The 62,077-nt window shown below is 29.7% G+C and overlaps 11 protein-coding genes across 11 annotated transcripts; 10 read left to right on the top strand and 1 right to left on the bottom strand.

Moving 5' to 3' along the window:
* Positions 1 to 1,034: 1,034 nt before the first annotated feature.
* Positions 1,035 to 2,663, top strand: OCT59_013336 (uncharacterized protein; the record flags this gene model as incomplete). The annotated part of the gene is made up of 6 exons (XM_025329676.1): positions 1,035 to 1,358; positions 1,430 to 1,804; positions 1,896 to 2,114; positions 2,183 to 2,263; positions 2,343 to 2,477; positions 2,556 to 2,663. The coding sequence occupies 6 exons, from the start codon at positions 1,035 to 1,037 to the stop codon at positions 2,661 to 2,663; spliced, it is 1,242 nt and encodes a 413-aa protein (XP_025182696.1).
* An 8,372-nt stretch (positions 2,664 to 11,035) lies between these two features.
* OCT59_013335 (uncharacterized protein) lies at positions 11,036 to 12,610 on the top strand (the record flags this gene model as incomplete). Its single annotated transcript, XM_066140737.1, has 6 exons — positions 11,036 to 11,311; positions 11,378 to 11,776; positions 11,853 to 12,080; positions 12,159 to 12,239; positions 12,322 to 12,456; positions 12,524 to 12,610. The coding sequence occupies 6 exons, from the start codon at positions 11,036 to 11,038 to the stop codon at positions 12,608 to 12,610; spliced, it is 1,206 nt and encodes a 401-aa protein (XP_066001589.1).
* A 2,752-nt stretch (positions 12,611 to 15,362) lies between these two features.
* Positions 15,363 to 16,944, top strand: OCT59_013334 (uncharacterized protein; the record flags this gene model as incomplete). Its single annotated transcript, XM_025331770.2, has 6 exons — positions 15,363 to 15,650; positions 15,719 to 16,108; positions 16,181 to 16,408; positions 16,494 to 16,565; positions 16,637 to 16,771; positions 16,852 to 16,944. 6 exons carry the CDS (start codon positions 15,363 to 15,365, stop codon positions 16,942 to 16,944), a joined length of 1,206 nt encoding a protein of 401 aa, XP_025182694.1.
* A 3,554-nt stretch (positions 16,945 to 20,498) lies between these two features.
* On the top strand, positions 20,499 to 22,339 carry OCT59_013333 (uncharacterized protein). Its single transcript, XM_025325126.2, has 6 exons — positions 20,499 to 20,880; positions 20,948 to 21,337; positions 21,411 to 21,638; positions 21,715 to 21,789; positions 21,859 to 21,993; positions 22,073 to 22,339. Exons 1-6 carry the CDS (start codon positions 20,563 to 20,565, stop codon positions 22,166 to 22,168), a joined length of 1,242 nt encoding a protein of 413 aa, XP_025182693.1. The 5' UTR covers positions 20,499 to 20,562; the 3' UTR covers positions 22,169 to 22,339.
* Positions 22,340 to 25,202: 2,863 nt separating this feature from the next.
* OCT59_013332 (uncharacterized protein) lies at positions 25,203 to 25,543 on the top strand (the record flags this gene model as incomplete). Its single annotated transcript, XM_025325125.2, has 2 exons — positions 25,203 to 25,387; positions 25,513 to 25,543. The coding sequence occupies 2 exons, from the start codon at positions 25,203 to 25,205 to the stop codon at positions 25,541 to 25,543; spliced, it is 216 nt and encodes a 71-aa protein (XP_025182692.2).
* A 643-nt stretch (positions 25,544 to 26,186) lies between these two features.
* On the top strand, positions 26,187 to 26,495 carry OCT59_013331 (uncharacterized protein; the record flags this gene model as incomplete). Its single annotated transcript, XM_066140736.1, has 1 exon — positions 26,187 to 26,495. The coding sequence occupies one exon, from the start codon at positions 26,187 to 26,189 to the stop codon at positions 26,493 to 26,495; it is 309 nt and encodes a 102-aa protein (XP_066001588.1).
* A 798-nt stretch (positions 26,496 to 27,293) lies between these two features.
* Positions 27,294 to 28,320, top strand: OCT59_013330 (uncharacterized protein; the record flags this gene model as incomplete). The annotated part of the gene is made up of 3 exons (XM_025315454.2): positions 27,294 to 27,363; positions 27,861 to 27,953; positions 28,037 to 28,320. The coding sequence occupies 3 exons, from the start codon at positions 27,294 to 27,296 to the stop codon at positions 28,318 to 28,320; spliced, it is 447 nt and encodes a 148-aa protein (XP_025182691.2).
* Positions 28,321 to 29,447: 1,127 nt separating this feature from the next.
* On the top strand, positions 29,448 to 29,755 carry OCT59_013329 (uncharacterized protein; the record flags this gene model as incomplete). The annotated part of the gene is made up of 2 exons (XM_066140735.1): positions 29,448 to 29,525; positions 29,597 to 29,755. The coding sequence occupies 2 exons, from the start codon at positions 29,448 to 29,450 to the stop codon at positions 29,753 to 29,755; spliced, it is 237 nt and encodes a 78-aa protein (XP_066001587.1).
* Positions 29,756 to 33,724: 3,969 nt separating this feature from the next.
* OCT59_013328 (uncharacterized protein) lies at positions 33,725 to 34,990 on the top strand (the record flags this gene model as incomplete). Its single annotated transcript, XM_025315453.2, has 3 exons — positions 33,725 to 33,772; positions 33,859 to 33,964; positions 34,047 to 34,990. The coding sequence occupies 3 exons, from the start codon at positions 33,725 to 33,727 to the stop codon at positions 34,535 to 34,537; spliced, it is 645 nt and encodes a 214-aa protein (XP_025182690.1). The 3' UTR covers positions 34,538 to 34,990.
* A 6,620-nt stretch (positions 34,991 to 41,610) lies between these two features.
* Positions 41,611 to 43,357, top strand: OCT59_013327 (uncharacterized protein). Its single transcript, XM_025315452.2, has 8 exons — positions 41,611 to 41,737; positions 41,823 to 41,918; positions 42,015 to 42,253; positions 42,323 to 42,455; positions 42,527 to 42,640; positions 42,729 to 42,902; positions 42,973 to 43,137; positions 43,245 to 43,357. Exons 1-8 carry the CDS (start codon positions 41,669 to 41,671, stop codon positions 43,266 to 43,268), a joined length of 1,014 nt encoding a protein of 337 aa, XP_025182689.1. The 5' UTR covers positions 41,611 to 41,668; the 3' UTR covers positions 43,269 to 43,357.
* A 17,020-nt stretch (positions 43,358 to 60,377) lies between these two features.
* Positions 60,378 to 61,611, bottom strand: OCT59_013326 (uncharacterized protein; the record flags this gene model as incomplete). The annotated part of the gene is made up of 4 exons (XM_025321893.2): positions 61,032 to 61,611; positions 60,762 to 60,951; positions 60,477 to 60,685; positions 60,378 to 60,398 (listed from the first exon to the last, which is right to left on the bottom strand). Exons 1-4 carry the CDS (start codon positions 61,605 to 61,607, stop codon positions 60,378 to 60,380), a joined length of 996 nt encoding a protein of 331 aa, XP_025167704.1. The 5' UTR covers positions 61,608 to 61,611.
* Positions 61,612 to 62,077: the final 466 nt, after the last annotated feature.

The following is a 62,077-nucleotide window of genomic DNA, read 5'->3' as shown; positions in this document are numbered from 1 at the left end:
GAAACTCAAAGTATTTAAGTTGCTAGCATAATAAGGTAAATAAATATCATAATTAATACTTGAAATGTTATCTATAAAGTCTTTTTAGAGAAAATAGGTTAAGAACAACCAATCGTTTTCGTTATTTCAATTTTATCATTTCTACTAGTATTTATATTCATAAATTATGTGTTTACAATTTATCAAATATTTATGAATAAAGTTAAAAATATGTTTTTATCATAAATGATGCATAATTTTAAGAGTAAAATTGCGATAGATTTATCAAATATTCAAATGGGCAAAATAAAACTTATAAACGCGTTAAACGTAAAACTTATATCTTTAACCGGTTATTATCCAGTTAAACGTTCCGATTAACCGGTTTTTAACAGATTAAGGTTTTTTTGGACGGTTCCAATCCCTAGGCTAGAATGAACGACTTTCTGGTTTGATTCGGTAGTTAATTAAGTTATGGATGAACCATAATCAAAACATCGTTCCTATATATAGTAATTCAGCTTATCAAAGTCAATAATATCATTCAATGAATTAATTTAGCAAAAATCACGTTATTAAGTTGCACATTCGGGGTCCTAACTGTTATCAAATTTATTTAAATCTGTGAAATCTGTGATATACATAATACAGTAAGATAGTAGTATGAACCAAATTTTGTTATAAATATACATGACAATCATCAATTTATTCTCCGATTTACATGTGACGTGTCGATCGAAATGTTTGAGTTGTTCTCACATTGATTTTCAAGTTATGTCTTAATACTATTACATAATTGGATACCAAATTAATAGAAGATTCTTTTTGGTAAATATGTCATTAAATTATTTTTTTTTGAGGGGAAAATTAAAAATGAATTCACATGTATTACAAATGATCTTCATTCGGAGGATTATCATGATAGGTTAAATTCGGATGATCTGCACTATATAACCTAATTACTTATCTTTATATCTTTAGGTCATTAAATTTTTCTTTTTCGAAATATTTTTTCGTACAAATTGTGGAAATAATCGTAATCTTTCTTTCATAATATGGCAAATAGGAAATCAAACAATAGTAATTTTAGTATAACAAATGAAAGCCCAAATATTTCTTGGATACCATCAACTCCGGGTTTACGAGTATCACATACTTTTTCTATAACTTCTACTTCATTTCGATTACTAGAAACGCATTATTTCTATATACTTACTCCATGGATAGCTTTATTATTAGTTTTTATACCACTTGGATACATTGCTCATGCATTTAACTGGAATGATGCTTGGGTTTTCATTCTAAACTTTTTGGCTATAATTCCATTGGCCATAATATTTGAATATGCAATTGATGACATTAGCCTAAGATTCGGTCAGGTAATTAAAAGATTAAATTTAGAAATTAAATTTCTTGTATAGTATAAATAATTTCTCTTTTATTTTTGTAGACAATTGGTGACTTGTTACTAGCAACCTTCAGTAATACAGTAGAAATAATTATTTCTATATCAGCACTTAAAGATGGACAAATACGAGTAGTTCAGGACTCGATTCTTGGGTCAATTATTTTAAATTTATTATTAATTTTAGGAATAAGTTTTACAAGAGTAGGAATTTCTAGTAAAACACAAAAATTTAATCAAATTGTCGCGCGAACAAGTTCATCTTTAATGACTTTGGCATGTATTGCTTTAATAATTCCCGCAGCTTTTGTTCATTCTCTTGGTTCTAATCAAAATAATCATAACGAACAATTATCATACTTATCTTACGGAACAGCGATGGTTTTATTGATAATTTACATTCTTTATCTTGTGTTTCAAGTAAGTACAATATTACATATGCGATAAAGATTTTTTATCAAACTCATAAAACAACATTCATCATGTAAAATGTAATTGATTTATTATTTAGTTGAAAACTCATTCGCATATATTTCAAAGGCCACATAAAGAAGATAAAGAACCAAAACTACCTCTTGTTGTATCATTAATATTATTAGCCACTGTGACTTGTGCTGTAGCATTTTCTGAATTTCTAGTTAGTTCAATCGAAGGAATTGTTCACACCTTTGGAATAACCAAAGCCTTTATAGGTTTAATTATATTACCTATCGTTAATAAAGCTTCGGAGGTAATTATTTTCTTCAATTATTATTATTTTTTTCTGAATTAACAAAGTAAGTTTTCCTTCATATATAGCTATTACAAACTCTTAGTTCTGCAGCAGATGATGAAATTGATCTAGATTTTGCTATCAGTCTTGCCGCCGGTAGTTCTATGGTAAAATGAATTGAATATCCTTGTTTTGGATTCATTAAAAAACAAATTCTTTATTCATTATTTATCTATTACTTTTTAGCATATTGCATTTTTTGTTTCACCATTACTCGTTATACTTGGATGGGTAACGGGTCAAGAGATGACATTATATTTCAAATCATTTGAAACTATTGTATTATTCATTTCAGTTTTAATGACATATTATATCATTCAGGTATAATATTATAATATTATATTTACGCGTTTATTTAATTAATTAAAATTGTAAATATTAACAACTTTTTTTTTTTAGAATGGTGAATCAAATTGGTTAAAAGGTGTTTTATTCCTAGCCACATATGTTATCATAGCAATAGCTTTCTTTTTTTATCCAGATGAACCTTTATCATATCAAATGTAAATCTGGTTTTAATATTAGACTAAAATAACCAATACAAATATAATGAAAATTAGGTTTATATTTAAATAAAGATAGATCCTTATATTAGAAAGAAATTAAAATACATTTATACATTAGGGACTAGTAATTAAATTGATCAACAGTATGATAGATTTACAAACATGATGTTTGTAAATCATTATGCCAAGAATCCTCCGTTAACCATTTTAGTAAATTTACCGAAACTTACATTACATTGTTTTACTTCAATAATTACATAAAAAATCTTATCATTTCTTTTAAAAATGATGTTTTTTTTTTAAGAATTTCCCCTTTTTTATTTAATGATTCTTTACCATGTTTAAACAAATAATGGTAAAAACATTATTTCTTATAATTACAAAGTTCCAATTATAATTAATAATAATAGTCTCTTTTTTTGATAACATATATTTTTCTTATTTTAAGCTAATATATATTATATATTTGTAATCACTTCATTTAAGAAATAATATCTTACAATTTCCTGTGTTATCGATTTGGTCAGATTTTTTTTTTAAAAAAAAAATGAGTGTTTCCCAAAAAATAACAATATTTATTTTTTTCCTAAAAATAATTGGATTTTTAGTGATTTACAATATTTACTTTTTTTTTATTTTTATTAACCTATTAAACTAGGAATTTCATACAAAGTCAATACAAACAAATAAAATGAAATGAAATGAAACTTGATTTACAATATTAAAATATTTTATAAACATATATATTCAATAATGTCTCATAGATTATGAAATAAATATTCTCGTAATGGGAAATATTTCCGAACTCCTTATCTGTCAAATTAATGTTTTCAATTTAGGATCGACATGGACCCAAATATCATTGATTCGAAAATCGAAATTCTTGATTAACTTAGTAAATAATTTACTAACGTAATCTATTTGGGTTAGATCATCCGGTTCAATTTCATCGACAAAACTATATCATATCGTTTCACCGAACTCATTTCACTAATTTTTTCATTTTACCTATGCAAAACTATTTTTATTTTTCTAGTTTTTTTGCTCATCACGGTTAAAAAATAACCGATATGAAATTTGAGGTTACATCTAATCATTACTAAATTAGGTGTGACAATACAAAAAAAATATTTTTATGCGAAAGACATAATAATAATACGTTAATTTTATATTTAATTTTATTATAATATTTTAAATGTCTGTGAGTGCGTCCCGTAATTTCATGAATTTAAAAAATTCATTCGACATTTAGATCATGGTTTAATGAGTTTGTATGATGGAGTGCTACGGAAGGGATCAGCGTGATCAGTCGGTATTACGGAAAGGAGTATGGTCGGTCTGCGTGATGAGTAGAGTATGAACTCCTATGTGACAGTTTACTCAAGTGATAAATAACACGACGGGCCAAACACATGATTCGGAGTGGGCCGAGATGCTATTCATCACCTGAGTATGGTTCACACTCACACCGTTTATGTTACACACTGCTAAATATCACATACTCTACTCATCACCCCGACCGACCATACTACTTTAATACCGCTTTTTTTTTTTAGTGTTACCGGTTCCTATATCTCGAAATGTTATAATTCGGGAAATCTTATACAGTCAAATCTTAATATACCGATATTCGATATACTAATAGATATAACGACGATTTTCATATGGGTCTCAACATTTTGTTACATCGGAGTTTGACTGTAATCTGAATCTCATAAGCCTAAAGTACAAAAAGTAATCCGAACTCCCCGATAGTCATTAAATCATAATACAAAATATCTCACTATTGCTACTTTCATATTTTCCTTCTCAAAATCTTCCGATGTTCATTGTAACTGAAGCTATGAATCGGAAACGACAAACAACTTAAACAAAATAAAATTAAATATTAAAAAGTGAATTTAAATTAAATGAAAATATTTGTCAAACAACATACTAATATATGAAACGTGTCAATTAATTGGTTTTTGATTCTTGAATATTATCGAGATTTTCGCATTATAACCCAATTACTTACTTCGTATTAACATATACGATCATGAGAGATTTCTTCATTAAAGAGTTTTTTTTTTTTGATAAGGAATTTCATTGAATTTCATTGGAGAATTTTTAATAGGGAAGATTTTTTTTTCTTGATAGATGATTTTTTCTTTATAAAGAATTTCTTTTAAATCATGATAAAAAAATTTTTCCAACAAAATTATCTGTCAAAAAATTATCTTACCAATTTAATCAAATTAGTTCTGTATTTGAAATGTACTGTACTTGTTATTCACAGCTGATTTCACAATGAATGTATGGAGCACATGGAATTTTTTTTTAGTAAATACTGATAAAACTTCTTATTTTCATTTTTAGAAAGCACTTACTGTACGTAAATAATTATCCCCTGATCACTCTTTGATCGGCACCATTTACACGATTATGCAAAAGCAAATTTTATATGCATTTATTTATAGGATATTTTGCAGTAATGATTATACTATAATAAACGAATAATTCAGAAAGATTTGCATTTCCAGATAAGAAAATTTTTCTTTCTAGTAGTAATAATAGTTCTGTTGTTTGCTTAGAATGAGCCAAAATTATGTAGATCACTTCCATTTCTGGATAATGCCGACCTAAATTACATGGTGCCGGCCCTGAAGAAATGCGTAGAGCTAATAGTAATTGTGTGCCGATCTCCTATATATTCGGGGTACTTCTGAAGGCTGAAGCTTTTTACTCGTTTTTTTAAATGGAAAAATAAAAAAAAAATCAAGCGAAAGAAATAGGATTCAACAATAAAATTACTATCTTTATATTCAGTTACTCACTCATGAGAATTTGATAATATACTGTATACTCTTACTGTTGTGTTATGTCTTTGCTAATTAAAAATTTTACTTTAGAGTCGGAAATCGGTCTATCATTTATCCGATCCTAGTATTAGCCAGCAGGATATAACTAATACATAAACGGATAGTTAGTGAGAATAAAAAACTGATAAAAAAGTAAAAAAAAAAGTAAATTCTATCAAACTATGATCACCTGAATACCCAGCTGGCAATCATTTCACGATAGGATCATTTCACAGACAGTTTTGAAATCCTAATCAACCATATCTAACCCTAATTCTAACTCTAATTTCTTACCTAACCCTAATCCTATCCCTAATTCTCTTATCTAACCCTAACTCTAATCCTATTATCCTAAATTCCCTTGTCAGTGAGATAATTGTCGGCGAAACATTTGTCTGCGAAATGACCCTGTCGCTGTCGGTGAAATGATTGTCGGTGAAATGAATGCGACTCCTGCTGGGGCCTCTATTCATTACGAAAGTGGCTCGAACTAATCCATCTATTCGATCGAAGGATGAAAAGATTTTAAGTATCTGAACACTGTTGAAACGATCGTGCAATAAAGTCAGCAGTCACGCTAATTAACGTTATTTTTTTGTCGGTTAATTAAGCGAGATGACTTTAGCACAAAATTCAAAAATTATTTATACGTAAGAATATATAATTTTGTCACCTTTTGACATTCACATATTCAAATACCTAAACCAAGAAACCTGGTGACCCACCACTAATTGATGAAATTCAATATCTAAAAACGATAAACTACAAAAAGCTTTAATACATAGTACTTTATATGTATATATAAAATATGTATCTTTTTTTTGTCCATAGAATATACGATATTGTGTTTTAATTGAGCGAACGAGAAAAATAATTAATGTCACGTGAAAACTAGTTGTGATGTAGTCTTATTAATGTCGCACGAGATCAAACTATTACTTTGCTCGCTAAATTTCTAAAAAAAAAAATCTTTTTCATCTTTATCAACTAATAAATTCGAACGATCAGAAATGAACAGACCTATTAGACAAGTAAACAAACCCATTAATATCTCGTAAAATATATGGTGAAAATTTGATCCAGATCAACCCACGCGGGTGTCTATCTAAGAAGTTCAGCAAAAATATTTTTAAAAAAAAATTTAGCAGTGATGATTGACTTGTTCAGTGAATTTTTTGTCCGTGATTGACTTGTTCATTGAATTTTTTGTCGTCTTTCATGTTATTATCATGACTTTCCCGATGGAGAACTTTTTTCTTTACTAGGGTCAGTAGGGTGATCTGGTATTCTGGTTAAAGATTGTAGATTTTTAATATTCTTTTTAAAATTTATTAACCAACAGAAGTCAGTATGATAGTAACACTAAACCTAATTACTATTACTAAAAAAAAATAAATAAATAGATAAATTTTTAATTTGAAATTTCGTATTAATTACATAAATTTTGCAATTCAACCTTCAAAGGAGACAGTTTATAATGATCGTAAAAATAGAGAACTCATGAGGAATTTGATCACAATCTTTCATTTTTAGTAGTTAATTTTGAAGTATAATATATTAGTTTTATATGCTATTCGTATTATACATTTTTCTATATTTTAGCATTTGTATACACATTTGCTGTTTGTCACGATATAAATATCAATAAATACAACTGAATGAATAAATATTTTTTTTTTGAAAATATTTGCAAAATAACCATGTCGATGAAATGATTGTCGGTTCGGTGTAATAGGTGCAATATATAATTTTATTTACGTAATTCATCACAATCTCTTATTATATGGACCGCTAGCGGACGTTACATTATTATGTACGTTCATAAACTGTCAGTATCTATACACTTCCGCGATTTATTTAATATACAGTATTTATTGATTTAATGGCCTAAATACTTTTTTTCCGTGATTTAATCATCTGCAATATTTAAACTTATAACTAGGAAATGGTAACCGCTAATTTATTTACCTTTTTTTTTTATTATTAATTACGAAAGATAGCAAATTATCAGTGTTACAAAAAAAAGAAATTTGATTTAAATTTGAATGTTAAAATTTCTTCAACGTATTAGTCCTAAGAATGTTATTATGGAAAAATTTTGCATTATTATTATTCAAAATCAAATAGTCTTAAAATTAGATATATCAAATTATTTATTTAGTTATATTTATATGAAATCAATTATAAATTAATAAAGTGAACAAATCGATTTATGACCTATATAATATGTAATTACTATTTGTTGCTGACTTAGCCAAGTCTTTTAAAAAACTTGTTGTCACCTGATCAACACGTTGAGGTGCAAGCAACATTAATCGGGGAAAGAGGAAAGCGAAAAGGAAAGAGAAAACGGTAGGGGAAAGGGAAAACGAAAGGTAAAGAGAAACTGAAAGGGAAATGATAACGAAAGGGAAGAGAAAACGAAAGGGAAAAGGGAAGGGAGAACGAAAGGTAAAGGGAAAACCGGAAGGTAAAGGGAAAACGAAAGGGAAGGAAGAACGAGCGAAAGGGAAAGGGTAAGGGAGAATGAAAGGGAAAGGGAAAATGAAAGGGAAAATGAAGGGAAAGAGAAAAGCGAGAGGGGAAGGGAAAGAGCAAGGAAATACACAAACATACCCACCACCCACACACAAATAAACCTACACATGCCTAAAGGAAGACGTAAAGAAAAGGGACCTAGGAATAAAGAGAAGACCTAAACATAGAGAAAACAGACCTAAGAGAAGAATATAAAGAAGACCTAAAAATAAGAAGACAAAGAAAAAAATGATAAAGAAAACTGACATATTTATATTATTTAAATTATACACTCATGACAAAAACTACATCAAGATTATGCGATACACGTCATTCGCATCATATGGCTGGTATGAGTAATTAGTTACAACCTAAATATCATATCACTGATTTTACATTTATATTCAGATTTGCCATCAAATTGTTTTTTTAATAATAAAAAATACATTACTTATGAAAAAAAAGAATGTTTATTAAATAAATAAGTTTGTGATAAATATAAAAGATAGACTCAATCGGCGATCTGATCCAATAATAAAGACAATCAAAACCCCCAACGAATTATTTTCTTCCCGATTCCATACATGGATATTTCCACTTCATATTTTCAATAATGATTTTACGTAAAAATCTTAACGTAAAATTTACAATTTTGATCAGTGATAGTCATCGGACTGCCTGATAATTTAGTGATGTCAATATAATTAAAATATACGTATTACTGTCGGTGAAATAACCGTCAATAGTCTGTGAATTATTTGATGAACGAAAAATTATAATTTTCAAATGAGACATGTTTAGTTGTTTACCGAAAAAGCGATGAAATCTATAAAATTTAATAATCCATACATTATAAAAAAATATCAGTCACCCATCTAAATATGATGATAAATAAATATAATATCAGATCTTATAATAATAAAATTATGCGCAATCTCATCTATTATTCACTTTAATATAAATAATGATAATTGATTTTATTGCTATCACTGTCAATATATTATTACATAGAGAAAGTTATTAAATTTGTTTTTCTCAATGTTATTTACACGATTTTACTAGTATGGCAATGCAGATAAAGTAAATACGTTATGATACGTTAATAAAAGTTGAAAGTTAACAACTTTTAGAGGAGCTCGAACAACACCTGCATATTATTACACAACATCAGTACGTCGGATATAACTTTAAGATGATTATAAAAATTAATAAAATTTGGTCTTTTCTCAGTAAAAAACTTCTAGGATTCATAAGCAAGTCTAGAAATTAAAATTTGCTTCAGTCAATCAAAATCCTTGCCTATTAACCTGTCGTTAAATGCGTTCATTCAATCCAAATTCAATATATATATCAAAGACTACGTAGTAATATAGAACAAAAATAGCTAACCTCCATATAGTCACTTATTGCCGTTTTCAAAATTACTGACAAATTCCGATTTGCGAGGTTTGATACATGATTTTTCGTATAACAAAAGTGAATCACATTTCTGCATAAATTTTTAATATTTTTGTGTCAAATTATTTTGTGAATTATCAAATTCAAGATAAAATGTGTATTGACGCAAAATTTCAGCATATATTTAATATAAAAAAATTTTGGACTTTTACTATGCAGATATCATTTATTATAGTCATTTATATATAAAAATAAAGTGAATCACATTTCTGCATAAATTTTTAATATTTTTGTGTTAAATTTTTTTTTGTGAATCATCAAATTCAAGTCAAAATGTGTATTAACGCAAAATTTCAGTATACATTTCTTATAAAAATTTTGGACTTTTATTATGCAGATATCATTAATTACAGTTATTTATATATAAAAATAAAGTGAATCACATTTCTACATCAATTTTTAATATATTTATATTAAAATTTTTTTTGAATCATCAAATTCAAGACATTATGTATATCAAGGCAAAATTTCAATATATATTTCATTTAAAATTTGGACTTTTCTATGTCACTATTTTATATGTAAATAATTGCAATAAATAATATTAACATAATAAAAGTCCAAAATTTTTATATGAAATATATGCTGAAATTTTGCACTGATACTCATTTTGACTTGAATTTGATGATTCACAAAAAATATTTGACATGAAAATATTAAAAATTCATGCAGAAATGTGATTCACTTTATTTTTATATATAAATAACTATAATAAATGATATCTGCATAATAAAAGTCCAAAATTTTTATAAGAAATGTATACTGAAATTTTGCATTAATACACATTTTGACTTGAATTTGATGATTCACAAAAAAAAATTTGACACAAAAATATTAAAAATTTATGCAGAAATGTGATTCACTTTATTTTTATATATAATTAAATGACTATAATAAATGATATCTGCATAGTAAAAGTCCAAAATTTTTATATTAAATATATGCTGAAATTTTGCGTTGATACACATTTTATCTTGAATTTGATTATTCACAAAAAAAATTTGACATGAAAATATTAAAAATTCGCGTAAAAATGTGATTCGCTTTTGTTATACGAAAAATCATATATCAAACCTCGCAAATCGGAATTTGTCAGTAATTTCGAAAACGGCAATAATTGGGTTCTTGGTTTCTACCGAAATGAGAAAAAATCGTTAGTCGTCTCAGAAATTTCGGAAAATGTGAAATTGTTCTATAATATTCTTTTTTGAAGGGTGCTAGCACCAATACTCTATTTGTTATTATAAGTCCATATATGCGGTATCATGCATTGACTGATGTGGTACATTTCATAATTAGCTTAAAGTTCTTGTATTACCAAAGTGGCTTAAATTTAAAAATATATTTCATTTGAAAGTATTTTTTTATCGCGCTTGTGAAACTATTTATTTTTGTGTTATTGTTCAATCACAAATCACAATAGAAAAAAAAAAGATGAAATCGATTATCATTTGCTACATGCGTGTATTAGTAAGAAGAAAATTACAATATATCTTATTCTTATTTAAAAAAGAAAGGAGGAAATAAAATATTTTAATCTTTTTTCTTCTCTTGGAATATGTCATCACAACCATTGATAGTATCAATTCCGACTCCTCCAAGTTCACCAGTTTTGTATTATTCACCACCTTCACCAACTTTATGTAAATCCCTTAAGGTTATATTTACTACTTCATGGATAAATGTATTGTTAATTTTTGTACCGCTTGGATATATAGCCTTTGAATTAAAATGGAATACCACTTGGGTTTTCGTTCTAAATTTTCTGGCTATAATACCATTGGCCATATTATTTGAATTTGCAGCCGAAAGTGTTAGCTTAAGAGTCGGTCGGGTATTTATCAAGGATGTTTAAGCAAAATCTGTAATATTTAACATTAAACACTCACTTTTTTTGCAGGTAACTGGTTGTTTGTTAAACACTACTTTCAGTAATACAATTGAATCAATTGTTTTCATAGTAGCACTTAAAGAAGGACAAATACGTATAGTTCAAGCTTCAATTCTTGGATCAATTATTTCGAATTTATTATTAGTGTTAGGAATGCGGTTTATTGCGGGAGAAATTTATCATAGAGGACAAAGTTTTAATGTGACTGCTGCACAAACAGCTTTAAGTTCAATGTCTTTAGCATGCATTAGTTTAATTATTCCCGCGGCTTTTATTTCCTTTGTTTCTTCTGTTGAGAATTCAGACATCATTAGCAATGATGATGAAAAATATAAAGAAATTTTAAATCTATCCCATGGAACGGCAATTATTTTGTTGATAACTTATATTCTTTATCTTCTATTTCACGTGAGTACAATAAAACTTATGATACAGTATTTTAATTCTTCTCATCGTATAAAATATAACTTTCTTGGTTTATTAGTTGAAAACTCATACACATTTCTACCAAGCTGAGGAGGAAAATGAAAATGATGAACAACCTCAATTAACTCTTATTGTATCGTTGTTGTTATTGGCTGTTGTAACTGTTTCCGTTTCTTTTTCTGCTGACTACTTAGCTGATTCGATCGAAGGAATTGTTGAATCTCATGAATTAAATAAAACCTTTGTCGGTTTGATTTTAATTCCCAATATTAAAAAAATTTCCGAAGTAAATATCTAATTTCTTTAAATTTTCGGGAGTTAAATCTTTTTTTTAAAATTACCAATTAATTATTAATTTGTATAGATTGTAGGTACCTTAACTTCTCCAATGAAAAATAAAATGGATCTGCATTATGCTATTCATAGTGCTGTCGGCAGTTCGATGGTAAGTAAATCAGGATTGCACATAATCTTACTTTATAATTATTTAAATAAATTTTTTTTAATTTTGCTTTTAAAAATTTTAGCAAATCGCACTTTTCGTTTCACCATTACTCGTTATACTTGGATGGATAATAGGACAACAAATGACATTGTTTTTCCATACATTCGAAACTATTATTTTATTCGCTTCAGTTATGATGACATATTATCTTATTCAGGTATCATAATATGCTATTATTTATCTTTTCAGTTAAAATTGTAAAATTAACTATTATATTTTTTTAGGGTGGAGAAACACATTGGCTAAAAGGTGCTATATTTTTAGCTACGTACGTTATTATAGCTTTAGCTACCTACTTTTATCCCAATTGATAAAAATTAAAGTATAAATTAAATAGTCGATTTGAAATATGCGGGAATTTAATGACCGATATTTTTTGAGATACCAATATTGAAATTCGTATTAGTAGAATTAATCCCTATTGGTCACCGCAGCATGGAAATATTTCCACAATGTACACGATGTAAAGTTTGTTAATCTTTATTAAACATGTATATAAAATAAATATTAAAGATATATTTAAATAACACCATACTTCCAAAAGAAAAGAATCGATCTATCAACACGACGTTAAGAATACTGACATAAATGATAAATTGTTCTATAATTTATACACGGTCGCCAAGTCATATCGTTATCTTCTTTCACTTCATCAATTATTACCGTCTCCTTTTTCTTGGGACTATGTTTAATCCCTTTGACCATTTGAATGATTTGAAGCTTATACTTGAATGGTCAGATTTGAAGTTACTTTTTCTTCCATACCTTTATCTTGTAATCATCAGCGAACTTTTTGATTTTGTTCTTGTCTTAATCTTTTGAATTAGTTATTTGAGTGTTGTTCAACAGTTTCAATTAGTGTTTCGGGCGAAACCGAAATTAAATCCTTGGTGAAACTTCCGAAACCTGACGAAACTAGTTTCGCCACTGATGCAAAATCCGAAACTTGCGAAATTTCCGAAACTGGGCGAAACTTGCCCAAACTTCCGTTACTTCCGTAACTTGGTGAAAATCACATAAATTTAGTATCATGCACGTGACAATTTTAGTTTACCCAAGTTTCGGAAATTTCGCCAAGGTTAGGAGTTTCGGAATGGCCAACCGAAACTTAAATTGGCGAAACGTTTCGCCAATTGCAAAACAGTTTCGCCCGAAACATTAAGTCGTGTGGATATTTTCTTTTGCATAGGTACCTCCAAATTATAACCTGAAATGTCTTCATCATTATCTAACTTACTCTTTATATTATTAACAGCTTGTTTATTTTGCTTTTTTTATTGACGTTTTTAAAGACAAATTGAACTTTACGCAACTAAATTACTGTATATCATCATGATAATCACATTAAAAAAAATCATTTAATACTTTTTACAATCTTATTATCTTGGTATTGTAGCGAACGATCGATCACGTGACCAAAATTTGGGCCTAATCACGAGGTGACGATCAATGTTCGAAATGTTGCATATGTTGCATATATGTAACATATCAAATATATTCAACATATCAAATATATGCAACATATCAAATATGTTTAATTTATTTAATATATTCAATATATGCAATATGTTAGATATTTTTAGTCTAGTATTTTTACATATATATAGACCTGTAATTAGACCTGTAGTTAAATTGAAGTTCAGTAGAAGAGTTTTCTTAATAAAAATGGTTCTAATGATTATATTAATTAATAAACTGTTGTTTGAATTTTAATGAAATATAAATTTGTTATCCTTTATTCGTGTTGGGAGTATATGCCGGCGTACAGTGCTATACTACACGTCTGATTGGATTGTTTATTAAGTGTTTATACATATAGTTTATTTATTGATTATACCCGCCTACCTAAATACCTTCTGCTTACCATTTTCCATTTGTTTACGTTTGTAAACGCTAAAGAACTGGCTATAACAGTATGGTTATAAGTGTTAGATGTTCAAAATGGATACGTAAAATAAAAAGGATAGTCGGACTGGAGGCTTGCGATTTGTTCGTATGGGTCGGTTTTTGGCATTTTTGTCCTTGGATTTTAGGCCATTAATTAAAAGGGCGTATCTTTATTTTGATGCCGAGTATCTGGGAAGTAGTTTCGTCAGTGAAATACTTAATCAAATGATCGTCAGCGAAACGGTCAATAATTTTTTTTTAAATTTACGTTAAAAAAAATAAGAACTGAAAAAATGATGAAATTTATGATTCAATAATTCTTCACCGGCAGAAATATCACCCACTTAAGAATCCTTCGTTAAACTTAATCCTGGCCGAAACTAAGAATAAATTTAACCGGTTAATTTTTAACCAAGTCCAAATTCAACTTCGGATAATGGTCAAGTTTGTTCGAAAGAGATGTTTTGGTGAATTATTATAAGAATAACTAAAATAAACCTAATAATTTATTATTGTTTGCGAATTAACAAGTATTTAATATTAGATAAAAGTATAATAAATATTATGTCATATATTATGTCATTAGTTTAAATTTTCTTATTTGTCACAAAAAACTGCTATTCTATTTACGATTATTGCATACAAAAACTTACGTATAATCGGAATCTTCTTTTGAGAAATATTTTTATAGAATGCATATTTATTTATTGATTCCGGTTAAAAAAAGAGTAAATCATTTGTAGATTATACAAAAAAATAATAAACTTAAAATAGTAATTATTACCGGGAATTTTCAACAGATTGTGTTGGGGTACAGACGAAAAAAACTAATTTCATTGATTATTACTTTTTATGCATTTTTACCTTAAATGGATAAATTAAGAATCATTGTTTCATCGCTTCATTGTTGATTTATTATGCTTAAAACAGGTTTTATTTATGTAATGGGCTAACAGTAAAAGAATTCTGAGAGAGAATATTTTCACAAGTAACTTGCATATAATGTATATGTGTGTACTATTTTTTCTTAGGAAAAAAAAAATGCATTTCATATTAAATTTTAAGCTTTTTTTTTCTAGCGCAATTAATTATTTTTGTTCTTAAGATTGCTGTTATTTTGCCGTAACGTCGCCTTTGCAAAAAGTTTATACTACTAAATTATCATATCTTGGAATTATGTCATTAGAGAGTTTATCGCAGTCGTCAATTAGTTCAACTAGTTCAGATACGCCAATTTTAGGTGTTCCACTTCAATCAACTACAAATAAGACCCTTAAAACTGTACTTAGTGATTCATGGATAAACTTACTATATTTGTTATTTGTTTTTATACCACTTGGATATTTAGCTCATGGATTAAAATGGAACGGCACTTGGATTTTTATTTTAAATTTTTTGGCGATAATTCCATCGACCAGATTAATTGTATTTGTAATTAAAGATATTTGCCTGAGAGCTGATCAGGTATTAGTCACAAATAGATTAATTAAATTTAAAAAATTTCTCTTGCTAATAATTATTATTTTTTACAGTCGGTTGGTGGCTTATTAAATGCTACCTTCGGTAACGCAGTAGAAATAATTGTTTCCATAATAGCACTTAAAGAAGGAAAAATAACTGTAGTCCAGGCATTTATTCTTGGATCAATTATTTCAAACTTATTATTAGTATTAGGATTGAGTTTTGTTGCGGGAGGGATTCTTCATAAAAAACAAGAATTTAATAAAACTGCTGCACAAACGAGTTCAAGTTTAATGACTTTAGCATGTATTGGTTTAATCATTCCTGCAGCTTTTATTTCTTTTGCTGATAAAATAAAGACGAGTAGCAATGATAAACGACATGAAGAAGAACTTATAAATTTGTCTCGTGGAGCAGCAATTGTTTTATTAATAATTTATATTCTTTATCTTTTATTTCAAGTGAGTAAAACGAATTTATGGCGCAACATTATATTCTTCTCACCGTATAAACGTAACTTTCTTGTTTACTAGTCAAAAACTCATACGCATTTGTACCAAGATGAAGGGGTAATCGAAGATGATGAACAACCACAATTAACTCTTATTGTATCGTTGTTGTTATTGGTTGTTGTAACTGTTGCTATAATTTTTTCTGCCGAATATTTAGTTGATTCAATTGAAGGAATTGGTAAAAATTCTGGGTTAAACAAAATATTTGTCAGTCTAATTTTATTGCCGATTGCTACCAATGCTACTGTGGTAATTTTTAAAATTACTTCAAATTTTGTTGAATTTTGTTGAATTTTAGCTTTTTCTTAATTACTAGTGATTTCATCTCATATAGCATACCGTCACTGCCACTACATTAAAAAATGAGATGAACCTCGCCATCAACTATGCCGTTGGAAACTCAATGGTAAGTTACTCTGAATTACTTATTTTTCTATTATATACCGAAAATAAATTTTTAGCTAAATTTTCTTTTAGCAAATCGCACTTTTCGTTTCACCATTACTCGTTATACTTGGATGGATAATAGGACAACAAATGACGTTATTTTTCAAAACCTTCGAAACTATTGCGTTATTCATTTCAGTTTTGATAACAAATTATCTCATTCAGGTAATAATAACAAGTAATGAACCAAAATTTTCAAATAAATATTTACTTGCATTTTTAATTAAAATTTGTAATCCTTTTAGGATGGCGAATCAAACTGGTTAGAAGGTACTATGTTACTAGCCACATATATTATTGTAGGCTTGGCTTTCTTCTATAACCCCAATAATTCTTAGTTAGTAAATCTTGTGCTTTCGGTGACGCACGCAAGTACAAATACGCACATTTTTATTAAATATACCCATTTAGTAATTATCACTTTCATAAGGCTAAGTACATTCGTAAGAAACAATAATGACTCAGCCAGCGTTATTGAAAGATGTTTAACAACTGTAAATTATTTCCTAAATTATTGCAGTCGCGCGTGAAATATGAATGAAATAAAATTGAAAACAATGGCGGTAAAATTAAAATTTGTCAAATAATTTAATAACAAATGCAAACTAAACGTAAACAGTTTCGACTTCCTTGAATATAGTATATTTTATGCCACTTCTTGTATACCGTCAAGGTTATTATTGTTCATTATTAAGACAATATTAACTTTAATAATTATTTTTATTATTATGGCTATAATTCCATGTCACATTATAAAATATTGATCCGTATTCCAAGTTTTTCGTAAATGTAGCATATTTACGGAACTGTGATATAGCGAAAACATTCGCATAAATTTTCAATATTTATACTAAACCACACTGCGGTGTTTTAATATGTTACTTTACTTTTTATTCTACTTTTATTAGTATTCGTAAGCTGATTATAATGATATAATAATTATATTAATAATATATATATTCAATGCTCTCTTTTTCTGACTATTTTCGAGAGTACTGAACAATTTTAGTTAGTAGTCTTGTTTAATTTAGGCCTTAATTTTTGTGAAAAGGCATACTATGATGTTGAGCACTAGTAATATGTAGTTTATTAATGTAGAAATTTTCTTAAAAATTAACAACGACCATCATTGTTAATCAAAAGTATATTACTTGGCACAATGTCGATTAGCACGCTTGATCAACAAGGAGTGAATTAGCACATGATTCGAGTCACTCATTCTAAGTTCTAATTCAATTTAGTATCGATTCGAATTAGGATGATTTCCCTTAACTACTTCGCAAATCAAAGTTAAAATCAACTTAATTGTTTGTTTTAATGTACTTCAATTATAAATTTTGATAAACATATATGTTTAAATGCCCCTTTAAATTTAAATTACGATTTTCTGAAATTCTCGAATTTTTCAAAATTATCAAATTTTATTGTTTATTTTGTTTATTTTGTTTACTTCCCCCTCACACTTTCAGAAAATCTGGACGTTAAATAAACCATCAAGTTGGAACAACCTTATAAAAACAGTACGGTAATAATACTACTATGAAAGCAGTTATTGATAAGATAATTTTTTTTCTAAAACGCCAAGACTTAGAAGAGATAATTTAATGCTACTAAATACATGCGATTTATTTGCAAGAATAATAATAAAAAAAAAATTTCGTTTATTAATTTTTTGTCAAATAAAAATAAATATTAATAAAAACAATAAAAATATAAAAATAACTGATAATTTTAATAATTACTATTTGATTCAAAAACGCCAAACCAATCCTAAAAATATGCAATCTATTATGTACGCCGTTAATGGATATATATTAAGGTTTATTATTGTAGATTCGATCAATCATAGAATATTCTCGATTGATACATCACTTTGCAGCTATTCTTTAATGTTGTTCTTTGTTCTCTAATGTTTTTTCTTTATAGAATATTCCATTTAATTGGACCAAATAATGCAGATCACATGTCAAATTTTCCAGTTTATGTTTCACTACTCAATATTTAGTACATACTAACTATATTTATTATATACCTGGTTTATGGATCAAGGTGATTTATTTTGATTTTCAATTTCAAATTTTTGAAAATATTTCATCGGCAATTACCAACCAATGGAATAGTTATTTACAAGTCAATCACTGTTTAATCAAAAGAGCTGTTAAATCCTCTGAATTAAGCATTTCTTTCATATACTGTAGCTTGTAAATTTCATCACTGTTGCAATAAATAGAATGAATAAATTGAGACAAATATTAACAAATAATTATTAATATGACATTTAATCAATATCGTTTAACCCAAATTTCATCCGTGGAAACGCAGGTTCAATTCCTGCACTGGTGTCCCTTATAGTATTATCTAACGTTTAATTGAAACCTATCCGTTCAAATAATTAAATTTGGAATAACACTTAATGAAAAATTCATGCGTTAAACAAGAAATACATTTAATATTGGGTTCACAACTAATTATCAGATTAATTAGCTGATATTCATTATCATTATCATTTTTGACGCCGTGATCATTTATTATTTTATGCATTTTGTGCACAACGATAGATTATTAACATTTATTATAAATATTATTTTATTTATATTTGAAACTGATGATAAAATTACATTTACGTGTCAATTTTCACCCAATAAAATTCACTTTTGTCGAAAAATTTGAGTATCATAAAATAATAATATAAATAATATTATATTACCTATAAAAAAAATTCTGGAAAAAACTTCGATAAATGGATCATTTTTCTGAAAATTTTTTATAAGGTTACACTATTCAACAACTTAACGCTAATGACTAGTAGCGGTAACTCCGAATAATTACATATTGCAGTTGTCACTTGATGACACGATCGTATAAAGTTTCACGGGATATCGGCATATAATATATGCCAATGGAATTGTCCTTGCTATCCATGAAGATGTTTCTTCGTCAGAAATTTATAAATAACTAAATAACACGTCAAGAAATAATAGGAAAAAATAGATATTTTAAATAAATACACATATTTATTACTTACAATCATGAATCAAGTAAATTTTGTGACATTTGTGATACAGTAAATATTAATATCGTAACAAACTTATCATAAATCATATGCGCTTTTAATATAAATAATGATAAGCTACTACTGTTAATAATCAATATATTGTGCGATGGCGTTAAGGCGCCTATTCACTGATTGACGTAATGTTAATTGTTTAGAAAAAATCGTGAAAATTTAAAGAATTTTGGAAAATATCTTTGTGTGTGCGGAAAACATCAAAAAAGTGTTTATTGTAAAATGATAATTTATATGATGTGATACATTTGTTTATTGTCTTTGTCAATAATAGGGTTTTTATTATAATTAGCTAAAAGTTCTTTGTATTACTAAATGAAATATTCATAAGTTAGTTGTAGTTCAATAATAAGTACAAAAAAAAAATACGGTTGCACATTAAAATTTAATTTGTTCGGCTTTTTATCGCCCCGTGAAACTATTTATTTTTGTGACATTGCTTATCACTCTAAACTTTTATTATAAGTTTCAAGTTTCTATTCTTTTTTTTTTTAGTATAAAAGGAATAGAAATGGCTAGGGTTAGAATAAAAAAACAATTCCATTTATTATTCGACGTTTAATTAACGAATAATGAAAAATATAAAATTGGATAAATTATTATTTGTTTGACGCAAATCTAGAATATTCTGATCGACATTCTTATACCCGGGTATTTCACTATTTGTTGCATGTGTGCATTATGTGTGTATTAAAAAGAATTCTAAAAAGAATGTTTTCACGTTGTTCAATAATACAATAATTAGATAAAATAAATTATTTAAATTATATTATGTAATATATAATTTATGTATATATTGTATGTCGATTATACTTTTTAAAAAATGAAAAAAGGAAAAGTATTTTAATTCTTTTTTTTTTATTTATTATTATTATACTTCTCTTGAAATATGTCATCAGAGTCACAGAGAAAATCAACAAATTCATCACAAAATAACACGAACATTAACACGACATTAATCCCGTCTCCTCCAAGTTCACCAGTTTTGCATTCTTCATCAGCACCACCAACTTTATTTGAATCCTTTAAGATAATATTCCTCTCTTCATGGATAAATGTACTTTTAATTTTTGTACCTCTTGGATACATAGCATTTGGATTAAAATGGAGTAACACTTCGGTTTTCGTTATAAATTTTTTGGCTATAATTCCGCTAGCTAAATTACTTGGATTTGCAACTGAAGATATTAGTTTGAGAGTTGGTCAGGTATTTATCAAGAATATTTAAGAAAATTTGCCAAATTTAATATTAAAAACTTTCTTTTTTTTTGCAGACTATTGGTGGCTTGTTAAATGCTACCTTCGGTAACGCAGTAGAATTAATTGTTTCCATAATAGCACTTAAAGAAGGACAAATACGTGTAGTTCAAGCTTCAATTCTTGGATCAATTATTTCAAATTTATTATTAGTGTTAGGAATGTGTTTTGTTGCGGGAGGATTTTATCATAAAGAACAAAAATTTAATATGACTGCAGCGCAAACGAGTTCAAGTTTAATGGCTTTGGCATGTATTGGTTTAATTATTCCTGCAGCTTTTATTTCTTCTGTTGAAACTCCAGAAATCGTTCAAACTGGTAGTGATCATACAAGTGAACTTTTAAATTTATCCCATGGAACGGCAATTGTTTTGTTGATAATTTACATTCTTTATCTTTTATTCCAAGTGAGTACAAGAAAAAGTTATGTCACATTTTGTTTTTTTTATCGTATAAAATGTAATTTTCTTGGTTTATTAGTTGAAAACTCATACGCATTTATACCAAGACGAAGGAGTAATCGAAGATGATGAACAACCACAATTAACTCTTATTGTATCGTTTTTGTTATTGGCTGCTGTAACTGTTGCTGTAGCATTTTCTGCTGAATACTTAGTTGGTTCAATCGAAGGAATTGTTGAAACTTCTGGGTTAAGTAAAACCTTTGTTGGTTTGATTTTATTGCCCATCGTTGGTAACGCTGCCGAGGTAATTATTGTAATTTTATACGTCGATTCTCTTCTTTTCTTGATTTTTTATTAACAAGTAGCTTTTCGTTGAGTAGCACGTAACCGCTGTTACCGTTGCAATGAAAAATAAAATGGATCTTGCCATCAATGTAGCCGCCGGCAGTTCTATGGTAAATAATTATGAATTATTATGAGTGTTCTAATATATTTCATTTATTAACTATGAGAATTCCTTTTAGCAAATCGCGCTTTTCGTTTCACCATTACTCGTTATACTCGGATGGATAATAGGGCAACAAATGACATTGTTTTTCCGAACATTCGAAACTATTGTATTGTTCATTTCAGTTTTGATCACAAATTATCTCATTCAGGTATTAAATGATTTTTTTTTATTTACACTTTATTAAAAGAAATTATAATATTAAGGGATAAACTTATTTTTGTTTTTAGGATGGCGAATCAAATTGGTTAGAAGGTGCTATGTTGCTGGCAACATATGTTATTATTGCCTTAGCTTTCTTCTTTTATCCCAATCATAATGAATAATTTAGAATCGTGCACCGTCAATTTAAATAATTTTTTTTGTTCGATTATAATATATTTCCATTATTCATATGACTTTTATGATATTTATTTTAGCTGACATATATAAACAATAACATAATTACATAATTGAATTATTTTACATAAATAATAAATTTGTATTGTATAAATTGAAATAGCGCCAAAGGGTTACACCACTCATGCATTCTGCTATGTTGTACAGCCAATCAACCTTGATAAATAATGGATGACGGAGTTGCCGTTATAAGGTACTTATTGGATAGTCATGGTACATATAATGTAAATATATGAGGCAATAAATCTTTTTTTTTTCTTTAATAAAAAAAAATAAACCCCCAAAAACCCTTTTAAAGTTAATATTATTTTCAAAAATTCTTTTTAACCGACTCCAATTGGTTTATAATTCCACTCAACAATTTATGAAACTATTTCTCTACTATATCGGTCGATAAATAAAAATGAAGAAAAAGAAATGTGTGACTAATCAAAGTTTATTTTTCTATATTCAGTATTTTAATAAAAATTTTGTTAACTTGTTAAAGTTAAAAAAAAGGAGTACTTCTTTGTAACCGGGATTTCTCCTTAATTTGTAAATTAACTCTATTTATTGAAGGCGTAACTGGGATTAACTTAAAATAAAATGATTTTATGCAAATTACGTCACTCTTAATTTTTTTTTTAAAAAAAAACCATCGTACATATTATTATACCTCTAAAGACAATTTATTAACTCGATCAATTATATCAATTATATGCAAATATACAAAATATACAGTATCGATTATTACAGGACCCGAAATATAGTTTGCGTAAAACCCAGCCAAAAAAAAATCATGAAAATCTTTCCTTTATAGATAATGCCTGGTGGAAAGCTATTACCGTTTTTGGATACTGACCGGAATTATCATAATTCCGGCCCTGAAAAAATGCGGTACAGAATTTTTTTGAACCTCTGACCTTTTTATGTATATTTCGGGGTCTATTATACAATTCACCCGTGGATCATGAACTTTTCGAGTCGGTTAGGCAATAAATATAGAAAAATGCATGTTTTAATGAGTTTAGCACGTTCACTTCATCACACGTGAAATATTAAACCTCTTGTATGTAAACTCCGTAAAAATATAAATGAAGGGGTTTCGATCCTTTTTTAAGCATCCGTTATCCGAGCTTAATTAGGATGATCCTTATGACGGTTTAGACGGATTGTGTAAGGATTAGTATATAAATAGTTCAATACTGATTTACTATATTAATAATCACTATTTACTTGTCTTTACGTCTCAATTATTGTAAACAATCGAAAATAATAATATTGAAATTGATTTGGATAATGGAGAATCTCCTAATAAAAGTTTACAAAGCCCTTTAAGTTCAAAGAATACAAATTTAGCGACTACTGCCCATGAAATTAAAAGAAAATGTTGTAAAATAATTCTTTATATTAAAAAGAATAAAAAATTTATCTTTTTTTAATTAATATTATTTATAAAAGAGAGCAGTGCTAAAAGAACATATACAAGTATCGCACATAGTTATTTTACAAAATATTCTGATGTTAATGGAGAACTATACATACGTGCATTCTTGGATGAAAAGGGAATAATGACTAAATGCTCTTTTTAAAACGAAATATGAAAGGTATGGAAGTTTTCGCGCCAGAATGGAATAACTTAGAAGATGAAGCATAATTAGAAATATAAGTGTAATAAATTCATATTATTATTAAAAGAATAAAAAAAACAAAATTTATATAATATATAATTTAAATAATTTATTCAATATATTCGATATATAATTATCATAAGTCTAATTCGGATTTAATCCGGATAATATAATTTAATCCGGATTTTAATCCGAATTACAAGTCTTAATTCGAAATACGGATTTCAATCGGATAACGGATCGAAACCCTAAATTTAAAAATCACCATGGTATAAAAAGTTTAGTAACCGATAAAGTAAAATAAAGTTTATTAGTTAAAATTATTGTCCTTACATTTATTATTATATTAAATTTTTTTTTGAGGTACAACCAGTCGATATCAAGAAATGATTTAAATAGTCCTATATATATCAGTTTCACTTCGTACGCGTCAACATAAAGGCCAATTTATTCTTATCAAGTAATCTTCATCGTTATCATCGTCCTTCTTGATGCTTTTCTAACACATTCATTCACATTGAATGAATGAATAGTACTGTACAATATTATGGTATCATTTTAATATTAGATACCATATAACGCGTTTTCGTATTGAATAAAATGAGTAAATGATTATATGATTAATAAAATGCATTATTATATCTTCACTAGATTTTGGCCAACAAGTAATCTTATTATTAGATTCACGTAAACAGTCTATTAAAAATAAATAATAATTTGTTTTCTATGTCCATTTTCTTAATTTCTTATATATATACACATGGATTTTACTAAATTGATAAGAATAATGTCTGCTGTGAACACAGAATTCCTGGTGGATTATCCTCTACGGTATCCGCCGAAGGGATGTTTCACCAAAGTGCCATTTCACTGAAGTGTCATTTTCTGAATGGCCATTTTACCGAAGGACATTTCACCGAAACCATTTCGACGAAAGGACACATTTTCCTTTTCTTTCTTATAAGACAAACGAATTATTTACACATTACAAGTCGCGTTTGCTTATTTTATTTAATTAAAGGAAAATTAATTTTATTAAACAATTTCATCGTACTCTTCAATTTTCTGAAACATTTTTTTATTTTCTTTGTATCGATTAAGGAATTACGTTAATCACGAACATTTTCGGCGAAATGTCCTTCGACGAAATAACCTTATCCAACTTGATGGACAAAACTTTCATCCTAAATTCACCAATCATACAGATGGAGGGAATGATTGCTGAAACAAACAGATCGAGGAAACAGCAATTCAACGGAAAAGAAGTTATTTAAGATGTGCCAAATGCTCTGAAGACCTTTCTTCATGTCTTCCTTCTTTAAGCTTTCATCCTGTCTCTACTAATGCTCACATGAAACTTCTCGTATATTTAACCTGCAGACATATTGTGCATTATAAATGCATTGATAATCCACGCAAGTTGTATCCTATATGTCCATCAACTGATATGGAACTAGAAGAGGAAGTAGAAATGGATGTTGATGGTAAAGAACAGCCTGATACCAGCAGTAAAAAACGAACCAATGAAGATATAAAGTATGAACGCCAAAAGATTCGCCCATTTTGAAAAAGCTTATCAAGAAATTGTCCGTTCCAATTCCACAGCAAACGTTCCCCGATATGGATATTGACTCGGTTAATTTTTGTGAATTAAATGATAGGATCATCAAAGCTGAAGATGATGGAGGATAATGAGTATGTAATAGCTAAAGTTTTAAAAGCGGGTTAGTGAAATTTACTGCACCAAATTTTACTCAAGTGTAAATATATGTTCACAGCTACCAAAATTTTTTCAGATTTCAGATAAGCCAAATTTTACTCAAGTGTGATCGCTTGTTCACACTTGCCGAAGTTTTACCATGTTTTAACATTATCTAGACATGTATGATTATCATTTTCACAAATAAATCAAAAATCAATATATGCTCATCAATTATTTTTTAACCTGTGTGTACTCCTATAATTGCTACAGTATATGTTAAATAATTTAGCTATTTTATTTCAAGGCGGAATCTTATTGGATGATCATCTCGTGCTTTATGGAAACTCGCCAGCGCCAGGAAAGTGCTGGGAACTGACTGGGAGCTAGGGTGATACCTGTAATAATATACTTGTTACAAACTATTATAACTTGATAAATAATCGTTTAAATCACTAATCTGTTATAATTCGCCTAGAGGTTACGCACGGTGCGTACGTACATCACTCGTACATCCTACCAGAGTTAGGAGTTATACACTTGCACGTGAAAGCGTTAAACTTAACTCCGGCCGGTGCGTACGTTAATATCGTACACATTATGCGTAAGTTAAGAATGCTCAATTCGCTTTAAAAGATGGACTTAAATAGTAATGCATACTTTAAGCTTTACTCATCTGATCGTGATGAAACATATGAAAGAATAGGAAAAGCATTAGCCCTTTTAGGACATAAACATGATAATGAAACACCAGAAATGTGGTGCTCTCGTATTCGTGGTCCATTTAAAATGATACTTGAAGAGTACCCAGGAATCTTTTCTAATAATGGATATATCCAAACGCATGCAAATCCTATGAAACTATCTTGCTATGCAGTTAATCACTTGAAGAGATGTATTAATAAAGATACTATTTTAAACGAACATGCGTACGTGAGTACGTGATATGCAAATATTTGGAGTCGATCACGTACTCGTAGTCACACATTAGTTATATTATCGTGTCGGTGAAATAAATGTCGGTGAAACTTTTGTCCGTGAAATAAATACCAGCGTAATTATTATTAATAGTAACATTAACTGTTAATAACATTCGTGAAGCAGATGGTGTTACTGGTCCTCGTATTCTTACATATTTCAGACTGTGTGAAAATATAACTATAACGGTAATTTACGATAAACAAAAATATTTATAAATAATAAATAGATGTACAAAATTATCTCTTTTATGGACTTTGTACACCGTTTTCTCCAGATAATCTGAACTTAATCTTGAATTATTGTTACGATTTGATGGATCACTAAAGATGACCACCCAAGATTACACTATCCCTATAAATAATATTGTCCAAACATTGTTCGGTTTTTTGTTCAGAAAATCGACCCCGTTCTGAACATTTACTTGACATTATTGGACATTCATCATGATATTGTACGTTTTTTATGTGGTTAAAAATTCTCAATCTCCGCAACTTGTATTAAATTGTAAGTTGTAACAAATATTGTATAATAGCGTGCGAGTGTCTGGAAAATTGACCCATTCCGAATATTTATCGGACAAACATTTTTTATAGGGTATAAATTATCTCCCAATTCCAACTTTTTCAATTATTCATAAAGTTTCTTTTAATATGAATACTTTTAAAGTTTTTTCCGTTTTCTTGGTCCTTTTCTTCGTTTTAATCTCTTCCACAAATGCTCATTTTAGTATTATAAGCCATTTAGAGGACGTATAGGGCTAATATGATACAATCTCCTTGCGGCGGCTTTAATGATGTAAACACCACTGCTATAACGGAATTTCCTCTTACAGGTGAGAATATTCTTTAGAAATTTTATTTCACACGACATTATAAAATTATTTTAAGATAAAAACTTGTTAGTTTGGAATTTCCTTCTATTTTTTTTAAAAATGACAACTAAAAAAAATGAGTCAGTTTTACAATCTTAACTTATTGCGGTTTTCAGAAATGTTGGCATTGATAGATTTTCAATATATTGTATATTTTGTGTTTTTGTGTTTTTCCGGACATTTTTGATGACAATTTCCGGACAATTTCCAGATATTTTCCAGATATTTTCCGGATATTTTACAGACAAAATATTGTATTTGTGTTTTGTATTTTGTGTTCTTTTTTGTCCGGAAAATATCTTGAAAATGTCCAGAAATTGTCATCAAAAATGTCCGGAAAAACACAAAAACACAAAATATACAATATATAGAAAATCTATCAATGCCAACATTTCTGAAAACCGCAATAATTTCATATCGGTCCTATATTAATTTATTTTTCTTTTTATGTTATGTAGATGGTCAAGTAACTACCAGATTCGGAGATGGTAATGGTTTTATGATTATCAACTATGCTCCCACTTCCAATGATACTTTCCAACCTGTTTCAGGTATAATAAGTATTTCAATTTCAAATATTTGATTTCATTTTTACTTAAAGAAAAATACTAAATATATTTTTTTTTTTTCACAGAGAATTTCACAGTTTTTCTTGCCGAAGGTGCTGAGCCAAAATATTTTGCTATAAAAGTCGATCTCTCTAAAGCTGGTGCCAAAGTTGGAGATCAAGGAGTACTTCAAGGTTTTTACACGGGAGCGACTAATACGTTGTATGGATGTGCTGATATCAAAGTTGTAGATTTTGAAGTTATAGGTGGTGCTAAAAGTGATAATAAATCCAGTGGAGCTTCTATTATTAGTACCTTTGAAGTTGTTTTCTTCACGACCATTTTAGCTTCTTTTATCATTGCTCTTTGATTTATATAAGACTTTTTTGTATTTCAATCTGTATTTACTGTATTTATTTGTATAATTATTTTTTTTATTCATTTTTTTACTTAGCCGGTCGACCCTTCTCACGTATTACTTGACAAAAATATAATAAAGATTTTACTTTGATTTTTTAAACGTGTTGTGTGTTTTACAAGTGAGTGGGTTCCGCACGGATCAGATTGGATCGGATTTAGATAAGATTTGATCCGACCCCGAAATTTGAAAAAAAATTTGATCCGAACTGAGTCGAATCGGATCATATTACACGTAAATTTGATCCGTATCCGATCTGTATCCTATCCGACAGATCCGAATTGGGATTATATTACAGCTGTTTTCATATTATTCAGGACAAAGTAAAATTTTGAACCTTGACCGGTTCAGTATGTCGGATGTCGGATTGTCACGTGAATCAATACTTATATTTGTTTAAATGTAATTTTTTTAATTTTATTATGTAATATCTTTTTTAATATTTGTTACATTTTTTAAAAAAATTTTGCTAGTATTTTTTTTTAAATTTTTTTTAAATTTTTTTTTTGTTTTTACTTCAAATCACCGGGGGTGATCATCACCGTTGGCCGGAATTATCAATTTTTACCGGCACTATATTTTTTTAATGCAGGTCGATCGTCATAATTTCAGTCACTGGTGATCATCACCCTCGGTGATAGTTAGAAATTTTTTTTTAAATTTTTGCTACATTTTTTTTAAACATTTTTTTAAAAGTTTTTTTTTAATATTTGCTACATTTTTTTTTTACATTTTTTTTTAAATTTTTTGCTACATTTTTTTTTTCTAATTTTTACCTAACTGCTAATATAAGTAAAAATATTTAATATTCTAAAAACTTTTAATATTTATTTATTAGTTAATTTCAAAAAAAAAGAAAGGTTAAAATATTTGCTTTAGAATAAAAATGATTGTACACGTGATACAACGTGATAAGTGTGATCATATGTTTACGTGAAAATCTGGTACGTCACTGATCACGGGAAGGAAATTTAAATCACTATGAGAATTTTTTACCTTATTTTTTTTTCACTCTCTCTCATCAAAGTTCTGTTATATTATATATTTCTTGGATAAAAAAAAAAAATTCTAAATACGCAATGTCTACTCATGATTCCCCCACGTTAGCTGAAATATTTAAAAGGTTGGATGTAGAGGCCGCTGAACGTAAAAAACGGGTATGATTTTTTTAGGAAATATTGTATGTAACTTATTTCAATAATTACTAAAACTTTAGATCCATCTTAAGGAAATGAAAATGGATTTCATCAAGGTTATAATCGGTCTTCTTGGCACTATTTTACTCACCACATATGCAATTTATTTCCCAGAAGATTATAAATTTGTCGAAAAACTTGGCATAATTTGGAATTTTATTTATTTAGATATCCTTAATATAAACTATTGAGTATTTATATGAATGAGATTCCTACTAAGGATTACTAAAGGTAAGTTTTCGTAACTTTTTCAAATATTTGAATTATTAATAAATTAAATAATAAATTAATGAATCTTTTTAATAGATAAATCTTTTAATTTTATCAAGCTATATATATATATATATACAAATATGAAGTTAATAAAATAAAATAAAAAATATTCATTATAAAATTTTTATCGTTGAACGAACGATTTGAAAAGATAAATATGGGCGTAACAATGGGTTACTGTGTATAACTAATTTTTAATAAATTGCAATAATTTTATGGGAATCATTTATAATTTTATATAACTTGTTTTGAAAACTCAACGAACGCATCAGATGTTACTGTACTTATTTACGTTTAATCAAAGTTTCTGAAAAATTTCTTTTATCGATTCTGCGATTATGTACTGATAATTTTTATAATTTTTTATTTGATCTTTAATTAATATTTTAAACGTTATTAAGAAATATTTCAAAATATAATCCGTTCTTCTAATACAACTAAAAAATCTTTCAAAAAAGTATCAAAAATATGTTCTTGAATCCCTTAATAACGCCCAAAAAATCCGACTATTATAAGTTCCATAAGTTCATGAGATAATTAATTAAATCCGCTAATACAATTGAAACGGATTTATGGCGAGAATAATTGAATTACATCATAATTATGAGCATCATAATTATGAGAAATTTTTAAATAATTTTTTAGATTCGTTAAAAATTATTTTTGAGGCACACGCTGCACGCACGCCGCTTATAAAAATTTGATGAAACTTAAAATCGATTGACCATTAAAAATGATTACATGAATATAATATTTAAACCACAGATACAGGAAGGGTAATTAAAATATCCGGATAATGTTACGTTATGAGTTAGCAACTAAAACATTGTTAATAATTATCCAATCTTTGATTGTCCAATCAAAATCAAGTTCTGAATTTTATAGTTCATCAAAAATGGAAAAGACAAGAAAAAACCTGTTTGATACAATAAATAATTTATTATCTTTGTTTAAATTTCAATAGATATAGATAGGCTCAACTCTTTCCTCCTTTTTTTTTACTGGTTTATATGAACGAGAATATTTTCACATGAAAGTTTATTAGCTTCCTTAAACTTAAATCAATATTTTTAAGAGTAACATTATTATTAGGGGAGAACCATTTACATTCAATTTATTTAAGAGGCAGGAGTTAGTCTCAGGGTGGGTTTATTATTTTGGTCAATATACAAGTACGTTGCGCTTTTTGTGTCCAAATTATTTTTAAGACAGAATAAATAATAAAAATGTTTATATAATTATCGTCCAACATTTCACCATTAAGGTAATACCAGATCCTGATATTTCAAGTATTTCAGAGAATACAGAATACAGTAATATCGTGATTATAGTATAATCCGTATAATCACGTGACTTAAGATACCAACCATAGTGATATACTATAAAGATGAAAATTATAATTATAAAGTTCAAAAATTTTAAAAATTTTAAATCTTTCTTGTTTTCTAAAATTTTTTAACTTAATTATTCATTTCTTTTTTGAAAAAGATTATCGATATTGTTGTATAATTTTGAAAAACAAAATACTTTTTAGAAAGATATCTAATCAACACGCAAAAAACAATTACCCATACAAAATTTTTTTAATTGGTTAATTTACCATTACGTTTTTTTTTTGTTTATATTTATATTTTTAGCTAATATTTAAATAAATAAATAAAATTTTGTTGCTTTCATAACGGAGGAAGAAAGTATCTTCCGATCTCCGAATGTCCGAAACGGAGAGAGAGATAAAGTTAATTAAAAACTGTCCGCGCTTATCTTAATTTGGATAAAGTAACCATTTTCGATAAGTTATAATTACATTTTGAAAAAAAAAAGCCAAAAAAAAATAATAATAATAATAATATTTTACAGTAAAATAATTGCAAGCTTCTTAACCTATTTCGGTAAAAGCCAAGAGGTATTGTTTTTGTGACGCAACATACAACGCGTATAAATATACGTTAAATATGCGTTTAAATATACTTAATATACTTAATATACTTTTGAATTGTAAACAAATAGTTTAAAGAGAATATTTATAGCATATTTTATCGGTATTAAATCATATTATTATTGTGGAGATTTCAAACTTCTAATATAGGATCTAGTTTAAATTACAAATATTCCAAAAAAGGTTAGATAGTGCTTAACCAAATGACGTATAAATTGAATTGTACGAACCAATGACTAATCTAAATAGGATAGAATTAGGATTATTGTACACTATAATAAACATATTCTAGGAAAGGTGACACAAGAATTCATCATAGTAATATACAAAATTAGATTACCCGTTACGGCTTTATATATTCATTTATAAAATACATTTCTTAAGTTGGCATTGTAATAATCAATTTGTTGGGTTCATTCTTCTAAGAGTTTTCTTTATGAATGAATCCTATAATTTATTCTAAGAGAAACCCTATTTTCAGGAAATTCGATTTCTTTTTAGAAAAATTTTTATGTGTTGTTCATCACAATAACAATTTACCGGCAATTAATCCAATAATTAATAATAAAAATTTCCTTATTATTTTACATATTTGGTAAACAATCAAACTTTAATCTTTTGAAAAAAAAACAATCGACTATTTTAATATAAACCAACAGGTTTGATTTTATTATTGTAATATTTTATTCATATTATACTTTTTTTTTTATATATATTCGAATTTTTATTCGTTCACATAATTCAGCTGGCTTTATAAAAAAAATTAATTTTGATTTAATTGTTTGTGATTTTTTTTTTATTAATTAAATGTAAAAAATGTAAAACCCTAATCATTCTCAGTCATTCCGAGAGATAAAATTTTGTAAACAAAAAGCATGTTGATGTATGTTATAATGAATGTTTTTTTGAATTATTATTCGTTTTATTCGTTTTATTCGTTTAAAAAATTTAAAAAATTTAAAAATAAAAATTTCCTAATTTTATATATTTATTATATTTATTATATAAAAAAAAAAATTAAAAAAGTTGCCCTAAAAAATACGAAATTTATATACTTTATATACTTAAACTGTACTTAAACTGTACTTAAACTGTATAATATATTTTACCTTTGTTTATTAAATCAATTGTTCATTATAATTACCATAGTAAATTACTGTTATTGTATTTCGGGAATTTTTGTGATAATATTAATCTTTGTATTGCTTCATAACAACAAACAGGCAATCGAAATTCATCATCTCCCCCCTTTGATCCACTTTAGGTAAACAAAAAAATGCAGAATAAATTTCCGTGTAACCAATCACATTTTTTACGCAAAATGACAAGTTATTCAAAGTATCACTAACCCAACCCCCGTTCCGTTCCCCTCCCCTCACATTTCACAATTTAAACCAACTTTTTTAAACTTGCAATTATAAAGAAGAACATTGTTTATGTCAAAATTCTTTTAAACAATTGAAATTATTATTAATATATGATCGGTATTATATATTGATTTTTTAGATATATTGATTTTTTTATTAGATTATTATATAATTTCTGTATATAGAATTGAAAGTACTGTAATATATATGTAGCGCTACATTTTTTATAAGCAATTTTTTTTTTTATAAAATCTGTACAAATAAAAAACTTTTTTTTAACTAAAAATGTATTTATAACCGTTGATTTTAGCCACCGAAAATTTTTTTTTTCTTTTTTCATTATTTCAAATCCTAATTAATTTTTCTCTTTCCTTCTCTTTATTTTTAACCATCATATATCAATTCCATATAAATTTCACTTTCTTTTTTTGATTTTTAATTTCCTTTAATTCCTTTTTTAATTCTCTTACATTTTTTAACAACGACGACACAAACAATCTTTTTTACGATATCTCATATATAAATTTGCAATTTATTATTTTTTGTTTTTGTTTTTTTTTTTAAAAAAAAGAACATTTGTGGAAATGAATTCTTTCATTGCTCTCATCATTACTGTTCTCTTAGCATTCCAGGTAAAATTATATATCGAACATTTATTTCTCTTGAAGAATTTACGTAGATAAATCTTCGTAATTGACGAAAATAATTATTAATTTAGGTCAACGGAATTTATGGGGATAGTGACATTTACATGGGAATTGCAGAAGTTCCACCTTATAATGGGTCATGGTATTTATGTAGTAGTTTCAACACTGATTATATGAGTATGTATAAAAATGATTATATTATATAATTTAAATGGTTGAGTAATAAATTGATTTACCCTTTTACTTTTTAAATCATTAGGCTTTTCAGTAAAAGTTTTGGATGATCAGACAACTCCAGTAACAGAAGGACTTCCTGGTAAAGCAGTTCCAGGAGATCCACCAATGCCATTACCAAAATTTCGACCAGCATTAAACGTATTTCAACTTACTTATAATGCTTTGATGACATATATAGGAAAGACATCAAACTCTTTTACTTATATACCATCATTATCATGTTATGAAAAACCTGTACAAGCTTGTGATCAAGATGTGGGTGATTTACCCCTAGAATTTAAAGAGAGTCAATGTCTTTTATTAACAAATCCAACTGCTACCCCTGTCAGATTTAATGCATCAGTCTCTTTTATTAAGAGTGTATTTAATCAAACTTTTACTAGTCCCGAGATACCTGGTGGAACTTCTAGCAGTCAAGCTGTTAGTTCGGCTATGAATTATAAATTTAAGTATGGAATTGGTAATTTGATGGTTACAATTTTATTTTCAAGTATCTTAATGTCATGGAATTAATCTAGAAATGTACTTAGAATGTACAGTTTTTAAAAATAATTATGTAAAATTTGAAAAGAAAGAAATTTAATTTATTTTAACGCGTTCTTTTGTACATTTGATTTAAAATTTTCTATACATAAAAAGGTGTTTTTTATACAGTGTATAATTTTATTTTATTTTATTAATTAATTAATTTATTTATTTTTTTTCTTGTAAAAAATTTACTTGTGAGCGTTGGGTTTTCTCGTGTTTTTTTATTTTTTTTTTAGAAACACCTTGTATAATAATATATATGGGTAATATTATATATATGTGACTTTTGTGACTTTTGAACAAAAGAACGCTTTTTTTTTTATCTTTAGCATAATTATTATTTTTTTATATTCATTATTAACATTAAATTTAGCATTTGTTTTTGCATTATCTTTTTTTTTTTTTTTTACGAGAATAAAATGTTTTTTTTATTACCTTAACAAAATGCATTATATATATATTTTTATACATTTACTCGCGAACTTTCAAAGAGCGTAACGATAACGAAAAAAAATATATTTAAAAAAAATTTTTAGAGCGTTTTTTATAATTGCAATTTTTTATTTTTCATATTATGCGTTTGTTATAATCGCAATTTTTTATTATCCATATCAGATATTATTAAACGCTTGTTATAATTGCAATTTTTATCCTCCATATTATCCTCCATATTATCCTATCAAAAATCTTACAAAAAATTATTCTATTATTCTACCAAAAAAAAAAGAAAAATTTGGATAAAGAACTCGAGAAACAAAATTCGAAAAAAGCCAACCACGTTTTTTTTTTTGAGATACATTAACGATAATTAGTAATAATTTTAATTAAAAAAAAATAATCTATGCATGCATTTAATATTATTATCCGTTAAAAGTTAATGAAAAAAAAAAAAATTTTTTTTTTTCCATCTCTTTCATTAAACATTTATAGTTTGGTGGACAAACAATAAATTAATTAATGACATGTGAAGTGCAGCGAGTATTTTTTTTTACATAATCATATCTAAACTTTATTAGGAGTTTCTTACTTTCAAATATAAAAAAATATAGTAAGGGATGTGTCATATATAATTAAAATTCTTAGAATAAGGGGTGAGAATGAAACATGGAATAGCGTAGAACCATTTTTTAACTTGTTATAATTGTTACAACTGTTTACAACTTACAACGAATCCTGCAGAAGAATTTAAATTATAATAAATAATAAATAAATAATACTGTAAAATTTAAAAACTGTAAAAATAACTATTCTTATTATTATTATTATTATTTTATCGGAAATTGTGACAAATTTGGAGAACAAAAAAGCGACAATAATAGAAATTATAAAAAAAAAAAAAATAATAATAAAAAAATTTTTTTTACCCAAACAGGAAAATGAAAATAAAAAAAGATTTATTTTTATTTTGAAAAAATTTTTTTTTTTTAGAAATTCAAAGAAAAGCATACCGTAATTATTATTGTATGGTTTCGCATATGTTTTTTTTTGGGATCTCGTGACTGCAACATGCCAACGAAAATCTCACGTGTTCAATAATTTTGCATAAATGGAAAAAATAAATAAAAATTTAATAAATAAATTAAGGGAAATGTATAATGAAAAAACAATGTAGAATGAAAAAAAAATAACTTTGCATTTGCATTATTATTTATCGGAATTCATATAGGTGATCGAACGAGTACTTTGGTTACTTTTATCACAACATGCTGGTCATGCTGTACTTTATAAGGAATTTGTACAACTTCATTTCTATTTATAATGGTCTTACTAACAATGATAAATACAATAATATATTTTTAACTACATTAACTACATTTTATAGTAAAATTCCGTTAAATTTAGAAAAGGGATGATAATTAATGTTTTAGCGTTTCAATTAAATCATAGGCGGGTTTCTTATATAATTCCGACCGATTATTTATTCAAACTCAAACATACGTTCAGAATATTCTCTGTATTTGTTACATTAATATATTTGCCGCTCTGAATAATCGCGCCAATTAAAATATGTTTGACTAAGACTGTCGCAACTCATAATCAAATGGAAGACATGGTTAAAAGATTTTTCTTTTATGGAGGATAAATCCATGTACTTACCTTTATTAGTCGCTAGAGAAATCAAATGATTCTATGCCTTGCGTATATAAAAACATTTAGGAAATTGTTTTGAATTTTTTTAAGCAGAATTTATTATATTCTATTTTGGGCTGCGGTAATACTGCGGAAGGTATGGAGAAATTGATAATGAATATGGTAGAGATGTGGCCGCAACTAGACCTTACCAATCGCAACTCGCAATTCGCACCCACAACTTATATAGCCGTAATTTCGCAACCTATAATCTTATCTTAATTTTGAGCAATATTAACGATAATAATATATATATCTTTTTTCTTTTTTGATAAAAGGACATTTACGATATTGTGTGACTTTACAACTTTTAAATTCTTCGAAAACGTAGTCATATTGTAAGATTAAAAAATGGTCAATAAAAAATTACGGTTTTAATTACGTTTTATCATTATCAAAAATAGTGCGATGAAATTCTTACCAAAATGTATGTATCGTACAACATTAAAAAATATATTTCTACTTCCGATGTTCAGAATAAACGTTTAAAAGGGTAATATTTTTCTTACATTGTCTGTAATTAGGATTGTTTAGCAGAAATGTAATGATATTTAGTTAAGAGGACAAGCTAAAAAGTCTATCTGTAGTTAAAAATTGGATAGTATTCATTATTCAAAGATCGTAACTCGATCAACTTTATCATGTTGATCGACTCGATTCCGTATTCCTGTCGTAAGCCTATTATGTATCCAGGGTGTCGCCCACGAATCCTTAAAAGTTTCCGTGGTATAAACTAGTTATTTCACGGATTCAGCCTCAATTTCATTACCATCACATTCCCGTGAAATAACTATTACTTGTTATTTACTGGATTAATCTATTTTGATATGATGTGATCAACTTATAATTAACAATTATTGGTTTTTGCAACATTTGATTGCTTAAAGGACTTGTAAAGAGGCCAAAACAGCCCGCAGTTAAAATTTTGCTAATGAATCTTTTTGTCAATAATATAAACTTCAACGCATCTAATGGCACATCCTAAATTAACAATCGATTTCAAATCAGCACTTTATCGTCATTTAAAAAAGAATAAGAATATCGTATTGTCGAAATAAGTATTATCTTGTTAAGGTAAAGTAGGCACAATAATAATTTTAAATGTAGTAAGTTAAAGATTCCGAGATCATCAGAGAAGTTATTATTTACGTGAGCGAGGTATTAGAAAAATATTACCATTAACAAAAAATTTGACACTTACAATACTGTAAATGAATATTCCTGCTCCAGTTGAATAGTGTGGTTGATTGATTGATGATAATTATTGTTATATTTTGTAAAGTATTTTGGCTCACTCTATTAATCAGGTTGAAGCCTATAGGCAGTGTTGGCATTTGACCGCAGCCAAGAATTTTTTTGGCCAGTTTGGCCGGCCAAAATGGCCAAACGGCAAATGGCCAACCCTAGCCAAATTTTGGCCAAATAACAAAATACTAATACTTGTATTGGCATTTGGCCGCGGCCAAAGATTTTTTTTGGCCAGTTTGGCCGGCCAAACGGCCAAGTGCCAACACTGCCATAGGGACCGAAGAGGACTGAAGAGCTATCACTACTCGCTCAAAAAAAAAATGAATAAATGGTTATAGTCGATTATAGTAAAAAAAATGCTGTTGATATAGTTGACATATGGTATTGTATTAAAATTTGATAGAACTTGACTTCGGACTTAATAACGGTTTCCATTTCTAGAATTTTTATGACGATAGTTTCATTGTATGTAGATATGTATGTAGAGGAGTTTAAAATATTTCGAATTTTATAAAATTTGACTACGTTAGTACGATATTTTTTCTAACTATCGGATTTTTATTTATTATTTACGGATATATTATTTATTTTAAAAGATCAAATCCTTATTAATGATAACCGTGATCATTTTGAAATATGACTAATTTAACTTATTGAAATTCCGAAATGATATTTTTAATACATTGTATAAATAAGATCCGATATTATGATAAATAAAATCAGTGGAATCAGTGGCTTGTGAGTTGTGATTATCGGTTGTTAAATTGGAAAATCATGATTAAATTGAAACCACGCGCAAAATATTAAATAGGTTGTGGCTTTTAATTATATTACTTAAGTTTGTGCAACAAAAAAAAATATTTATACAGTCCTTTTTCTTTTTTATATTTTTTCTCACGCAAATAAATTTCTTTTTTTCGTGAACGACCAAACTTGGGCTTATTGAAACTTTTTTTTTTCACGCAAATAAATTATTTTTTTCATGAACGAGCTTATTGTAACGAAGAAGTTCCAGCAGTGAACGGTACAAATAAGAATACACTACTTTCGCGAATAACAGATAATATGGGTATACCATCTAATCAGACAAGAAAGATCAGTGCTAATGAAGTGGCTTCCTCGTCTCCCACGTTTTTCTTCTTCAAGAGTTGAAATTTTTGACTCATTATTGTCATCATACTTCGATATTTAAGGAATTTTAGAAGTATGAAAAGAATAGAAAGGTGAGAAACGTTAGACTAGACTAACCTACTCAAGTGAAGTCAACCAATGGACCTGGTCATTAAAAAGAACAAGTGGATGCAATGATAAAAGGAGTTACGGCAACTCTATTGAGCTGGCAGGTTTATAAATCTATAATGGATACTGCCTCACGTCTATTTTAATGATGTCTAGGAGAGAAGTTGGTGGTGTGAAGCAATGACCTATTGCTGTGTCTTTGTCAGATCACTTGATTAATCATGGGACTAGGTGCCGCTGTTCACCAACTTTTTGGGAAACTGTGAAGCTACTACGTTACGCTCACTTAGCTGGCTAACTCTATTTACTTTTTTTTTTTAGCCTAATTTAGATTCATCAACAAAGGTAAAGGCAGAAATAAGATCATTAAAAACCATTTAATCAGACAAGAAAGATCAGCGCTAATGACTTTTGGAGTGGCTTCCTTGTCTTCCCCACGTTTTCCTTCTTCAAGAGTTGAAATTTTGGCTCATTAACTTCGATATTTAAAGAATTTTAGAAGTATGGAAAGAATAGAAAGGTGAGGAACGTTAGACTAGACTAACCTACTCAAGTGAAGTCAACCAATGGACCTGGTCATTTAAAAGAACAAGTGGATGCAATGATAAGAGGAGTTACGGCAACTCTATTGAGCTGGCAGGTCTATAAATCTATAATGGATACTGCCTTACGTCTATTTTAATGATGTCTAGGAGAGAAGTTGGTGGTGTGAAGCAATGACCTATTGCTGTGTCTTTGTCAGATCACTTGATGAATCATGAGACTAGGTGCCGCTTTTCACCAACTTTTTGGGAGACTGTGAAACTACTACGTTACGCTCACTTAGCTGGCTAACTCTATTTTACTTTTTTTTTTAGCCTAATTTAGATTCATCAACAAAGGTAAAGGCAGAAATAAGATCATTAAAAACCATAGAAAGATCAGCGCTGATGACTTTTGGAGTGGCTTCCTTGTCTTTCCCACGTTTTCCTTCATCAAGAGCTGAAAGAATTTAGAACAATATTTAATACTGTAATAATTTGGTAAAAAGTGATAATAATAGCATCACAAAGTTGCAAACTACAACTTATGTCTAAAATACCAAAAACTCGTAATGGCCGTATTAGTGCCGCTGTCGCAACATTAAATCATTAAATGAGCACCCGGAAAAGCTACTTGTAAGTATTTACTATCGAATATATACATTCGTATAATGCGTTCATGAAGGAGATGCAAGACATCAATATCAAACAAGATCGATCCAATTCCCTAGAGTTTCAAGGCCACCGTCTTTCATAACGGGATTATTTGAAAGTTAGATAATGATAAATTCAGCTTACTCCTCGATCTGACCGAATTACTGTGATTGAACAAGCGTCATAGTTATATTTTTTTTCCCTTGAATATATTTTATATATTTTAAATAACAAAATTTTCTTAACTTTTTTAATATATTGATGCATTATATTATTAATTTGTCATAAAAAAAGATTTCTCACAATGGTATACGACTTTGACTTTGCGGGTTAAGAAATTTTCCCTTATTTACTTTAAATCAGTTAATTACTTTTTTAAGAAGGTAAATATTAAATAAATAAAAAATAATAATTAAGTCGGTTATCGCCCAACTTTATACATTTTTAGTAACAATCATCATTCATATCAAGCGTTAAATTAAATTTTTACTCGATTATTAATCATTGTGCATTTCATTCGATTATTAATCATTATGCACTATGATAATTAAATTTCTTTAGATTTTAGACAAAGATTATCCTAATTTACTATGAATTTCTAATACTGTTAATATCAATAGTAGTAATGATATCTAAAAAGTTTCTAGCACAGACCCTTATAACCTTTTGAGAAATGAAGCGAAAAAATTCTCTTTTCAAAGACCGTCGCGATAAAGTGTTTAGTTATACATACGAATTTTGGTATAATTCGAAATTCAAATGGTAATATAAATATACAAGCATAGTAAGTGTATCAAACGTTCAATTTTGTGGAGATTCAGTAGGTTATATCGTTCTTTATCATCAACATCGTGTGAATCCTGAAACGCAAGGTATGAACTAGATTTTATTTATTAAGAATTGGAATATATACAATAATTATAAATTAATATCTTGAATACCTTGGATTAACTTTAATAAGCACGTTAATGATTTTTTTTGACCATTCAAATGTTCAATTTAACAAGTTCTGCTAAAGGGCCAATAGATTTATACAAGACGTCCTTTTGAAACTAGTTTTACGGTTTTGGGTTCTTGCATATACTGTATGAGTTCATCCTTATTTTTCGTTAAAATATAATTATTTATATCAATAGTTAATATGAATTTTTTAATTAATAATTTGATCGTATGAACGGTAAATAATAGCATAATCGGCAACACGGTAACACTATTACGTAATCTAGGAATTTATAAGGTCGCACATATCGGTTATATCGGCCCGGAAATTGACCATTATTTAAATGAACAAAATTCCTAAAAATTTTATCCCTTAATCGTAAAAATGGCCCTTCATCTTCGTGAACTTGGAAAAACTGGTGTAAAAATTCCTGCAATCGGTTTTGGATGTATGGTATGTTTTATAATAATCGAAAAAAAAAAATTAAAAATATTTTAATTGATCACGTTCTTAATAATTAACCTATTCTAAATAAAAGGGTATGAGTGATTTTTACGGTTCATCTGATGAACAAGAAAATATTAAAGTTTTGAATCGAACATTGGAATTAGGATGTAACTTTTGGGATACTTCCGTTCGTATCTAAAAAAAATTTTCTAATTTTTTAATGTATAAAAAGATTTTTTTTTTTAAATCAAATAATTATTTTTTATGTAAAAATGTAAAAAAGGATGTGTATGGGAGTGGTGCGAATGAGATTCTCATTTCAAAAGTTCTTAAAGACCGTCGTGATGATGTTTTTATTTGTACAAAGTTTGGTATAGTTCGAGATCCAAATGTTTTAAATGTAATTGCATCAAATGTAACGGGTAAACCTGAATATGTTCGTAAAGCTTGTGATAATTCTCTGAAAAGATTGGGAATAGATTGCATCGATCTTTATTATCAACATCGCGTGGATCCTGATACGTAAGAATAAATCTATTTTTTTTTTTAGAGTTGAAATAAATAATTAATATATCGAATACCTTTTTATAGACCTATTGAAGATACTGTTGGTGCTTTAGCAGAACTTGTTAAAGAAGGAAAAGTTAAATATATCGGTCTCTCTGAATGTTCTGCGGCAACTCTTAGACGTGCTCATAAAGTTCACCCTATTGCCGCTGTTCAAGTAAATATACATATATAAATTGTTTTTTTCGAAAAAAAAATATATATATACTTAAATTCACGCTTTATTAGATCGAATATAGTCCTTGGTCTCTTGATATTGAGACAAATGGAATTATGGAGACTTGTAAGGAATTAGGTATCACTATAGTAGCTTATGGTTCACTTGGACGTGGGTTCCTAACAGTATTTATCATTTAAATATTTGATGATATAATTTTTTTTTATCAGACGAATTTTTAATTAATAAATATTTTTTTTTATTGATTTTTAGGGAAAATATAGATCTATCGATGATTTTGAACCGGGAGATGTTAGGAGAACTCATCCTCGTTTTCAACCTGAAAATTTTGCTAAAAATCTAAAACTTGCAGATAAATTTGCTGAATTTGCAAGTAAAAAAAGCATAACAGCAGGTCAACTTTGTTTGGCTTGGGTTCTAGCTCAGGTAAAAATATAACCAATAATTTTATTCTTTCTTAATACAAATATGCTAATTATAATTTACGTTCTTATAGAGTGATAATATTGTTACTATTCCTGGTACGAGAAGTATTAAATATTTAGAAGAAAATCTTGAAGCAGCAAAAGTTCAACTTAATTCCGAAGAATTATCTGAAATTAGGCAAATAATTGATTCTTTTGAAATTATTGGTGAAAGATATACTTCTATGGGTATGAAGGTAAGAAATCATATAAAATAATAATAGTATGATAATTCCTTTAAATAATATAATTAAGTATTAATTTTCATTTTTTTTTAAAAAAAAAAATTCCACGAATAATTAAGAATTATATAGTATTTAGTATTTAATATGTATTTATGTATGATATTAATATTTTGATGTATTAAGAATATTTATAATATAAATAAAAAAGAATATATTTATGAAATTTTTATAAAAATTATCCATTTTTGAAGTATATGAATAATAAATATTGTATTTACGTGCCAATTAAAGATAAATTGATTTATCAAATGTTTTTGATGTGAATCAGGTGAAGGCTTTACACTTGCGATGAATATGACGAATATGACGAATATGACGAATATCAAGATTCCAATTCTAAAGAAACGAAGAATGTCATATTCTAATATTTCTGGGTTTCAACGTACCTTATTTCTTCTTCATCATATGATTGATCGATATTTTTGATAAGGAACTTTCGGTTTACACTTTTACAGTATAGTACTGATTGACTTTAGCAAGTTGGAATATTTGATCTTCACCCTATAAATAATATGAATAATAATATGAAAATATGAATGCGTCCCAATATAATATAAATATTTTGCTTTTTTTATTACTCTTGATTGGCGGAGTCTCACTTCATTAAGCTTCACTAGCTTCTGCGCACGAACGGATTTTAACCAATTGAATTTAACATTATTATAATATTCGTTTGAAAAGAATCAGTAGTTAATAGTTATTTCAGGAAAGCCATAAATTATCACGGCGGAGCCGTGTTGATAATGAAATCAAGGCTGATCCATGAACTAACGTCCCGTATACAGTTTTAAACTACCGATAGACTTTTTTTAGTTTATCCTTTTAAACAAACATTGCCCATAAAAATATAAATACGGACGACTATTAGGAAACTCCAATTTATCTAATAAAAGATGGGTAATCAAAAAAATACAGGTAGACCTCAATGTACCGATACTTGTTTTTGATATCATCGAAGTGGGTAGGCGAGTTCCATATTATTCTCTTCGTTCATGTTCAATATTACTGTAAGCTATTATATGAAAATGATCAATAAATTTTCGCTGAGAAAAAAGTAGTATCTTACACTTTGAATTGCTTGAGCAATGAGAAAGCACTTATACCTCAAGTAAACACGTTTATGTATCAGGCTTGATGTGGACAAAAAAATGCAGTGAAAAACCTTTTCGGCTGTTTCGTTATTAAGAAGTATAATTGTTTCTGGACATGAATGAAGTGAGTGGACACGTTTGTCACAGCAGGTTGCGTAAATTGCATGCTAGTGATTTCACTTTATAAATCAAACACGTCATACCACCAGCACACAGCAATATACTGATTAGAATATAATTCTTCAAAATTTATTGATACAAGATCATAGCAAATGATTTTTATACAAATACACAATAAAGCTTATTTTTTCGATTTTTTAAAAGCTCAATAGACCGTTAAAAAATTATTATGTTCTTGGTATTAATATAATGAATGATCCATATTCTAATGAAGGAGTTCCTTTATCTGTGAAGAATCCGCATATATGATATTTGTTCAAGTGATGTACTGTAGTAGTGTACTACTACCAGTACGGCGCTTTCTGTATTTGAAATCCTTCGCGATTACAATGAAAGTCGTGATTACAATTCATTATTGTTGACTAAAATTATTGTTGACTAAAAAATTACTGCCAATGAGATTGTTGCTTTATCGATCACCATTTTTGTCGTCAGGGATGCCCAGGAACAATTCATAAAATATGATGCCTGATTGTAGAGCTTAGATCCGGTGAATGATCCTAATGGGTTATTCAGTGAATATCCTAGGATTACGGATATATCCGTTCACTTTTAGATAGTGTTACCACCGATTTGTGTAGTTCGGGAGGGCAGTAACAGAAATATATACGGGTTAATTTATAGAATTTGACTAACAATAGGCAGTAATCGGCAATAAATCGTGAGGAAATGGGTAGGGTTTATCAACAATTAGCAATAGATTTATAAACAATGTATATTTATTGAATGTATAACAATCGGAAATAAAATTGACAATAAAAACAATAACGAAATGTATAAAATTGGAGTGATCGGCGGGTTCTTTATTAACAATTACAAAAGAATTTCCTAATATTACTGCCTCTGCCGGCGCTCTGTAATATTCCCAAGGTTCTATCTAAGTGTTAATAATCGAAAAATCACTTCCCCGAAACCTCAGCGGAATTTCTTCCCTTAAATATTATTCAAAATTTGGGACGATTAGTGCTTTGGCCAACTCGCCCGTTATTCAAATCGTCCAAAGTACAACTCGTTTTCCGGTCAAATCGTCCATTGTACGAATCGCCCATCACAGCCATAATTGATTCCCACCAAGCCATACGCCACATTTCCTATAAACTATATATATAAATTGTATAAATAAACTATATAAATAAAATAAACTATACTATATAAATAAACTATATCAAATAAAAATAAAATAAACTAAATATAAATAAATAAATAAATAAATAAAATATACTATAAAAAAATAAATCATATAAGAATAACTATATAAAAAATTCCCGTGACATTACCCCCTGAAGAAGGGTGAGCCCCTGCGAACCTTCTACAAGGTTTCGCGCATTATTCGTCGAGCTTCCGGTAATAATTCGTCATAAAAGTCTCCTTCACTCATTTTAGTTAAACGCGTCGGGCAAATGTAGGCGACTTTAGTCAGACATTGGACTCCTCTTATCGCGAAGAGTTCGTAAACTCTCCGAGAAGTTTTCTTAACATCTTTAGCGAATCGTTGTCCAACTTGTTCTTGAAGGATTCCATAGTCCTTCTTCATCCATCCTCGAAGAGACAAGAGCTCGCCTAAATAATAATAGACCTCTAATCTTTCGTGAACGCTTTTCTGTCGGAAGGTGGTCTGTCGTATCATTCGGGTTAATTTCCTCAATAGTTCGTCTTCGTTCCCTCCAAGATAATTCGGTCTTTGATACTCGTAATTTGTCAGGTGATGAAGGTCTATCTTACAACGATGCACGATTTCGCTTTGTTCATCGTAGTCTAGAATCGTCTTAAAATCAATAGAAACGATTCTTTCGGCATCAGAAAGCAACAAATTCGTTGGGGTGATGTGAAACTCTTCATACTCCCCTTTTTCCTCTAACCACAATTGTAAGAGAGCCTTCAGTTGTCCTTTGAACTTTTCGGAGAAGGTTTCCATGATAACTGTCATTTTTCGTCCTTTGAAGAGTCACGGCTATTTAAATGTCTTTTGGCTGGTCTCTTCTCACGCTATTAATTAGTAATCGTTCTTTCATAATATGAGCGAATCTGGTCTGCGTGGACAACTTTTTTCTGAAGTTTTCCCTCTAAGGTCCTTAACTTGTAAGTTCCGTTTGGTCTCACATCATGAATGTAATAAGGGCCATGCCACTTTGAGTCGAGTTTCTTGGCTCTAAAGTTGCGTAATAGGACCTTTTCACCAATTTGGTACCGGTGTTCCTTAATTTGTTTGTTATGTCGTTCTACTTGCCGTTTTTGCGCATGTTGAATATTCTCATTTGCTTGCTGTCGATCATCAATCAAGTTTCCGGCTAGCTGACCTAATCGTCGGAAATATAAATCTTCAAAGCCTCGATCGGATCTATCCTCAAAAGGATAAGTTGGAACTTCCAGTTCGATCGGCAATACTGCGTCTCGCCCATAGGTGAGGTAAAAAGGTTCATAACGGGTAGTGTTTTGACGCATGGTTCGATAGGCAAACAAAGCCGAAGGGATGAATAAATCCCAATCATCTTTTCTTTCTATACAATATTTCGCTAAAAGTTCACAAAGGGTCCGATTAAACCTTTCTACGAGACCATTCGTCTGTGGATGATAGGCAACAGACAATCGGTGCGTTATACCAAGGCGTTTACACAACGAATCGAGCATCTCGTTAACGAAGTGTGTCCCTTGGTCGGTTAACAATTCCTTGGGGCACCCGTGGCGGCAAACAATATCTTCGTAGAAAAACGAGACTACCGAAGTAGCCTTTGCGTCCGGAAGAGCACGTGCTTCTGGCCACTTTGTCAGATATTCGGTGGCTACTACAATATACTGATTGCCTTTCTTGGTCAATGGTAGGGGTCCCACGATGTCCATCCCAATCCGGTCGAAAGGTTGACCCACTTTAATAGGGTGAAGAGGTTCGGTTTTGATCGGCCGCTTCCTTCTTTGACAAGTATCACATGCTTGTACATAAGCTTTGATGTCGTCGCCCATCTGGGGCCAAAAATACTTTTCCTTTATTGCGCGAAAAGTTTCATTGAATCCAAAATGTCCAGCGAGTGGATCATCATGGAAGCCACGCAATATTATTTCCATTTCATTCTTTTTGATCACTCGCATCGGTCGTTGAGGATTTCTTATATTTCGTCGGTATAATATGCCATTCTTTATTATATAACTGCGGGCTTTATTCTTAAAATTCCTTAATTGAGTAGTATCGAAGTCTGCAGGTAGCGTTAAGTCATCCAAGTATCGTATCAATCGGTAGTATGTATCCGTATCCATGGCTGGGTTAAATCAATAGGGTAATCCGAAAATCAAAATCAAAAAATGCGTGTGTCCCGGGTATTGTTTGGAAAAAGATTTTACTTCTATCGGATGCGCGATAAGCTATCTACGTTAGAGTGTCTTTTTCCGGCGCGATGAATAGTATCAAAATCGTACGATTGTAGTTTCATGACCCAACGGGCCAATCTTCCGTTTGGAGTCGTCATATTAAATAGATGACAAAGCACAGAGTGGTCAGTAATAAGCGAAAAGTGGCTTCCGTGCAGATAATGATGAAATTTTCCAATGGCCCAAACAGCGGCCAAACATTCCAGTTCAGTAGCGGTGTAGTTCTTTTCAGCGGGTAGTAAGGAGCGACTAGCATACGCAACAACCTGTTCGTTACCGTCTTCGTCCTTTTGCGATAACACAGCTCCCAAGGCAAACGTAGACGCGTTGGTAAACAGAATAAAAGGTCGGTTCCATTGAGGATACGTAAGAATGGGAGAAGAAATGAGACAGTTCTTCAAATATTCAAACGCCTGTTGTTGCGCATTGGTCCAATTAAACGGGACGTTCTTTTTCAATAGTTTATTTAGCGGATTGGCGATTTTTGAAAAATCTTTAATAAATCGTCGGTAGTACGAGGCTAATCCTAAAAATCCGCGTAATTGCGTCAAGTTCGTTGGTCGCGGGAAGTCCTTGACTTTACTAATTTTTCCAGGATCAGTACGGATTCCATCCTTGCTGATAACATGTCCAAGGAAAGCTAATTCGGTAGAAGCAAACTTGCACTTTTCGGGATTTAATTTAAGCCCTGCATCCCTCAACCGGTCGAATATTTTTCGTAAATGCTGGAGGTGTTCGTCAAACGTTCGGGAATAGATATTCAAATCGTCCAAATATACAACGACGAATTTCCATAGTTCGTCATGAAGCACCTCATCCATCAGACGTTGGAAAGTAGCGGGTGCGTTACATAGCCCAAACGGCATTACAGTAAATTGGAAAGTGCCGAACTGGGTAATGAAGGCGGTCTTTTCCCTATCCTTAGGGTTCATTTCTACCTGCCAATAACCGCTGGCCAGGTCCAACGAGGTAAACCAGGCGGATCCTCCAAGCGAATCCAACATATCATCGATGCGTGGTAAAGGATATTCGTCCCGTTTGGTCACTTTGTTTAACAGACGATAGTCAACACAAAATCGAAGCTTTCCATTCTTCTTACGAACCAAAACTACCGGAAAAGCCCAGGGTCCTCGCGACTTTTCAATCAAATTTTGTTGCAACATTCGGTCAATTTCATCAGCGATAAAATCTCTTTCCATTCTTGAGGTTCGATACCATCGTTTTTTAATGGGAGTAGCGTTTCCGACGTCAATCGTATGTTGCACAAGATCAGTCCGACCTAACTGAGTTGCATCCCACGCAAACAAATGTCGGTACTGTTGCAGAAGGTCTACAAGGTTCGTTTTCTGTTCCTTCGTCAAATCTCCCATTGGTAACTCAAATAATTTGGCGTCCCATTCTTGAGTGAGTTCGGCATGTCCGAAGTGTAAAGGGACCTCGTTCTGGCGTTTCCATTCGTCAGGATCTTTCTTTTTGCAATAGAAGCAGAGTTGTCGATCATGTTCATTAGCGACGTCAACTACTTCTTCTAACTGTACTTCGCTCGGCATTGCATCTTGTACTAAATTGTCAGGATCCAGATTTCGGTTCTCGAAATCGGAACTGATTTCTGCGACGATTCTTGGCGATAACCGTTGTACAGTAATGTAGTTAGTTAATTCTTCATAACATCGGGAGCAGGAATCGCTTGGTGAAACTAATCGGTCACCACACCAACATCGGGCGGTAGGCCCTTTCCAGTCATATGTCCAGGTCGCTCGTTTGGGTGGCTTTCTTTGAAACTGTTCATTTAGTCGAGCGAAATAGGTCCATAGATAGAAAGACTTGTCTAAATAGACTCCTCCTTTGGTTAATACAAAATTTTCCTTAAGGTAAATTCCGTCGATTACAACTTCTTGAAATCGGCAGGTCAATTGGAGCGAAAAATTCTGTTCGATGCGCGGGGAAGGCCTTTGTTTTACTTTAAAATGACAGAATACTTTTTCGTCAAGGTCTTCTTCCTCGTATTCTTCCTCTGTCTCCTCTTCTTCTTCGCTCATATCTTCCTCCTCTTCTTCTCCTTTTCGATTTGTCTCCTCTTGTTTCCTCCGTCTTTCCATTGGTATTTCTAAATATTCGATCGGAACTTCAATGTCTTTTCCTTCCCAGTGGATGAGCATGTTGGCAGTTTCATAATCAATATTAGCTTTTACTTTCGATAACCAATCGTTTCCAACAATCGCACTATAGGTCATAGCGTCGGTGACCACCACATCAACTGGGATGGTCACTCCTTTAATAGTAATGGGAAAGTTAAGTACTTCTCCTAAAGGCCGTTTTCGTTCTCCGTTAACGTTAATCATCAAAGTGGTCGAAGGCCGATCGATAGCTATTCCAAGGTCATTTAATAGTCGGCATGAAACAATGCTTCCAGCTGCCCCGCTATCGAGAATCAAAGGGATCTCTTGTCCTTTTACTTTAGCGTCACAATATAAGGCCGTCGCATTCGGATTATCTTGATCGGAAAATTGGGCAGCTAACTTAGTTGTTCGGGTACCCGGTTTTCGTATACTCTTTCCGACGTCACTTCGTAATTTAGGCGAAATCTGGAACAACTGTCCGAACGAAATATTCGCTCGTTGCTGTTGCAAATCGGCAACAATATTATACGGTTGAATGTGGGCTGCAATAGATAGTTGAGGTTTTTGTAGTGGCCTCTTTCGGGCTACCATTTTTTTCTTCGGTCGGATTGGAGTAGGTTGAACTGTGGAGATGGTAGGTTGGACTATTCTTTGTACATTCCCTTGCACAGATTCGGTACTCCCTGTTGGTCGAATTTCTTCCATTCTTACGGTCAGTTCAACAGCAACATCAGTCGTAATAGGGGGATCTTCTTTCTCTTCTTTGGTCTTTGCATAAGGATGACTCCTCGTGACCGGTCGATTTCTTTCAGCAGGATACGCTTCGAACAACGTACAAAATGAGGGGTTTTGTTCCGGTTTCGCACCCTTACCCTCAAAGGATGCACCTTCTAGTTTAAAGACTGACTGGTAGCTCCGAGCTGATTTTGCGCTGCTAACTGTTGTATTAAAGTCTGAAGTGTATTTGGATCTATAGCCGCTTTATCGTTAATGGTATTTGTTCCTCTATTCGGACATCGTCGACTGATATGTCCGGGCTGTCCGCAAGCATAGCAAGTAACCGAAGGGTTGCCAGGAGTTACATTTCGGTTGTTTACATTATCTCGAGGATTAGGATCGTCGTTTCGTGGAGGTCGATATCGATTGGGTTGTGTTTCGACCTTCCTGGTCAATTCACCAACTTGCGTAACGAGGGTGGAGACAATCTTTGCTAACTCGGTCGTTTCTGATTGGATGGTAGTTGCATAATTACTCAGCTTCTTCTTTCCTTCCCTCAAAGTGAGTTCACATGCACGAGCTCTATCGATAGCTGCCTGTAATGTCTGATCAGCAAAAGGCTTAACGGCTACATATAGTTCGGGTAGCAATCCGGAGATAAATTTCCGCGCTTGAATATTGTCCGGGTAAGCAAACGCTCCATCATTAATTCGTTGGTATAGTTCCTGTACTGAGGACGCATATTGATCCACAGATTCTCCGGGTTGCTGCTGTCGTTGATCGAGTTCTGTTGACCATAATTCGACTAAAGCAGGCGTTCGAAACCTTTGTTTAAAAACATGTTCGAACGTATTATTATTGGCAGCACCGTCCCAGGCGTTGATAGGATTCCCAACTACCGTCTGATACCATACGGCAGCAGCTCCTTTTAAATACGCTGGAACGACTTGGAGTTTACGAACGTTATTCCATCCATTGGCCGCGCAAGCTAAATTAAATTCGTTTAACCAGGCGATTGGGTCTTGATTTCCTCCGTAGAAGGTCGGAACTTGTGCGGCTTGTGTTCCTCGGTTATGCATCGCATTATTATTGGCGGTAAGAGTAGCGTTTAATGCGTTTACGGCATTATTAACATTCGCCCAATTGTTTCCTCCAGCGCCAAGAGCGTTCGTTAAATTATTTAGGGCGTTCAACAAGATATTAGGATTGAATCCTCCACCAAGGGCGGCCATTCCGGGTACTTCTGGTTCTTCGAATAGCTGGTTGAGATGTAAGTCTTCGTCAGCGAATAATAGCCCAACTGGTTCCGGCTCAGGGAATAATCGGTTTAAGTTTAAATCTTCGTCAAGAAATAATAATCCTACTGGTTCTTCCCTGAAAAGACTTTCGATGTGTAAGTATTCGTCAGTAAATAATAGTCCTGGGGTCGCCGGTCCCTGGTTTAATAATCCGTGAAGTAAGGGATGAAAATTGTTGGGGATATCAAAACTTCCGGTGGAACTATCGGAGTCGGTTGATGCGTTTGCTTCGCTAATTTGGTATAATTCTTCAAAGGGATCCTTTCGAAAAGTATCGGTAAGGATATACGCGTTATATAACTCTTGTCGTAATTGAGTGTAGGGTCGAGGCTCAATAGAATACCGGATACTAAAAACAATCGAGTAAATGGCTTCCCAAGTTTCTACAACAGTTAGGGAGGCGTCAAGGTTTATCAGAGCCTGTTGGGTATTTCGTGTGTATTCGATAGCTGGATTCTCAACGGAATACCAGTTCCAGAAATGGTCAAATTGTAATGTATTGGGTAGAGGCGGATGGCAACGGATACACGATGGGTCGCGATGATAAAAGGTAACTTGATCTATTCGGTTATAAAGGCGATGCCAACGGTTATGTATTCGGTTCTGCGTAAATAATATCTCGTAATCGACCATACAAAATAGTAAGGGCCGATCCTTATAAGGAGCACCAAGTTGTTATCACCGATTTGTGTAGTTCGGGAGGGCAGTAACAGAAATATATACGGGTTAATTTATAGAATTTGACTAACAATAGGCAGTAATCGGCAATAAATCGTGAGGAAATGGGTAGGGTTTATCAACAATTAGCAATAGATTTATAAACAATGTATATTTATTGAATGTATAACAATCGGAAATAAAATTGACAATAAAAACAATAACGAAATGTATAAAATTGGAGTGATTGGCGGGTTCTTTATTAACAATTACAAAAGAATTTCCTAATATTACTGCCTCTGCCGGCGCTCTGTAATATTCCCAAGGTTCTATCTAAGTGTTAATAATCGAAAAATCACTTCCCCGAAACCTCAGCGGAATTTCTTCCCTTAAATATTATTCAAAATTTGGGACGATTAGTGCTTTGGCCAACTCGCCCGTTATTCAAATCGTCCAAAGTACAACTCGTTTTCCGGTCAAATCGTCCATTGTACGAATCGCCCATCACAGCCATAATTGATTCCCACCAAGCCATACGCCACATTTCCTATAAACTATATATATAAATTGTATAAATAAACTATATAAATAAAATAAACTATACTATATAAATAAACTATATCAAATAAAAATAAAATAAACTAAATATAAATAAATAAATAAATAAATAAAATATACTATAAAAAAATAAATCATATAAGAATAACTATATAAAAAATTCCCGTGACAATAGGATATCCGGATTTTGCTTAAGAAAATAGGATATTCACTGAATATAATCCGGATATCTTAGGATATGATGTAAATATGATGTAAATATAATGTAAACATGATGTAATAAAATTTTAACAATGGAATATTACTTAATATTAATCCCATATGTATTTTTTTTGGAGAGATTAGTTTAATTAACGTTCCCATCTGAATAAGTAGTCTAGAGTTATTTCAAAAAAAAAAAATACTAGCTTAAAGAAACAGGATGTCTACTGTAATATAATAGAAGTACAGTAGATAGTAATATTGAGAATTACCTAGATTTTGATAAATGTCAAAATATAGATGACGAAACAACAACAATAATTCAGCTTTTTAGAATCTGGTGGCCATAATCAGGATACGAATAAAATTTAAAAATAACTCAATGAATATCCTATGAATATCCGGATTTTACCATCCGGATTAATATTTAGAATTGATATCCGGATATCCGGATTTATAATCTTTGAACGGACATATTCAGTGAATATCAACGGATAATCCGGATCTAAGCTCTACGGCTGATTGTCGCAGAAGATAGTTTAATATGCATAAAAATAACAACTTTCTATATAATTTCTCATTGTCTCATATTTAATGATAATATGCTTGCTTCGGTCGGACCTCCTTTGCCTCGTAATTGCTGATTATCCGATTTTCGTGTTTTAACTGTACCTATTATTAGAAAAAAAAAAATTTAAAAAAAAAATTTCAAAAGATCTATAGCGATCTATTGGCATTATTAAAAAAATAAATCAGAAAATTTTATTTATACAATCTTTATTGCATGGTGTTACCTAGAGATATTCTACTATTCAACTCAGGTCTGGCCTCTTTTTTGAATTTGTATTTGCACGTTTCAATAATAGTCATACCCTTTTTTGAACCAGTGAATATTGGACGGGAGATTGGAAGAACCATGTAGCAGTGCTCCTTTTACGGCGCAATGTCCGGAATACAGTTATATCTGTAATATGTATTATAAATGTAACTCATGAGTAAAAGAAAAATAATTCAATTGTAAAATGAGTTAACTTAATCATTGAAATGCGCACGCTGAGTTTTACCGATCAACTACCGATGATTTCATCGACGTTCTCAATATCCTTATTAGACTTATCAGAAGACATCATCCCTGTATCGTTGTATACGAAATACCAGAATGAATCGTTGATCGTAGAATGATGGCGTATATGTCCGATACCTCTCCGGGTTATCGTTTAGTAGTCTCTTTAAATTTTCATATCCGACGACAAGCGTGTTCCGCTTAGTGCGGCATTGTGCCGTCATAACGTTGAGATCATAATTATTATATATATATATATCAGAGATTAGCTGCCACAGAGTACCCTGTGTTTGAAGACGCGTCTCATTAAATTGATCATGGTAATAACGACGTCGTCTTATTAGCGAAAATGAAATTTTTCATACCATGGATGAGACCATGAACATACTCAGGAAATTAAAAATCATTTGGAAATAAAAGAAAATATCCAAATTTACACCATGGTGATTCACAATATAATCAACAATTGCCGGCCAGGCTGGATTGTGTGTTTCAGCCGAATTTGTTAGTTGGAGATGGATTTGGCACACCCATCATACTAAATTATGAATATAAAATTTCTAGGATTAATAAATGATGTAGGCTACGAAATAAACGTATGCACCTTAGTGTAATTAGAATCTCCATTACGACCACAAGTAGGATTCATGTTGCCATATTGATCCACGAATTTGGAATAATTCCATTCAATTACTAATGCGGTATCATCGGGGTTCATTTACTTTACCGCCCGAAGGTCACTTTTCGCAAGTTTTCATTTTCAAGAACTCTGAAAATAGGGAAAACATTTAAATACGTAGATTATTGTCAGCTTGTAACATTTACAAAATATCAATCATGACTTGCTACCTACCAGTCTTACATTGCTTTTTGATTTTATTTTCGTTTTTTTCTTTTTTGAATAAAAATTTTAAAAATTGAACATGTTACAAGTTTACATCGGTGTGTCGTGATGAAGTGTTTATTCGTGAAAATTTTGGTATAATTCGAAATTCAAATGTTAATGTAAAGATACAATTGTAGTAAGTGTATCTGAGTATGTTTGTAAAAAAGATTTAGAGTAGATCATATCGTTCTTTATCGCCAACCCTTAAACGTACTGTAAGTATGGAACTAGATACTTTTTTTCTTGTTAATAATTACGGTAATTATAAACTAATATCTTGAATACCTTGGTTATAAACCTATTGGCGCGTTAGCAGAACTTGTTAAATCGATTTTCGGGTTTTAGTTCTTACATATTTAAAATATACTGTATATGTTCATAAAATATTATATGAGTAGTCAATTTTATGAATTTTTTAATTTTCTAATTAATAATTTGATCGTATCTGTAACAAAATATTATGGTAATCGTTCAATGGATATGTAGTATTGTACGGTAGTATTTATATTGATTGTTAAAAATGCAACACCCATAAATTATTTCTCCTGATGTATTGCAATACGCAACACTATTTACGTAATCTAGAAGTATACTAGTCAATTTTAAAAATTATTTATAAGGTTGCACATAGTTCAGTTTTCGGCAATCATCATCCCCGCATATTTAAATGATTTTACTCCCTAATCGCAAAAATGGCCCTTTCTCTGAAAAAACTGGTGTAAAATTCCCGTAATTGGCTTGGGATGTATGGTATGTTTATAATAATCAAATAAAATTAAAATAACGCTAAAATTTTTCCTTTTCGATTCTAAATAATAGGGTATGAGTGATTTTTACGGTTCATCGGTTAATTGACGAACAAGAAATATTAAATTTTGAATCGAGCATTAGTATTACTATTAGGATGTAACTTTTGGGATACTTCCGTTCATATCTAAAAAATTTCTAACTTTTAATGCAAATATATCTAACCTATGATTTTTATGTAAAAAAGGATGCGTATGGGTGTGGTGCAGACGAGATTCCCATTTCAGAAATTCTTAAGGACTGTCGTGACGAGGCGTTTGTTTATACATTGTTTGGTATAATTCGAGATCAAAATCCAAATGGTGGCATACGTTCGTAAAGCTTGCATCGATCTTTATAATCAACATCGTGTGGATCCTGAAACGTAAGTATAAACTAGGGTTTTATTTTTTTAAAAGTTGAAATAAATAATTAATATTTCGAATATCTTGTTTATAGACCTATTGAAAATACTCTTGGCGCTTTAGCAGAACTTGTTAAGGAAAGGTAAATAAATTGATCTTTCCGGATGTTCTGCAACAATACTTTCGCGTTCATAAAGTTCATCTTATTGCCACTGTTCAAAATACTTAAATACGCTTTATTAGATTGAATATAGTCCTCGGACCCTTGATATCGAAACGATTGGAATTATGGAAACGAAGTATTTGAGATGGATTCCTAATAATATTTATTTAATGATATCAGATATAGTTTAATTAATATTTTATTATTATTATTATTAATTTTAGGGAAATATTGATCCATCGATGATTTTGAATCGGGAGATGTTAGAAGAACTTATCCTTGTTTCAACCTGAAAATTTTGCTAAAAATCTAGAACTTGCAGATAATTTATGTGAATTTGTAGGTAAGAAAGGCTTAACAGCAGGCTAACTTGTCTGACTTTGGTTCTACTTCAGGTAAATTATAATTCAATAATTCTGTTCTTCCTAATTTTAAATATATTAATAATAATCTACGTTCTTTTTTTTTATAGAATGATAATATTGTTACTATTCCTGATACGAAAAATATTAAATATTAGGAAAATCTTGAAGTAGTAAAAGTTCAACTTAGTTCCGAAGAATTATCTGAAATTAGGCAAATAACTATTTCTTTTGAAATTATTGGTGAAAGATATACCGCTACTAAGAAATTAGTGAATGTATAAAAAGAATTAGACGTACTAAGAAGTAAGAATATTATAATAATAAATAGAAAAGAAATATTCATGAAATTTTTATAAATATGAAAGTATATGAATTACAAATACTGTGTTTATGCGCCAAATTGAAATGTAGTTTCAAATACCTTATTATTATCGATCGACAGGTTTAGATCAGTTAAAGAAACGCGACATCACGTGATACTAATGAGATATAAAGACGTGGTAAGATGATTTCTCGAAGTTTAAGACTTATCACAATAGCATATAGGTATAAAATATGTCAACAACATAGCTAGTTTTTTTTTCGTACTCTAAAGTATTTGTATCTTTTATCTGAACACGGTCTTCTACTTCCAATACCTCCAATCCCTTCCCTTCAGACGGAGAGAAAAGATCGAATATAAAAAAAGATCTCAAAAACGTGGCGAAATCGGGAACTTTTAGTTCTAGTGACACTCACAATTACTCCTAGTTTAGTGATACTCTTAGTCCACAGTAATGAACCACCTTATTCGACGCTTGAGTGCAAGCTGTAATTTTTAGTTCTACAGTGACGAACTCTATGGTTCGATACAAATGTTCTAAATCTGTTATTTTATATTGCTAATACTAGAGAAATACACTGAAGAAACTGAAGAACAGTAATATGAAACGTGACTGCTCACATTTTCAGATTAAGTCATTACAGGTAATGATTATTATCTGGTATGCTTAGTAAAATTTTCAGACTAATATTTTCTTTTAATTTAAGTACTGTAAGGCAATAAATGGTCGCGACAGGAAATACTGTGACACAAATTATTGACAATCGGAAATTTCATCGAGGTAATAATGGAGAAGTTCTGTCAATTCTATAATTTATGGTAAGGATGATGATAAATTTGGACTAGTAGTATGAGAAATTAATATGCGATCTTTTTTATTTTTCCATCTGAAGATGATGATAAAGTCCCGATGATACTAAAGTATGGTTTCTGAATTTGTCAAAAAATTCCTTAAATCTCACATTAAAATTTAATGAGTCAGATGTTATAAAGATCCGAGTACAAGTTATGGGTAGAGCTTTTCTCTGAGAAACTAATCCGTAAATCCGGACTTTACGAACTCAAACCAATCATGGAGTTGAAGAGCTCAAAGAAAGCTGGATAAGTACTCAGATGAGGGATTCATTACGCCATGATGTTGTCATTTGTCATTCCTCTTACTTTTAAGCAAAGGTAGAAATTCCTGAAAAGACTAAATGAAATAGGCAATAAAGAGCCTATTTCCTAAATACATGTATTAATGAGCAAGAAAATTATAATGATAATAATATAGGAAAGATTGTAGCTACCATTATCAAATTAATCAAATTAATCAACCTCGGTCTGATCTAACACCTCATTTATAAAAAAGCCTTTTGATTAACATTTCTCATCATGTAAAAAATGTCATCTACCAACTGGACCGAACTATCTTCTAAACAACGAAATACTGAATGTCTTCCATCAAAACGGAAAAAACATTTTGGGTGGATATTGACCGGATACAAAAGAAGTTGATAAGACGAAGAATTCGGTGGAAAATTCTGGAAAAGACTTGATTATGTACCCATAGAACTATTTTATTGGTATGATATAACAACACTAATCTGATTTCACTTTTTCTTTAGTAATAACGTTCTAACGTTCTACAAATAAATAATTGCAATGTAGGAGAATCAAGTGGATCAACTAAGCCGGAATTTTCCGAAAATTCACCCAGGAAACCCGGCCCCCCCTCCCACTAAAGATGGTCATCGGTCCAAAAAGACCGCGGTCCTATGGTCCTACACCATAAAAAGACGGACCGGTCCGTCTTAGTGTAGGACTGCGGTTTTTCGGTCCTGTATCACATATAATAAGACCGTCGGTCTTTTTAAGGAGATATTGCGTTTTAAAGTTTTTTTTTGTCTCAAAACTTTAAATTTTCGAAACTATAGTTTCGAAGGACTTCTGAAATTTCAAAAAAACTAAAACGCAATATCATGATTATAAAAAAATATTTTTGCATAAATATAACTAAGATTAAACCGAAAATGATCTATCTCAAGAGCTTTTCTTTCTTTTCAGATGATCTTTATTATTTCTTTTTAAGGCGAGCCTTCTATTTTCATGTTTCTTTTTAATTGATTTATTTATATAAAATTTTCATTGATCTGATGTATGCAACAGATTTTTAACTTTTTTTCTTATTCAGCCATTATAGTATATTTTCTCTGAGCATGACGTGTCGCAGTTTAAAAGAAACGTTGACGAAGAAATTATTGAGACATTACGTATGAATGAAATATATTTTTTTAAGAGTATTTACAGGAAAATGAATTATTCATCTTATATAAAAAAAATTATTATTGAACATGCAATTCACTGATTCATTGAGAGAATTAAATGGGGTATGCAAATTACCGAAATCAATTTTTGGATTGGATAGAGCCGATCAACCAGATTTATATGGACTATTAAATTTCCGGTCAACTTGACCTTCTAATTCTAAGTATTTCTAACAAGATATAAAATTATATTTTGGAGCATTATTTAGAATCTACTCAAATTGAATCGATTTACACAGTCAGACCTTGATATACCTATGTTAAAAACTTAATATAATGATAAAATTTTACTTTCTATTATAGGAGAATGTAATTTCAGTATAATTATGGTATAAACTATAAAGATATTTTACATATCTGTTAACTACTACTAATAAAATATTTTCATCATCTCAGATTTACAGCCTAATAATGTAGGCACATTTATTCATAAAATAGCTGCTTTACCAGTTAATGATCGATTCACTTACAGTTTCTCTTTAGGCAAAAAGGAAAAAATTTTTTAAACACGTAATTATTAGTTTATTGTAATCAGTTATAATTGATTGTCCATTAATTGACATAGGCAAATTTTTATTTCATATCATTAATAGAAAAAATAAACTATTTTAAAATATACTACTTTTTACTTTATAAAATGGCCTAGATAATCCATATTGACTCTCGAAATCATGAATTTTTTAAACCAGTCGATAATATAAATTCTATGGCTATATAACTAGTAATAATAATCAAAAATAAATTTTTGATCATTTTAAACAATTTCAATTTGCCACTGTAAATAAAAAATTATAAATAAATAAATAAATACATACGAAGATAATATTTAGTAAATTAAATTAAATTTAAATACCTCATCATTTCCACCAATTCTTTCTTTGTGACAAACAACTTCTTGAAAAGTTTTATTTCCAATTGTAAATGTGAAATCATGACTACGAAAAATATAATCACCATATTTTAAAGTAATTACATCTTTTGCTTTTACGTAAGGTGCGTTATTATTTGTTGTATTAGTATTTATCCAATTTAGAGAACGAGCTTCATTATTTCTACAACTTACTGTAAAATAAATACAGTAAATAAATAAATAATTATTAAAAATAGTTTTTTATATATTATTAACGCTTACATATACCTTCTAATTGTCCAGTTGTAGGAGATTTATGAGTAGTACTTATGTATAATTTATTACCGGTTTCTTTATGAGTCAGATAAAAGCTATCATCATAAGTACAATGCTGGTAATGCTGGTAGTTGTGATTAGTATTATTACATGTCACATGCCATAAAGCATTTCTATCTGGTAATTCTTCACCAGCAAATACCTAAAATATAAAAAAAATTGTAAATAAAATGACGTAAGTTGATTAAATAATTGAAATGTAATTATTGTATAAATACATACCACTCGTTGACCGGAACCTGTTAGATAATTAACATTATAACTTGATAAATATTTTCCTGTTGCAACATGTTTCAGAGCAATTGAAGTCCCAAATTTAATTATAATTTTTGATTCGTCAAATGTTACAACCTCACTAAATATTTTGAATATTTCATCTACAGAATTAATACCCTCTACTCTTTTTATAAATTCATCTTTAAAGAAGTAGTTTGAATATGAATTAATAAGCATGGTTATAATTTCTTTATGATCACTAATTTCCACACAAAGTGAACGAAAAGTAGCAAGGAATGTAGTGACATCTTCTTGTTCAGGAATGTACTTTATTAATTGTAATTTTCTTTTGCATGAATTTTTGTAAATACTGAAGGTCGAATGTAACTTAAGAGCTTTAATAAGTTCTTCAAAAGAATTAATTTCATTAACATTAGGAATTATTATAGTGGAATCTATCATGAGCTTAGAAAATTTAATAATGTTTTCTTCATTTTCAATTCCTTTTAAGTAACAATAAATTTGTACTTGTTTTACCCATTCTTCAGGATGAATTGTTCCAGTGTATTTTGGTAAATCCATAATTAAGTAGGAAAGCAAATTGATAAAATAACTCCTTTTATACCGCGTTTTCTGATAGTCGTCCGTGATTTTCCTTATTTGATATTTTTATGGGGTGATGTTTATTTAAAAGGATAAGCTAAAAAGCTTTATCAGTATACGGAACGTTAGTTTCCGTAGTAATAACCAGTTATTTCAGGGATCTCACGGCTCCGCCATGATGATCAATGATATCTAAGGCTTCCCGTGAGAAAAAAATTCATGTTGTGTGACAATTCTATATTCGTACAACAAGTATCAAAAAAAATTCTAAAATAAAGCAAGTTACATTTATTTACGCAAATTTACACAATTCTTAAAAAAGAACTTCATTTTTTTTAAAAAAAATTTTAACGAAAACACAAAAATCCGAATTAAGGTTCGAAAAAGAAAAAAAATAATTCTCAGTAATCAGTATGGGTTACAATTTTATTTTGTGCAAAATTATGCAA

The sequence above is a fragment of the Rhizophagus irregularis genome, chromosome 20, assembly GCF_026210795.1.
Source record: "Rhizophagus irregularis chromosome 20, complete sequence".
In the NCBI taxonomy this organism is placed as follows: domain Eukaryota; kingdom Fungi; phylum Glomeromycota; class Glomeromycetes; order Glomerales; family Glomeraceae; genus Rhizophagus; species Rhizophagus irregularis.
The sequence above is the reverse complement of the archived record's forward strand: the minus strand, read 5'-3'. Positions and strand labels throughout refer to the sequence as shown.

What these genes read in the sequence shown, in the direction of transcription:
- OCT59_013333 (XM_025325126.2), top strand. Translation starts at nt 20,563, where the DNA reads ATGTCATCAGAGTCACAGAGAAAATCAACAAATTCATCACAAAATAAC. An exon ending in TTAGTTTGAGAGTTGGTCAG is followed by an intron (nt 20,881 to 20,947) that starts GTATTTATCAAG and finishes TTTTTTTTGCAG; the next exon opens with ACTATTGGTGGCTTGTTAAA. An exon ending in TAGCCGCCGGCAGTTCTATG is followed by an intron (nt 21,790 to 21,858) that starts GTAAATAATTAT and finishes AATTCCTTTTAG; the next exon opens with CAAATCGCGCTTTTCGTTTC.
- OCT59_013327 (XM_025315452.2), top strand. Translation starts at nt 41,669, where the DNA reads ATGGCCCTTCATCTTCGTGAACTTGGAAAAACTGGTGTAAAAATTCCT. An exon ending in GTAACTTTTGGGATACTTCC is followed by an intron (nt 41,919 to 42,014) that starts GTTCGTATCTAA and finishes AATGTAAAAAAG; the next exon opens with GATGTGTATGGGAGTGGTGC. An exon ending in ATACTTCTATGGGTATGAAG is followed by an intron (nt 43,138 to 43,244) that starts GTAAGAAATCAT and finishes CGAATAATTAAG; the next exon opens with AATTATATAGTATTTAGTAT.